The sequence below is a fragment of the Rhea pennata genome, chromosome 19 (assembly GCF_028389875.1).
Source record: "Rhea pennata isolate bPtePen1 chromosome 19, bPtePen1.pri, whole genome shotgun sequence".
NCBI classification, from domain to species: Eukaryota; Metazoa; Chordata; class Aves; order Rheiformes; family Rheidae; genus Rhea; species Rhea pennata.
The window spans coordinates 9955392-10024979 of NC_084681.1; the positions used below are offsets into that span (position 1 = coordinate 9955392).

Genomic DNA, 69588 nt, shown 5'->3' on the forward strand with positions numbered 1-69588 from the left:
ACAACTTAAATCTATATAGTGGAACAATAGTCCTCTCTGTTTTGTTCATTCATGATATTTCCTTGCAGGTTCAATTTTCTTCTTTCTTTTCTCTTTTCCTACCACTGCTGACAACTGTGTTGATGTTTTCATGCAATTATCCATCACAGGTGGAAGATCTTGCTCCTACTGGTAACAGTCAGCTCAGAGCCCACCATTTTATATGTGAATATGGATCATATTCCTGAGAGTGTATCATTTTGTGTTTATCTATATGGAATTTTTAATGCTATTTTAATGTCCATTTACTCAGTCTCATGGAAATCCTTCAGCAGTTTGCCATCAGTGTCCTTACTGTCTGGAATAGTAGTATTCCACTGGGAAACGTTTTGTACCTTCCTGTTCAACTTCTTTTCAGCTTGTTTTATCAATAGCTTAACAACAAAAGTCCTCATCCCCAACAGAGATAATGCTTCTCCTTTTGATAATTATTTATCTGAGTGAGGACATTCTTTCTTATCCCATGGCTGCATTGTTTCTGTAAAAGCCTTTGATGGAGTACTTCACTGAAAGGTTTTGGAAATCGCTGTGGGTTATATCAACTGGATCTCCCCATCCACATGCTTGTTTACCCTTTCAACGAAGTCTGTGTTGGTTCAGAGATAAGGCTGGCTTGAATTTAAGCAAACTCTCCCTTCGAACTAACACAAACTATCTGTCCTCATCTCCATTCATATTCACCTTTCCCAGAAAGTGCTACAGGTGCTGAGCTGACCCAGTACTCACTGGGAATTCAGTGGCCACGGCTGCAACAGTGAGCCCCAGCCTTGAGAGCCTTGCCCCAACAGGCAGAGGTTGAGACTGGACATTGTTGTGTTTTAGCCAAGGTCCAAAGTTGCTTGTTCGTTCTGAGCTCTGGTCAGGCCCAGAACCAACCTGTTCGGCTACCCAGCTTCCTCATTGCTATGTCTGTATACTTTGAAGGGAAAACCAGTAGGCTAGACTTGAAATGCCACCTGCTAACAAACCCTTCAGTGTTTCTCTTTCACTAATGAGCTACTGCAGATGCCTCTTATATGCTCACTTAGCCATCTTATCATAGGCTACAAAGAGAACTCATGGTCCAGGCTCAGCTATCTAAGCTACCACTAAGGAAAGGACCACATCAGAAAGAAAGATGCCCATAGGAGTAGCAGAGCTTCTGGGGGCAGGAGACTCAACTTTGGGGGAGAGTTATCTTATTTACAGTAACTGTCACAGAACTGTCAACCAATTTCCTCCACTTTTAGTACAAGAGGACATCTTTTCACCATCCTCCTATCTAATAAAATTACCAAAGCAAACTTAAAACTGGCCTGAAGAACAGCTTTTTTTCAACTGCATACAAAACATAAACTTATCAGTATCCAGCCCTCCACAAATCTCCCTTGGAGAGAGGCCACCAAAAATCAGATCTCACACCTCACAGTGTCTATGTTGACAACTGTATCACTTCCTCACAACTTGAAAGTGCTGAGGTGCAGTAGGGGCAAATACCAGATGCTGTTTTGAGAAAGAAGAGTAGGTAGGCCGAAATGGAACAAATCACTCTCAGGCATTATCTTCCTGAATTTCTCTCTCTTTAATTTCCATTTCTATTCTTTGCCCTGTTTCTAATGTAATATAAAGAGCATAAGTATTTAGGAGATAGCTGAAAAATGCAGTTTTGTAATGTAGGTATACAAGAACTATAAGCAGAAGTTCTGCCCAAAAGCTAATGTTGATTCAGATCTAACCAGTAAAAAGGGAAAGATGTAAATTAGTGCTCACAGTGTGTAAGCCAAAGCAGAAAATCCTGCAAGATTGTCTGGTCTTCCTGAAAATAAGGAACAGAAGTTACTTGGAAGCATGCACTTGTTGCTGTTGTGAAAGTATCAGCTGAGGCAGATGTCTCTCTGCATGTCTAAGTTTTAACCGACTTTGGTGCTGTCTATGTATCTTATACCTGAACCAGATACAGCATGCAATGTCAGAGTACTTCAGCTGAGACAGATAACAGAGCACAAGAGAATTCGCAGCTGGACAGTTCAGCAAGCCTCTTCTGTTCAGAACACAGTCTGAATGAAGGAAAAACTATTTGCCAATACCTCACTTTCTCTCCTCTTCTGCCCCAAAACATTACAGCATGTGGCCTCATGAAGAGAACAGCACCTCTATGCAGTGGTGGAGCCATGAGCTGTAGCTAAAAGTAGTAGCAGGCAGTCCAGGGTAAGAAAGACTGAATGATTGTGTAGCACCATGGAAATGCCACAGCGGTGCTGTGTCTCCTCTAAACCGGATCTAAACCTCTAAGCCTTTCCTATAGCAAGAAAAGTACATTACAACATATACTTTCACCTATTGCATGATTAAGCACGATTTACTTGATTTATATACATATAAAAAAATATGTATGACATAACTGACAGCTAACGGAGACAATTAACTAACCTTTCAGCACTATTCAATGCAAAATGAGATCTAAAAGCTAAGCAGGGTGGGAAGGAAAGAAAAAAGAGGAAAAACACAGTAGATACTCATGGCAGGCAAGCAAAGGAATCTATGACCTTTATTCTCTAGACACTGGGGTGGTTACAAAGACTAATTACAAAAGAAGGTGACAGAGGGTTTCACATTTTGTGCACCCTCCCCGTCACTTTGCTGCCCCCTGACATCCTCATTCTTCCTCTTCTATCTTCTTGCTGTGAAACTCCCGGCTCTTGACTCGGAGCTTGTTGACCTGCGACTCTGCAATGTCAGCCCGCTCCTCAGCTTCCTCCAGCTCGTGCTGGATCTTGCGGAATTTGGAGAGGTTGACATTGGACAGCTCCTCCTGTAGGGGAAGAGGGAGGTGGTGGTGAAGAGCCCAGGGCAGAAGGGCTCTTCTGCCACTGGGACTTGAGGGGCTGCAGCTGTTCCCTGGTGGGGGAAGGCTCCAGGGTCCCAACAGCCTGTTGCTCCCAGAGGAGAAGGGGAAGGCCCCGACCCTCTGCCCCCCACCTACCACTGCTTACCCATGAGCCTCACACAGACTTCCCAATCCTCCCTTACTCAGAAGCCCACTGTGACAAACCACACTGGCAGTGTGTCACAGCCAAGGACGTAGTTCCTCACTTGGCCCTGGCACTTCTGTGTTCAGTCTCCCATTACTTGGTACCCAAGAAATCAGGTTGATAAAGGCCCTGAAGACCCGTGCTTCTGACCAGTGGCAGAGATTCATCAACCCCTCAGTCAGTGGAGGTGACCATTGGCATTCTTCAGTCTGAACTCGTGTGCAAGATGGGCTGCAGAACGTGCCTCAGTTCACCCCTGAGTGCAGCACGCCCAGAAGGCAGCAAGGCCTCACCACACCAGGCTAAACCCTGTGGCCAGTACTGTATGTCCTGCGAGTCCCCTTCAGCCCCTCCTGTCTTTGCTGTGACGAAATTTCCCTAACAGTCTCCCGAAGGAGGAGTTCCTTGTGGTGGGAGAGCACAAGGTCAATCAGGAGGATTTCTCATGCTTCTGCACCTCAGTTCCCAGGCCAAGATTTCAAGAGAGCTGACAGGAATTATTCCCTCTTTGCCCTCAGAGAGACGCTTTTTCCCCTCTGAAGTGCAAGCGCTCACAGAAGCATTGCCAAAGGATGCTGTGCAGAAGCTGCACATTTCACAAAGCCCTTTATAAATGTTGCCTGTACGGCACTCTGTTCATTCACTTTCTCCAGCTAAATGTGAAAAGAAAGGAATATCTAGGCTGTTGGTAGGTCTTCCCTTGCTGTTTCCTTTCCCTTTGCTTCTTTTCCATCAGCTAACTTTCAAAAACTTTCAAAAAACTTCTCCTTTCAAAAGCACAGAGTTGAAAGAGAAAGCAAGGACTTCAGAGTGGGCAAAAATTGGAGGCTGCTGTTTGAGAAAAGGTTGGCTTGTAGAAGGCTATTGGAATGCTATGCTTTCCAGATGCCTTCTAGTTGAGACAACACTCTACATGTTGTGTCCCCTGTGTTGTTGATTTGATTGTGACAACTGACATGGATGTCGTATCCCTCATGTATCGGCACCCTGCACTTGCCCTTACCATTTGCCTGCTGACTTTCTTCCAGGTCAGGTGACCATGTGCCAGGGCGATTTCTCAGCACCACAAAGACCCTAAAGCCTGAGCTGCTGACCAGTGGTGCTGGTCTTCATACTGATCTCAGTGACACTGCTGCACCACAGAAGGTGACTCTCGCCCCGACCTGTGCAGTACTTACAGCCTCCTCAGCTTGTCTCTTGTACGATTTCACCTTCATTTGCAGCTTGTCCACCAGGTCCTGGAGCCTGAGAATATTCTTCCGGTCTTCCTCAGACTAGAGCAGTTGGAAAGCAGGAAAGAGAGGGCATTGCTTTCCCCACACCACAATTAACATTTCCGCATGGGAATCACATTAAAATGTTTTGGCTTCCAAGGGAAGAGGGGGCCTCCTGAGGCCTTACCTGGTAGGTCAGCTCCTTCACTCTCCTCTCGTATTTGCGCACACCCTTCACGGCTTCAGCGCTGCGCTTCTGCTCAGCATCAACCTCCCCTTCCAGCTCTCTCACCTGCAATGAGAAGCCCAGCCTTGGAGCTCCCCTGGTGGTGCCTCATGGGACGTGCTCCCTGATGCACAAACAGCAGCTCTACACACCCTGGCCTCCAGCTTCTGGATTTGCTTCTTGCCTCCTTTCAGTGCCAGCTGCTCAGCCTCATCCAGACGGTGCTGCAGGTCCTTCACTGTCTGGTCCAAGTTCTTCTTCATCCTCTCCAGGTGGGCACTGGTGTCCTGCTCCTTCTTCAGCTCTTCTGCCATCATGGCCGCCTGGAGAGCAAAGGAACAGCCCCAGTTTGGGATGCGAGACATACTGGGGCAGAATCCACCCACCACCAGCAAGGGAAGGAGTCCCCGGCTCACATCTGTGATGGCCTTCTTGGCCTTCTCTTCAGCATTGCGGGCTTCCTGAATCGTCTCCTCCATTTCTCCCTGAATTTGCATGATGTCTGTTTCCAGCTTCTTCTTGCTGTTGATCAAGCTGGTGTTCTGTGCAACAGAAGAAGCATCATTTCTACCATTAGGCCTAACTCTGCTGCCTCAAGAACTGAAAGGTAAAGCATACTATTTATCTGCTTTAGAGCCATGTTTACAAACTGGACATAATGCCTGGCTGAGCTTGTCTTGTGACAACATTGCTCTTCAAGTCTTTACAGAGTAATCCCTTACTTGTGATGTTCTGGGCTATCTTTTGTCAATGTGAGTCATTTCCAGTAGGGGGTTCCTGACCTGGGTATGAAGGAGCTGCACACGTTCCGTTGCATCCAGCAGCTCCTGCTCGGCCACTTTCCTCGACCGCTCCGTCTGCTCCAGGGCTGCCCGTAGCTCCTCAACTTCAGCCTGCAACAGGTTTGCTCTGCGCTCCACCATGGCCACCTGCTCCTTCAGGTCCTCCTGCGTCCTGAGAGCATCGTCCAAGTGTATCTGGGTATCCTGTAAAAGAGGCAAGAGAAATTATAACGTGGCACAGCCCTCTTGAGAACTGAAAACATCAGAGAAGCCCTTCCTCTAGCTCTGTCTTTGCTTAACAGACCTTCAGCACCGCCTGTGTGTTTCTCAGGTTCTTTTGCGCCTCTGCTGCCACACGGTTGGCATGGCTCAGTTGGATCTCCATTTCATTCAGGTCTCCCTCCATCTTCTTCTTCAGCCTCAGGGCTTCATTTCTGCTCCTGATCTCTGCATCCAGCGTGCTCTGCATGGACTCCACAACTCGGAGATGGTTTCTCTTCAGCTGGTCAATTTCCTCATCTTTTTCTGCTATCTTCCTGTCAATCTCAGACTTGACCTGGTTGAGCTCCAGCTGGAGGCGCAGGATCTTTCCCTCCTCATGTTCTAGGGAGGCCTGAAAAAGTACAAATACATTAGTAGAAAAGAGAAACAGAGCACTTCTTTTCAAAATATCATCTTACACAATACTTTACGAAATCTAGGATTGTTTTTCAAACAGCCATGTCAGAGGAACACTACATGTCCTTTAGCCTCCTTTCCCTTTTACTTGTGTCTGTGTAGAGACTAATTATTAATGCTTTGTACCTCAGCTTCCTCCAGAGCAGCCTGGATTTCAGATTTCTCCTGCTCAATCTGCTTCTTCACTTTCTCCAGCTCATGAATGGCCTTTCCTCCCTCTGCAATCTGCTCCGTGAGGTCACCAATCTCCTCTGCAGGGACAGAGACAAATAGCAGGGTCAGGCACGGGGCAGGAGGGGAAAGGCCCTGCCACAGGAAGGTGACAGGCACCCTCGCAATCCTGCAGGCATGGAGCCATTTGATGTGGTGGACAGAGAAGCTTGCAAGAAAGCCCTGGCAGGAGCAGAGCACCCGGGACTTACGCTGCAAGTTCTTGTTCTCGCGCTTCAGGGTTTCCAGCTGGTCCAAGGACTCCTCGTAGGCATTCTTCATCTTAAACAGCTCCGTGCTGAGAGAGCGAGACTCCTTCTGGGAGGCTTCCAGCTCAGCCTGCGTTTCCTCATACTTCTGCTTCCACTCTGCCAGGATCTGAAGAGCAACAGGGCCGCAGTATGAGTGTGGCAGTCATGAGGAGATGCTCTGTCCCCAGACCACGAGGCTGGAGCCTGGGTTACCTTGTCAAAATTCTTCTGCTTCTTGTCCAGAGCTGCGCAAGCAGCATTTGACCTCTCCACATCTATCATCAGGTCCTCCACTTCATTCTGCAGCCGCTGCTTTGTCTTTTCCAGGGAGGCACATTTCGCATTCACAGCTTCAACGTGCTCCTCTGCTTCCTGCAGGCGCTGTGCCAGCTTCTTCCTGTGAAGGAGTAAGCAAAGTACCCACTTAGAGATCACTGAGGAGCCAGTGTTGTGTTATTCACTAGTGAGCACTCTCCCATTGTTATGGTCGATGATCCCAGTATTTTCCACAGAAGACGCTTTTTTTTTTTTTTTTTTCCATAAGATTGGGTGCGACGTACAGAGTCCAGCACTTCTGTGCCCTGACTCTATACTGAGTATTAGGCCTGTCTTACCCTTTCTAATCTTGATGGGTATATTTGTCTTTCCAACCTGCTTTCTCCAGAGCACACTTTGCCTCTCTCATCCACCCTATAGCAGGTAGTTGAGCATTTTTATCTTTTGGCTATCCCTCTCAATTATACCTTCAACCTCTCCTTATACTTTTAGGCACTCCGTCAAATTTTCTTTGACCGCCCCAGTCTCCTCCTGCTGTACCACATCCCAGTTCCCACATACTTGGCTTCCTCGAGTTCCTCCGTGCGCTGAATGGCGTCTGTCTCATATTTGGTTCTCCACTGGGCAACTTCACTGTTGGCCTTGGACAAGGTGCGCTGCAGCTCACCCTTGGCTTCCTGCTCCTCTTCATATTGCTCTCGGAGCAGGTCACAGTCATGGCGAGCAGATTGCAAGGCGTGGGCCAGGGCGTTCTTGGCCTGTGGAGACATTAGGATTGGTAAATTCAGAATGTATTTTGAGATGCTTCTTGACAGTGCAATTCTCACTGGGATATTTGCCCTAGGGAAAAAAGTGGGTAAATTCTCACACACTATTTTAAAGCTAGGAGCGGATGAATCGCTCATACATGTGTTCTAAGGAATCAGGATGTGTTACCAAAAGGATAAACTAATCTGTTGTTTATATAAATGCATCTAATGTTGTGTCTACATCCTGCATTAGAGTACATCACATCAAAGCCTTGTGGACAATTTCTTGTAGGATAGAAACTAGGTTAAAACTCAGTTGGTTATGATTACCCAACACTCCTTCCAGCACTACATGGCTTTACGACAGACTCTCTAAAACAGAACTCTGCCTCTAAGGGGAAAGAAGCCATTTGCAGGAAACATGGTCACCTTTATTTCTTCCTCTAGATGTCTCTTCAGTTCCTCAATCTGTTGGGTAAATCCCTGCTTGCCCCTGGACAGCTGAGAAATCAATGCATCCTTTTCCTCTATCTGGCGTGAATATTCACCTGGGAAGTGTGAAAGAAACAAGCAAAATTCTTATTATACTAGCAATGGGATGACAATTGGTGCCTGTAAACCTGTCGGTGCTGGACTGGTTTAGACAAGACAAACCACTGATCACTTTGAACCCTGTGGTGTCTTTCTGACTTGCAGGTTATCCGACTGCGCATCAGGGATGGGAATGTCTCACCTGTTTCTGTTTGTAGACGAGCTCTTTGTGTATTGAGGTCATTGATCATGCGTTGATTCTGCTCCTCCTTTGACTTAATCTCACTCAGCTGGTCTTCCAGAGTCCGACACATCTTCTCCAGATTTGCCTAGGCATCCAACACATGGAAGGAAAGAAAGTTGACTCTTGTTATAGTAGGGCTCTTGTATGAGCATGTGGTTAGTAGATGCAGCCTTTATGTCATACTACGTGCCTGCGAGCGTAAAAATGTATGAGCAATTCTATACCTTGGCTTTGGAGACAGACTCCATGTTACTGGCCAAGTCGTCAATCTCCAGCTTCAGCTCACTCTTTTCCTTCTCCAGCTTCTGCTTGACGCGCTGAAGGTTGTCTATTTGCTCCCCAAGCTCAGCTGTGCTGTCCGCATGCTTCTTCCGCAGGGCAGCAGCTGTGGCTTCATGCTGCAGAGTGGCCTCCTCCAGGTCCCGACGCATCTTCTGAAATTCTGCCTCACGCTTCTTGTTCACCTCAATCTGAGCTGCTGTAGCTCCCCCTGCTTCTTCCAGGCGCTCACTGATCTCCTCCAGCTCCCTGGAGAGGTCAGCCCGATGCTTCTCTGCTTTGGCCCGAGAGGTCCGCTCGGCCTCAATTTCCTCCTCCAGTTCCTCAATTCGGGCCTGCGGAACATCAGGCACCATTCACACCCATGCCCTGCCCCTGCCTGACCCCTGACGGTGTGAGAGGAGGCAAGGAACAAAGACTTGCCTGCAACTCCTTGATCTTCTTCTGTAATTGCATGCCAAGAACTTGCTCATCCTCAATTTTGCTCTGGATCTGGCTGATTTCAAAGTCTTTCCTTTGCACAAAGCAAACCATGTTAGTGCCCAGCAAAAAACACAGGCACATTTGCACAACACAAAGGTGCCCCACAGCCACACTTACTTCTTCAGTTTCTCATCCAGCTGCTGCTTATCATTTTCCAAATCCATTATGCTGTCGTGAGCCAGCTTCAGGTCACCCTCGAGTTTCCTCTTGGCTCTCTCAAGGTCCATGCGCAGTTTCTTCTCTTGCTCCAGGGACCCTTCGAGCTAAACAGAACAAGGCCGTGAATGCTCTGCCGGCCAGCTCTAACTCTACAACTGCCCTATTCTTCTTCTGTGTGCATGTGCTTACATCATCCACTTGCTGCTCCAGCTTGGTTTTGGCTTTGGTCAGCGTATTCACTTTGTCCTCTTCTGCCTGCAGGTCATCCAGAGTCTGCTGGTGGGCCTCTTGGAGGGCTTTCTTCTCTTTTGTCAGCTTGGCAATGTTCTCGTCCAGGGCTGCCATCTCCTCAGTGAGGTTTTTCACCTGCACATTATGAGCAAGTGTCCAAAAACCAGGCAGAAAACACTACTGCTGATGCAGTCACCTTTTCACTGTGGAATGCTCAGTCAGGAGCTGGGTTTCCCTTTGGGCTGCCCACCCATTGCAGAACCAGCAGTGTGCTAGAAATATCAGGCTGTGGGAGACACATCTGTCCTTCGACCCTTAATTTTAATCCCCATGTCTGTACCTTGTTTTCGGTGGCATGTTTTTCCTTCTCAACTTTGGCCAGCGTTAACTCCAGGTCGTCTATATCTTTCTTCAGCTCTGAACATTCGTCCTCTAGTTTCCTCTTCTTGGCTGTCAGCTCAGCATTGATTTCCTCCTCGTCCTCGGCCCTTTCAGTCACCTCCTTAATTTTGGCTTCCAGCTGGATTTTGGTTTTGATGAGTTGGTCACATCTTTCCTCAGCATCAGCCAAACTATCTGCTTCCTGGAGGCAAAAAGAGACTTTCTGGGGTTATAAGGTTCGGACATTTCTCAGCTCTGTCACTAAGTACGCATGCGTGAGAATGAGCCTGAAATGGACCTTCCGTCCAAGCAACTGAAAAGCGTGGCTTATTCTTTTTCTGTGACGCTTTATATCACCTCTCAACTGAAAAGAACATTCCACAGTATTTTTCTCTGATCTGTTTTGTCTATGTTACTGTCAAAAATAAGAATAAGATCAGGCTACCCTTTCTTTTTTTTAATTTTTAAAACCTGCTCAAGAAGTCTTTAATTTTCTTTGAGATACTTAGATATTCACGTGGATATTCATAAGGATGGTCACTGAAATTGATTATTTATCCTTAAAGAAGCATTAGCGTCTTTTCTCTTTGTAGACAGTGTAGTTTAGCTTAAATTTCTTAAGTCATGCTGTAGTTGGTGGTATTTAATAATTTATTGGAGAAAAAAGAAATTATTTCTCTCAAAAAATCACAGCAGATTTCTCTCTGTAGAGAGAACCACACTGTAGAGTCCTCCCCTTTTCCAAGAGTTAGGTAACTGTGCGGTCCTCAGACAAAATGGTGTTTTGTTTTTCAGTCTGTGCTTGCCAGAGAATAAGGTGACCATGCAATCTCCTGATCCCCTGGACCAATAAATGGCAATGCTCACAGCCTGCACTTGGAGCTGTAGGTCATTTTTCTCCTGTAGCAAGGTCACCATTTTCTCCTCCAGCTCCTTCCTCTTTGACTCAGACTTTGCAAGCTCTTCCTTAGTTTTCTCAAATTCCTGTTTCATATTAGCCATCTCCTTCTCTGACTCTGCACTCTTCAGCAAGGGCTTGATTTTGAAGAACAGCTTCATCCAGGGCCAGTGCTTGACATTCATGAATGCACGAACGTTGTATTGGATACAGAAGATGGATTCCCTGAAATACAATTGATATGCCTATTGTATACCTTGGGGAAATGACTAACTGAGACACAGACAAGTACCATGAGAACAAATTAAAGGTGAGGAATGTGTACCTCCTCTCCACCATTCTCCGATACTCCACTCGCATGAGGAAGCCCCTGCACCTTGCTTGTGTCATGGTCATAATCTCCGCTAGCTTCTCATCTCTCATCTCCTCCAGAAGACCTATTAGCCCAGCTTTGAAGAACACCTTGAGAAAGGGAACATTGAAGCACATCAACCTCAGGGAGTGGACAGAGTCTGTTGAGCCCTATGAGTGCAGTAATAGGCCTTAATGGCCTTGAGCAGCCTCACCTGTGTCCTTTACCCACATCCTCTGCTCATGAGGATCTCTGCCAGGAGACCATTTAATTACAGCCCTGACTCTCCAGTCTTTGCCTGAGCTATGTTGTACAAATACAGGTCTCCAGTTCAGCTACAGCAGTGGCTGTACCCTGCCATGGACCCCATTGAACTGGACTCTGACCTGCAGATTAACTTCTTGGCTTGACCTCATCACTGCAGACCTACCTGGTGATCACTGAACTATGCCTGACCCTGATTATCCTCACCTCACCTATAGACTGATTTTCTGGCTTCACTTAAGACATTCTTCACCAACACAGATTTGCCTGACAGCATGGGTTTCTGGTGGAACCCGACTACGATCCCTGGGTCTGCCTTGCTTGAGTACTATGGGACTGAGCCCTGCCTAGTGAGATCCATGCTCTGACATCTGTGACATCAGATGTCAGATCCCTGTTGCAGAAGGAGAAGTCAGCTCTCACTTCTTTCTGACAGTCTTTGAACCCAGGAATTGTTTGTACCTTGGTGTGACCAAATTTGTACTGAGTGTGGTCCACATCAATGGACCCAAGAAGCTTCTCCGAAGCCTTCTTGCTATCCATGAATTGTCCTTCTGGGATAGCACTTGCATTTAGCACCCTATATCTGTAGGAGAAAACAGAACATGAATAAATCCCCATCATCCCAACTACCACCTTGTCCAAAGCCCACCACCTTCTCAGACTCTCTGACAGAAACCGTCTCATGCCTGGGAACAGTCCATCCTTTCAGGGTAGGGTGTAGAAAGTTTTCATATTGTTAAATCAGAATCCATGGCAATCTTCACCTCAGCAATATTGTATCACCATAAACCGATAGTGAAACACTCTTGTATTACTGCTCATTTCCAGTTTGGAGTATAATGTTTCCAGTAGGTTTGGATGCTCAGGCTGCTCACCTTGGGCAGAATGGGCAAAAGGTGGAGCACTTTTACCTCTGTTTGAAGTCTGCGTAGAGGACTCTGCTAGGGAATCCTTTCCTGCAAATTCTGATCCCTTCCAGCACGCCATTGCACCGCAGCTGGTGCAGCACCAGCTCATGTTCCATGGCACCTAACAAGCAACACCATTAATGACTACCGCATTGCTGGGCACTCTGCAGAAGAGCTCCTGTAGCTCAATTTTCTGCCTGCTTTATCCCCTTACCAGGTGTTTTTGTTTCATTTGGGATGATGCAGCGCACAAAATGGGGGTGAGTGCTTCGCAGATTTGTCATCAGCTTGTTTAGATTCTCCTGTAAGGTCATGAGGTAAAGTTAAATTACAAGTTGTATGCACTTCCATTCTCAATATTGCATATATAAGATTGAGTCTTTCAGTCTGTTGACATAGTAGAATTATAGCGCTTCCATTTCATAGGTATTATTCTACTTCTTTCACTGGGTATTCTCATTTATGATAGAGAACTCTGTACTTACCCGGAAAAGAGCTGAGACAGTCTGGAAAGAAGAACCCTTCTTCTTGCCACCCTTTTTGCCACCACCACCTTCTGCAAAAGTGAAGGAACAGAACAGATATTTTTAATGTTGCCTTAGAGATCCCCCTTTGAATATTATGAATATTACGTGGATTTTAAAGAGCTTACCTGCTTCTCCACCGTAAGTGGCAAAGAGTAAGGCCAGTGTCTTCAGAGATGATTTCTGGTACAGCCCAATGACAGTTTCATTCAGAGGGTCCTTGTTCTTCTCAAGCCAGCCAGTGATGTTGTAGTCCACTGTGCCAGCATAGTGCACTAGGGAGAAGTGGGCCTCAGCCTTGCCTTTAGCAGGCTTGGGCTTCTGGAAGTTGCTGGACTTGCCCAGATGCTGGTCATAGAGCTTGTTTTTGAAAGACATGTCAGATGCCTTGGGGAACATGCACTCCTCTTCCAGGATGGAGAAGATGCCCATGGGCTGGAAGATATCACAAGAAGTGACAGAGAAAGATTGCAATGGTGAGACCTATGCCATGAGCAACAGAGGTACCTGTGCACTGTTGGTAGCATCTCAGAATGGTTAAGTGCCTAAGTTTGTCAGGACTTGTTCTGATTTAGCAAACTTATTTGTGTTCAGGATTCCTTTTCCATGGTTGAAGACAGGGTAACAGAGGATTGACAACACAGGATTTTGTTTGGCTTTCCTAATTTCCCTACCTCATCTTTAAGACAAGATATTTTGTTTAGCTGATACTGAATGTCTGGGTGTAAGCATGAAGGACTTCTTTGTCAGCTGAATTTGGCTGAGAAACATCACAAAATTCTGAGTGTATCATACACTTGGGCGGAATAGGTACCTTCTCAATGAGTTCAATGCAAGCAGCCAGGTCCATCCCAAAGTCAATGAACTCCCATTCAATTCCTTCCTTCTTGTACTCCTCCTGCTCCAGCACGAACATGTGGTGGTTGAAGAACTGTTGCAGTTTCTCATTGGTGAAGTTGATGCACAGCTGCTCAAAGCTGTTGAACTGTCCAATGCAAAGAGAGGTGCACAGGTTCTCAAGGTGCAGCAAGGATGACAGTTTTGTCAGTAATGTCCTAATTCTGTTTGAAGTTCCCCAACTGAAAATCCACACCTTACTGTATTTTATTGTGTGCTTCCTTAGCAGGATTTCTGTTGTAAAATTTAGCATTTTAAAGGGATTTTTGTTATTGTTACTTTTTTTGAAATCAACCTAAAAGTAGAATTTCTTTTTTGCTGTGCTACTCCTAAGCTAAACAGTTCAGTAACCTTAGCTGCAATGACATTGAGGTGTTGCAGCTCTCTTACCACTTGGACAATAGAAACTTCCTCACCGTCTTGCCCAAGAATTTCTTAGCCCTCTTATGAACAATCTGGGGCTTTCTTTGCTCTGACATAAAAGTCCTAGCATCACTGCATTCACAACATGGGAAATACACTGTGCTTTTTCCCATATCATAACTCTTTTCTTGGCTTTTCCAAGAATGTCCATACCTTTGGTTCACTCTATGTGAGCCTTAGTGTTAGCTCTGTCTCTTTTTTTGCAAAGCCCAAGACCTTTGCATGCTCAAAGGTCTCTGAAATCTTTTGTCAGAAGACAGTGCTTTCTTCTATCTATTGAAAACATTATGATCAATGTGTTTGTAAGCGAAGCCCTTTGAGGGTCATGCTGTGTCTGAGGAGAAGAGACAGGGAGTCCCAGAAAACTGTAAATGATGAGGATATGCTTTTGAATCCTCATTAACAGAAACACATTTCTGAATTCTCATGACCCCTCATTGCCCCTCCCACGAAAGTGATACCAAATCCTTGTTCCTTACATCAAAGATTTCAAAGCCAGCAATGTCCAGGACACCAATGAAGTACTGTCTGGGTTGTTTCGTATCCAGTTGTTGGTTGATGCGAAGGACCATCCATAAGAACATCTTCTCATAGACGGCTTTTGCCAGGGCACCTACAGCATTGTGCACCTAAAGCAAAGAAGAAAGGACTGGAGTTACCTTTTAGGACAAAAGAAGAATGACCAAGTCTTCAGTCAAGCCACGTATTTTATACTTATTTTTACCTGTTCCACAGTTTGACCTTTGGTCACAAATTCATTCCCGACCTTGACTCGAGGATAACACATGGCTTTGAGTAGGTCAGCTGAGTTCAGACCCATCAGGTAGGCAGCCTTGTCAGCCACTAAACAAAGAGAGAGAAAGAAAGAGAGAGAGAGAGAGAGAAGAACAGATCATTGCACAATGACTGGAATTTGGTCAATGTGGAGTTTCTCAGAATCAGCTCTACTGCCCATTTTCTTGAATAGCAAATGTGTTTGTCTGGTCTCACATAGGAGATCTGGGAGGGAATGAAAATTATGAAAGATAATGCTGAGCTTGTTGCAATGAATGCAGAGTTCATTTCACCAGAAATATGCGTATGCATGACTTTTATTTAATAGGTTAGGGTTTTACTGGAAAAGAGATATGCTATGTTGAGGATTCTCCCTTCAGGTTATGTGTTTTTGTGAGGTATAAAATGATTGGATAAAAGACTTTTATTTTCTGTGACAAGAAAAGTGCCTCCACAGTCAGACAATGCACAGAAGTGCTTTTCCTCAGTTTTACTTTGTGACTCAGACCTTTTAAGGTCTGCCTTTGGAGGCTAAGATAGCATCGTTGCAAACAACAGAATTCTTTGAACAAGTGAGTGCGCTAGTACCTTCTGTGCCATCTGGCTCTGCCTGCTCCTCTCGTTGTTTCTGCTTGAACTTCAAGTTCCCATAGTGCATGACAGCACCCGTCAGCTTGTAAATGGCAGTCTTTTCATCAGGAGTGAAGCCCAGGATGTCAATGGCACTCTGCAATAGAAATAGTAAAGTCCGTATAATAAAATCAGTAAAGATGGGTATAGTAGAAACCTTTTTGGTGTGTTACTTACATCTGTAGCCATCAGCTCCTCCTGGTCGTCAATGCTAGGTACACTGATCTCACCTTGACTCACATAATGATAGTCATATGGGTTGGTGGTAATGAGGAGCATGTCTGAACACAGGAACAGGTGGGAAAGAGACTTAGTTTTGTCAGCTAGGTAGTAGAGTGAGCTGTTGCTCAGTGATCTTCCTCCAAAAACCCTAGTGATTCTGCCTACCAATTAACTCTGGCTTCTTGTTGGAGGTGATCTGATAAAATATGTGGTAGCTCCTTTCTGCCTTGAGCTGGAAAGTGACTCTGGACTTCTCCAGCAGGTCTGGCAAAGGAAGAGAGAAAGAGTTACACACAGGAGCATGCACAGAGCAGGAAGGCAGGAGGGAACATGGTGATATGAGGGAGGTCTCTTACAGGTTTCAATGTCAGCAGAAGCCAGTTTCCCGGTGGCCCCAAAGTGGATTCTGATGAATTTGCCCTGTTGAGGGAAAAAAGCGGCATTCCAGCCTAGCTGCATTCCACTGCCGTCTGCTTTGGTGGGAACAGCACAAGGCCCATCGTTACTCTTGCAAAGAGAGGGAGAGATTTTGGCCAAAGCAACAACTCACAAAGCGTGAGGAGTTGTCATTCCTCACGGTCTTGGCATTTCCAAAGGCCTCCAGCAGGGGGTTGGCGCTGATGATTTGATCCTCAAGCGTTCCCTGCAACATGATCAGGATTCCTGGTTATCATTGTCAAAAATCATATCAAGAACATTAAACAGCATTCCTTCAAGGCAGTACCTATTGATTTACCTGCATTTTGCCCGCCTGCTCCTCCTTCTTCTTCTCCCCGCTAGCTGCAATTGTTGCAAAGTACTGGATGACACGCTTTGTGTTCACAGTCTTCCCGGCACCGGATTCTCCGCTGTGAAGCCAGACAGAGAAGCAGAGAGCGTATGGTCAGGCAGCAGCTTCCCTGGCATAGAGCAACCCAACGGGAACCCGAGTAGGCAATGTACGTACGTGATGAGGATTGACTGATTCTCACGATCTGTGAAAGAGACAGAAACAAAGAAGCACATGAACACCTTATATCCAAATATTAGTTGAGGGCTGTAAAAGCTGCACAAGTGCTAGGCAGCCTTTTCCTTTTAAAAACCCTTGGGTATTCACCTCTAAGCTCTCTGGAATCTTTTCCCCTGTTATTTCTCAGCAGTAATACATGGCATTTTATTTTTATCAATATTGACATATATGTCACGTGTAGTATATTATCTTCTTTTCTAGGATATTTTCTGTGCTTATTTGTATATATGAAAAGCAGTCCAAACTAAAGATTGTTTTAGTTGATTTACCAGTTATTATTGAACTATCTATATAGTAAATACTGTACTATCTGTAAACTAAAATGACCTAGAATAAGTGCTTCTCACAACCTGAGTAACCTAGTAAGAACCACATGTAAGACCAAAGGCCCCTACTAGGTGATTATTCTGTTTATGGCTAATTAACTGTTGTCTAGAAAAAATTATGAAACCATAAGCATGTAACAGCCCTTCCCTATAGTATACTTCCCTATGCTAAAATATTGAAATTTTGGCTCTTCTAGAGCTAGAGTTGATGTTTTTGTGTGCAATACTTCGGACTGAATTTGCTTTTCAGATTTTTTCTAGTCACTTCTATAACCCATACTCAGGTCTTTCAGTGTTGCCTCAGCTTTTAGAATCCAGTATTGGATATTCTGTTTTGGAACTACTTACTGTGTGAAGAAATAATTTTTGGTTTGTGCTGAGCTTGCTTTTTCCTGTACTCCTTATATTCAGCAATCATCAGTCTATATTTACCTCTGTGGATGTCATATCATTCCATGCTATGCCTTTGATAAACTTTTTCATCCCTTTTCTTGGTCTGCTCAATCTCTACTGTATTAATTGAAAAAGGAAGAGATGAAATACATATACTACTAAAGGTACAGACATTCCTTGGGTACCCACCATGACATAATGATATTTTCTATCCTGGTTTCTATTCCTTTCTCTATTCCTCTATCAGTAATGCTCAACGTTCTGCTTGTTATGTTGTGTATTATTGACTACTTAGCCAAAATTTTCAAAGCCGTATTATTGAAGGGTATCTATAATGGGAGTAGTAGTTTTTAGCAATGAATCCATCATTAGTATTGGGGCTTTTTTTCTTTGTCCATTGTTTACATTCTTCTAGACTGAACTTTGTCTATCACATCATTGAATAATAACCTAACCATTTAATCTCATAAAGTCCTCTTCACTGTTAGATTTCACCTGCACTGCCCTGAAATCCAACACCTTGGAAATTTACTCATTTTAAAAAAATCATTTAAATGAGTAAATCATTTAAATTAGATCATTTAAAAAAAATGTTGAGCAGCAGAAGTCCCAGACTAGATCCGAGTTGGACTCTGCTGATGAACACTTTGCACTATGAAAACTGAAAAATTATTTTTGCCATATGTTCCTTTCTCTTAACTAGTTCTTTTTGCACTTTCCCAAATCAAATCAAATTCTTTAGCTGCTTATGAGCATAAACATACTTTTTTTTTTTTTTTTTTTTTTTTTTTTTTTTTTTTTTTTTTTGCTAGGAATAGAAGGTTTATAGACTGTACAGAGAATCTTTGTTGAATTCAAATAGGTTACCTTGACTGGTCCTCCCTTGCTCAAAAAACTTTAGTAGATTTGTAAGGCATGACTTCCCTTTAAAAGAATGGCATCATTTTTTTTTTTCAGTAAGTAAAATATATTTACATGTCCAGTAATCACCTTGTTTAGAAGTTTCTACCAGTTTGGCTGTCACAAACATAAGCCTTATTGGTATGCTGTACCTTGGATCTCCACTCTCGACCCTTTTTAAAAATTTGTGTAGGATTAGCCATCTTCCAGGCAGTTTTCAATGGAAAGTTCAACGAGTTCATATTTAGTATTCCATTAGAATGCTTGAGTGAATTTTGTCCTGACAATTTGTTCTGTAATGTCTTTTAAGATCACTTCGATGAGAAGCAGTGCCTTTGATGAATCCTTCTATAAGGAAGAGTTCCAGAAGTGAATACTTTTCACATTCATTAATGATAAACAGGAGTAAAAGCTAATTTAGTTGTTCTGATATGGTGTTATATTTTCTAAGATGTGTTTTTAAGTCAGGACTGTGTACTGACTTCACAGACCTGCTTAAAGCTTTTCTGCTTTTTATTTATTTGAAAAATAGTTAAGTATTAATTTTTATGCCTTCTGCAATTTGGTTTGCAAACCTTTCATTTTGCCTGCCTTCCTGTGTTTTCACATTTACCTTGCCAGAGTTTATGATCTTTTCTATTTTACTCATTTGAATATAACACAGTGTTTGGGGATTTTTTTGAAGAAAGCCTACGTGTGTTTAACAACCTCCCTTAACAGGCTGTGTAGCTGGCCTGAATTTCTTTTGGAGGTCCTTTTTGACAGATGGCTTTCATTTGTTCTGTGCCTCTAGGATTGTGTGTTTCAGTAACTTGCAAGCTGTCTGAAAAAACTAAACCATTAGGTAACAAACTGGGAAACTCTGAGGTTGAGTTCCTAGTTCCTGCACATTTCTTGAATGTTCCAGCAAGAATACATGTAAGCTGACAAATACTTTCATTGTAAGACACACTAATAAAAGATCCATTTATTATTGTTTCATTTTCACAGTATTCTCTTCCAATTAACCTGCTTATTACTCTGAAGTTTAAAGGATAAACTGCAATCACTTGTCAAAAAAGAATTATATTAACAAATGAAAATATACTTCTATTTGATTAGTGTTTTTCTGAATAATCTGCCCTTTCTTGAAAGTTTGGATATTTAGACAACCCTATAAAAATTAAAGATAACCTCTTCATCATCCTTTCTTTGCTTCCTTTTGTATCACCAAATAGAGAAGAACAAATGGTCTCTGGGATGAGGAAAGTAAGTGCCAATTTTCTAAGGTTCAGGTTTGACACTAAAGTCTATCTGAGCATGTCCATGTGGTTTCATAGGACCACAGAAGAAGCATTGTCTTCCTTATTGGATCTCCGTTCTATTAATATCAAATCCTATTTACAGAACTCCACCCGAGTGACTTTCAGTCTTGCCAAGCAAATCAGTAGCAGTACAATCCTACCAGCTAAGAACAAACTAGAAGTCTAAAAGCAAATTCCAGTTTCTTTGAAAGAAAAACTGATAATGTTTTCAGCATTAAACTACAGCCTCCCAAATATCTTGGGCACTAAGTTATAGTCTTGGTTGTTATAAACATGGTATCGGTAAAGAAAATGTATGCACTAATGAGAGGACATCCACCCTCACAACATCTTCAAAAATTTGCACCATTTTCCAGAGAAAAGACTTTTGTTCTCTGAGAGTATTTGGGGCCAAATAAGTTTGAAGAAAACCAAGTAACTCACCAGTTAGCATGAACTGATAGGCATTGTCAGAGATGGAGAAGATGTGGGGAGGGGCCTCCTGGCGCTTTTTGCCTCGGTAGGCCAACACCACCTCCGGGTTGTACACTGGCAGCCACTTGTAGGGGTTGACAGTGACACAGAAGAGACCTGAGTACGTCTGGGAGGAAAAGAGACAGAACGTTGGCTTCCACTTGCAGCAGTTCCTCCTAGCTATTGCAGGAAGACTGCTGCTGGTACTTACGTAGATCATCCAGGCTGCATAACGCTCTTTGAGGTTATACAGCACAGCAGGTTCATGGAGGTGGGTCATCATGGCCATGTCCTCGACTTTGTCATACTTTGGAGGGTTCATGGAAAAGACTTGATCTTCCTTCACAGTCAGAGTCTGCCAAGGAAATGAGAGAGCCATGCGTGTCAGGTAAGCGCTCGGAGTGGGAATTAAATGCTGCTCTGAAGCCTTGTATTTTACTCACTTCTCCTGCTTCAGTCTTGACAGTGACCTTCCCTCCTTCCCTGCTCTGGATTGTCCCTTTCACAAAGGACTCCTTAGGATGTACCACAAAGACTGATGATTTGGCATCAAAAGGCTTGTTCTGGGCCTCGATTCTCTCTTTTTCTGACTTTCGGAGGTAGGGAGCCGCCTCCCCGAAGGCGGCCATTTCAGAGTCTGCAGAGGCCATGTCTGCGCTTTATTGAAAGCACGACAGCAGAGGGCCCTGTGGGAGAAAGAAATGTTGCATCAGTGGGTCAAAAATATTCTGTGCTAGCAAGAATACCTCATACAAAGTTCAAAGATGAAGCACATACTAAAATGCTTAATGTCCAGCAAAAATAAATTTCCTGCTACTTAATGACTGGAAGCCAAAAGAGAAAAATATTATTTTCAGCCCTGAACAGTAGGGAGGAATCTTTTTTAAAATTTGCTTTTACGTGTGTCTTGTGGCATTGGACAAATTGTACAGTGGCTGGGAGTTCAAAAAAAAAAACAAAAAAGCCATCTTATTGCAATGTAAAATTGAAAAGAAGTTGTACATTAAAAATATACAGGCACTTTTAAAGAAGTTAGAAAGATTGATTTAGAAATCAGTTTCTGTGGTAAGAATACACTGCATAATATGCAATAAAGGGGGATGCCTGAATTTAACAAATCTCCAGACACAACACACTTACCTTGAAACTTTTTCTGAGACAGGGTAGAGCGCTCCAAAGAGACTTTTATAGAGTCTGGCATGCAGATGCTCAAGATTCCTCCTCTTCCTTTGGTCAAAACATTTTTTGGCAAACCTTCTTTGGCAAAGTATTGTTTGGCAAACTGAACTAAGGGCATAATTGTCATTTGATTTGACCAGATATATTTAGAAATATTTTATATCTTACCAACGATGTGAAAATATCTACTATAAATAATTTGACAAGAGACTTAAGGAGAGAATCTCTGTTAGTCAAGGCACTTAGAGAACTTGGATGTAGGACTTATGGATTTTATTGCTGCCTTTTCCAGTGATTTGTTTTTTGATCCAGGTCAGATTTTTTTGGCATATCTCTGCTGCAACACTTCCCGCTGCGTAGCACAGAAAAAAACTTTTTTATATCTCCTTAGCTATCAAAAGAAATAAACCTGTGTGAGAGTATATCTACATTTAATGTTTTCCAAAAAATTATGAATTCAGCAGGTACATACTAGAAGAATGTTTGTTTCCAGTTGCTGCAACCTGTCATAACTGATATTCAATCCCACCTAGTTTCAAGCAAATTACTCATCGCGCCCATACCTGAAAAAAGGTAGTGACACTGCCTTATTTGGAAACATTTCTGTTTTTAAATGAGGCCAGACTGAAGCCAGGAAATAACTTCTACTCCAGATATGTGGTTCTTCCCAATACACAAAAATACACACTTCACAATAAACAGAGTCCACAATGAACAGCAATACTCTCCATTTGCTCAGAAATAAACAAGTAGTATTAACCTAGCTTAAACAGCTTAAGTCTGTGTCTTATGTATGCATTTGCCCACTGTCAACATCATACATCAATCAATGTCCTCAGTCAAGCCAGGGAACAGGAGAGGCTCCTGTAGCCCTTGCCTGCTTACAGCTCTCCACAACATTCCCTCCACCCAGCCATAACTGTACACACAATCGCACACAGAGCATACAGTCCCAGATACCTTGCCCTCCAATACAGACTGAGTCCAATAGCCCCATCCCATGCAAAATATCTTGTACACCTACACATTCTCACGGTCCCAGCAAAAAGTCCTAAAAACAGAGAGTTGCTTATATCAGAGCACTAAAGGTGATAGGCAGTACAGTGCTGGTACTCTGAGAAAGGGGGAATCTGCTGGTAGTCCTGGAGAGTAACTGATCTAGTTTCAGGAAAAGGTCACTGTCACTTGAGCTGCTTTAAATCCTGTCAGATTGAAACATGTTCTTCTCCTGGTCACTGTCACTTCGATTGTTAAAAGCTCAGTGAATATCACAGGGACAGGGTCAGAAAATGATGTGTGGGATCCAAAGTAATATCCAGCATTGGGTGATGCCCTGCACATGAATAGCCTGTTCCAACACGCATTCTGACACTGCAGCATCCACATTTGGGACGTGTGGGTCTCAGCCTGGAGTACAAACCCAGAGCTCCCTCCTGGGATACCTGCAGATAGCATATGGAAGTTCATGGAAACACCTGTGGTCTTGCCCAGGAAAGACCCCAGAGCCAGTCACTAGGAAATGGTAAGAACAGGGCTGCATCTGAAGTCCCAGCTCTTTGGGCAGTCTCTGACCCCCATGCACACACAAATGAAGGCAATTCGAAGAGAAGATCACCTGTCAGTGAGGAGAAAAATAGAAGGTCTTCAAAGGAGAACTCAGAAAACTGCAGATAGTGTTGTAGCCTAGTGGTTCCAGGTGCTGACCAAGAAGGGAAAGAGGACAGAAGAGCCTTTGCAGCTCAGAGTACTGGATGGAGAAGAATGTGCAAGAAGAATAAGTCTGAATGTGTACGTGGCTAAGGTACTTGGAAGGGTAGACCTATACTACAGTGTCAGCTTCCCAGAATTATTTCCTGTTCATCCAATTATTTTTTCAGTATAGAGTACATAACAATTCCTGGGAGGAGCAGAAGAGGGCAGGAGCTGTGGTTTCAACTCTCTCCTCCTGAAGAGAAACAAGATCCCAGGGCTTTATAGTCACATTCTAGAATCCGGGCCACGAGATGGTGAGTTTGGAGACTGAGGTGCCTCACTATCCCACAGGGCTGTGAATCAGGAGCCTTGTGAGTCTTTGATGCTTTCCCATAGATGTTCTGAGGAGACCTTAGAACAGCAAGCATCACAATTTGGACCAGTTTTCCTTGTAAGTTCAGCTAAAGCAGGGCTGCAGGAACAGTATTTATCTGAATGTTCAAAAACTTAATCAGGAAGCTTATTGAGAGCCTGGCTTTAGCTGGATTCTGGAAAAGGACAACTATGTCCAGTCCTTGAGGAAAGAAGTCAGGATTTCACTTTGCCCCTCACTTTCACCTAAATCCTTGGAGGACAGTGGAAAATCCAAATGGTAGAATCTGGTTCTAGCGATGGTCCTGGCCCTCTCAGACTGGAGCTGTTTTCACAGAATCACAGAATCGGTAAGGTTAGAAGGACTTCTGAGATCATCTAGTCCAACCTCCCTGCTCAAGCAGGGTCACCTAGAACATGTTAGACAGGGTTGCATCCAGGCAGGCCTTGAACATCTCCAGAGAAGGAGACTTCACAACCAACCTGGGCAACCTCTTCCAGTGCTCTGTCACTCTCACAGTGAAGAAGTTCCTCCTCACATTCAGGCAGAACTTCCTGTGGTTCAATTTCTGCCCATTGCCTCTTGTCCTGTCACGTGGGACAACTGAAAAGAGTTTGTCCCTGTCCCCTTGACACCCCCCCTTCAGGTACTTATACACATTGATAAGATCTCCCCCCTCAGTCTTCTCTTCTCCAGGCTGAAGAGGCCCAGCTCTCACAGCCGTTCCTCATAGGGCAGGTGCTCCAGCCCTCTGATCATCTTCATAGCCCTACGCTGGACTCTCTCCAGTAGCTCCATGTCTCTCTTGTCCTGGGGAGCCCAGAACTGGACGCAGTACTCGAGACCTCACCAGGGCTGAGTAGAGCTCAGTGTAAGGCTCGAGACTGCAGGCTCCAGTATCTGCCAGTACAGGGATACTCTATCTCTGGTCACCTCATTAGGAGGGAAAACAACCTTGCCTACAGAGGAATGATGCATGATTTACAAAAGAACTTGGAAAGTTTGAGTGTCTCTACCCACTGTACCTTGACAGAGAGGCCTACCCATCATGAGGAGGTCTGGAAAGTTGTTAACATCAAGCAGCAGGTGACACTATCCCTGACTGATGGGACATGGGAATCAGCCTTGGGGGTCCAGTGTAGATAATGTGAACCCCAGTGACCGTGGGCATGAAGTCAAGGCAGGTAGGGAAACCAACTCCTGTTCACATGCAGAATGAAAATAATTCCAAGGGAAGATCATCACCAGTAGGTGAGAAAAAAAGTAGGAGATTTTCAAAGGAGAATTCAGAAAGTTGCAGGCAGTAGCCTCTTAAAAGGAAGATTGGGAATGTTGCCTGATTGCTCAGGGTGTAGAGAGACTGCAGGACACAAAGTCCTGCCTAACCCTGTATGAAGCTTGAAGGTATTGGAAGTCCTTCCTCAGCAGAAGGTTTTCTTGAGTAAGTGCTAGTAACATAAACAAATCCACAGCATGAGCAGATATGCTGACTACTGGGTCTGACAGTGTTCACCTAAACTATTCCAGGCTTAGTGTTAAACATTTCAATGTAATACAAAATGAACAGAATCCACAATAAACACTGGGGAAACCCTATCCCCAGTCCTGCTAGTCATTCAGCACAATGACCATTCATAACTCTAAATGGTAACTTTTCTTTTTGGAAAATAATGATAACAGTATTGAAAGCCTGAAAAAAAGCCTAATCCTCAAGTGTCTGTCTTCCATAGGGCAGGAACTTCTTGCAAAAGAAAGTGAAGTGACTGGTCATCTGGTCACTCATACTGGCATTCTCAGTAGGCTTCTGGGTTTCCCAGCATGGGTTTGAATTCATCTTCTCTCACAGAAATGATTTTCCCTTCATTGAATGATTAATTTTTGCAGGCATGCAGAACCTAAAGACTTCCTAGAGACTAGCAGTCTATAGACTGAGCTAGTTGGTCCAGACTCCACACTGGTTCAGCTGCCTAGTTCTCAGTGAGCTACACCACAGGAAACTCTTTTCCCCATTTCCTCTGTCCACACATGGTGCTACCAAGAAGGGGCCTCTCCTTGGGAAGGGAGGGATCTGTTGAAAGAGGCAACAGGGCCCAGATGCAAAACAAAGAGTGAAATGGATCTCGCCAGCCATCAACCTTCTGCCAATTCTGTTTCCATATCTACAGGGCTGGACACCACTGGCACCAGGCTGGACTCCACTGGCACCAGAAGCAAACCACAGCACAGCCAACAGAGAAGAGGCAGAATGAGAGCAGCCCCTGGATACAGACTGTCTCACTCAGCAACGCAATGTGGGCAAAGCACAGGAGCACTGACATTCCCCCAGAGGACAGGGATTCAAGCATGCTAAAAATAGATCCTGCCCCACTTTCTGCCAGCCCGTACCATGGGACTCCCCTTCCCCTGTGTTCTGTAGCCATGAGACAGTTGAGGAGAGAAAGAGGCGCTCCTGGACACAGCTTAAATGTGAAAGTGGAGCACTGCCAAAGACTCTTGAGTTTGCGGCCCAGTGAGAACCTCACTCTCATCTCCGCTTCTTTGAGCTGGAACATCAGCTTTGTAGTCCGTCAAGTTGGAAGGAAATTTCACAGCCCGTAGCCTCCACGACATTCTCATGGAACTACTTACAGGCCTCCTGCTCAGGCCCTCCACTCCTCTGACCCCAGAACTCCTGGCCAACTGCAACACAAGAAAGGAGAAGTGACTGCAAACCACCTTCATGCAGCTCAAAGCCACTTGTCTGGTCTTCTGCCAGGCAGAAGCAACTAAGGTGAACAGAGCTGCACCATCGGGGAATCAACCAGGAATGCTCAGGAAGGCATCTTCTTGGGAGTCAGTGTACAGGGTATAAGATCTTATGCTTGGTAGCTAGTGGATTCTAGTACTGAAAAGTAGCTGTTAGAGAGCCCCATCTAAGCCTTTGAAAGAGCACAGCAGTGAAAGCATCAGGGTCACCATCGCTCAGTCTGCTCATTTCACAGCATCACTGGGTACCTTCGCTACTCCCATTACATTCCTTTAACCATGCAGCCTTTTTAGAGTAGCTGCACCATGGATCCAGAGATAGTTTGCAGAGGTGTATTCAGCTCAGCTAGACATCCACACATCGGACAGGAAAACAGAACATCTCTGGGTGTGCATTCTTCCCACCAAATGGAGGATGCCTTCCAAAAACTAAGTGGTTTCCTGCTTTGCACTGTAAGACACCGTGCTCTCCCAAACTCTTCCGTGCAGCTGTTCCTGAAGATTGGCCTGTATGGGCATTAAGCTTTTGCCTAACTGCAAAGCAGGAGAGAACTCATTCACCTCACCTACAAGTAGCAGATCTCAAGATGAGCCTGGTCTCACTCTGTCCCTTCAAGGGCACATCATCAGCAGTTCCCACGGGCAAGTTTTCCAAGTGGAGTGCAATGGAGGAGAAGCAGGGGAGCTGAAGAGTGCCTAGGGGCAGCCATCTGCATTCTGTGATCAGGTAAGCTCATCTCTGCTCTTTCTTGTGCACAGCATGAAACTCACGGCCTTCTCACCTCCGGGTGACCCAGGAGCCTCCTCTGTGAGGCCTGTGCTGCTCCTTTTAACAGAGATCCCTTTGCATCCCCCGCTAGTCAGTCCCATGGGAGGCTGCAGAGAGCTCAGAGCTGCTAGACTTCTGCTCAGGTTGGAAGCTTTTGGAAGCTCCCTCTTGTGGAGTTCCAGGTGGCCCTGGAACTGACGAGTGGCTCAGGTGCTCACTCACCTACCAGTGTCTCTTCTGACAGACCTATGGCCCCCTTTAACTAAACACAGGTGCACGTGGGGGAGCAGAGCACTGCAGTGTGTGCGTGCCCAGGCAGACCCAGGGGGTGTGCAAGAGAAAGGCTGGCCTGCAGCACTCTGAGTGCCATGACAGGGATATCCTAGCACAGAAGGGAAGAGATTAGTTGAGTGTGGAGGAGAGGAAGGAGAGAGACTGAGGGGCGGACAATGGCTTGAGGATGAGCGAAATACTAGGCAGGCGCGATCTGCAAGGGACCAAAACCGTGGGAGAAAACAGTGGGGTCAGCAAACTAGAGCTAGAAGTCCAAGGGGCAGGCACTGAGCTTTTATATCCAGTGTGGTGCAAGGAAGCAAAGTACTTACTACTTGGATTGTCTGTGGAGATTCTGAGTGTGCCAGGACCAGGCAAAGGGTGGGCTGCCTGCATCGCAGGAACGCGTGCCGTTCTGGAGGTCAGGCTCAGCTGCCCGCAGCACATTCGTGCTGGCCAAGTGTGAGACCCAGCACAGACAGCACTGAGTTCAGAGTAGAGCACAAACGCCCCAGCTACCTTCTCTCCAAAACAAAGCCTGTGCCACCATTGTCCACCTGCTGCCTAGCAGCCTCCAGGACAGAGCATTTGCCCAGGAAGTGAGACATCTGCGTCTGTCGCCCTCCTCAGCACGGGAGGGGTATGTACGCTCCGTGCCCTTTGCTTGCTCCTGGGGCCCTGCCTGCCCCTGAGCAGGTAACCATGCATTCTGGGTGGATGCCCCATCCGTGGCCCGCACCTTGAAGCTAGGCCACTGTGCAGCCGGGCACGCTGCACCCTTGGCCCTAACTCATGGGCCTAGGTGCCAAAGAGGAGAGTCCACACGGATGAGGAACCCAAACAAATCTGGTGTAGGAGAAGTGTCACCAGGCTCATGCTCAGTCTCTTTAGGCCTATCCAGGAGCAGGGGAGGACAGGGCTTGGGTGTGGGTGCAAAAATGCCATCAGGAGGAGAAAGATTCCAAGGGCAATGATGCCTATAATCTCAGTGAGAACAGTAGGGCAAGAGCCAAGGGGTAGGGAGCTGAAGCTAGATAAATTCAGACCAGAATGACATGCATGGTTTTAGCAAGTCAAGTTCTTATGTCTCGGAATGACCTAGAAAGTCTAATGGGAAACTTTTTGCAGGCTTTAAATCAGCTGTGATTTGAGGATGAGCTGTGCTGGAATGAATGCCAAAGTTGCAAAGTTATGCAAACTCCTCTTATGTTCTCAGCTAACATCAGTGGAAGAGCTCACTGCTAGGTAGGGTCTTACCTGAGAAGTGACCTTCCAAAACCCCTTCTCATCACCCATTAGTAGGGTAGTTTGAACTTCAGTGTCAGTGAAGTGTACTGTTGTGTGCCTGCTCCCCATCCTGGGAAGGTGCCTGGATCTCTGAAGAATGGAGGCAGGAGCGGGGCTGTGTTGGCAGCTTATGCAAGCATTTGGCATGGAAGAAACCTGAGTTGCTACTCCCTGCTGCCTCAATTTTCTCCTTGTTAACCTGTGACTTGGCAATAGGAAAATGTGCTCGTTGCTCTAAAAGGAGGCACCACAGAGCTAGGAGCTGTGGCAGATGATTATCTGCACTTCTTCATTTCATATTGGCTTGCCTGGGTCTTTCAAGATCTTGTTAGATCCTGGCTCATTTTTGCACAAGTACCTCTTGTCTCTGTGAAATGAGTCAAAGCATAGCATTGTGATATAGATAGATGTTGGATGGAAGCATACTTCTCTTCCTGATCAGCATGGGTGTGACTGGCCATGAGCACTTTCATCTCAGACAATAATGTAGCAGTGATTGCTACTGAGCAAGTTTGTATTTTTAAAGGATTCCCAAGCTAGAACAGAAGGGTTTGTGTATAAGGTGAGCTGGAATTTAAGGTAGCTCTCAGTTCAGCAGATCAGAGCCTATGGTGGGATGGCTCACATGACTGGAATGTTATCATGGATGGCTATGTGCTTTTTAGGAAAGACAAGCCAGTAAGGCGAGGTGGTGGAGTTGCTCTTTATGTGAGAGAGCAACTGGAATGCATCAAGCTCTGCCTAGGGGTGGAGGAGGAGGAGGCAATTGAGAGCTTATGGGTAAAGATCAAAGGGCAGGCTAGCATGGGGGACACTGTTGTGGGTGTCTACTACAGGCCACCGGACCAGGAAAAGAAAATTGATGAGGCCTTCAATAGGCAGCTGGAAGTAGCCTCATGATCACAGGCCCTGGTTCTCATGGGGGACTTCAACTGCCTTGACATCTGCTGGGAGGACTAAACAGCAAGGCACAAACAGTCCAGGAGGCTCCTGCAATGCATTGATGTCTTGTCACAAATGGTGGAGGAGCCTAGGAGGAAGGGTGTCCTGCTGGACCTTGTCCTTACCAACAGAGAGGGATTGGTTAGAGATGTGAAGGTTGGGGGCAGCCTTGGCTGCAGTGACCATGAGATGGTGGAGTTCAGGATCCTGCAGGAAAGAAGTAAGGCAACAAGCAGGATTGCAACCCTGGACTTCAGGAGAGGGGACTTTGGGCTCTTCAGAGACCTAATTGGTGAAATCTTATGGGTTAAGGCCCTAGAAGGAAGGGGGGTCTAGGAGAGCTGGCTAGTATACGAACATCACTTCCTCCAAGCTCAAGAGCGGTGCCTCCTTATGAGTAAGAAGTGCAGCAAAAAGGGCAGGAGACCTGCATGGGTTAGCAAGGAGCTCTTGGCCAAATTCAGACAGAAGAAGAAAGTACACAGAACTTGGGAGAGGGGACAGACTACTTGGGAGAATTACAGGAATGCAGTCAGAGTATGTAGAGATGCAACAAGGAAGGCTAAGGCCCAAGCTGGAATTGAATCTTGCAAGGGATGTTAAGGACAATAGGAAGGGCTTCTCCAACTACATCAGCAGCAAGAGGAGGACTAGGGAAAATGTAGGCCTGCTACTGAATGGGGCAGGGGCCCTGGTGACAAGGGATACAGAGAAGGCAGAATTACTGAATGCCTTCTTTGCTTCAGTCTTCACTGCTAAGGGCAGCCCTCAAGAATCCCGTAGCCTGGACATGAGGGAGAAAGTCTGGAGAAGGGAAGACTTTGCTTTGGTTGAGGAGGATAGGATTAGAGATCTTTTGGGCAGGCTACACATCCACAAATACATGGGCCCGGATGGGATGCACCCACGGGTACTGAGGGAGCTGGCAGATGTTTTTGGAGGCCTATAGCTAGTAGAGTCCCCCAGGGCTCAGTACTGGGTCCCATTCTCTTCAACTTCTTCATCAGTGACCTGGATGAGGGGGCAGGGTGCCTCCTCAGCAAGTTTGCTCAAGCTGGGAGGAGTGGCTGATACACCTGAGGGCTGTGCTGCCATTCAGAGAGACCTGGACAGGCTGGAGAGTTGGTCAGAGAGGAACCTCCTGAGGTTCAACAAGGGCAAGTGCAGGGTCTTGCACCTAGGGAGGAGTAACCCTAGGCATCAGTACAAGCTGGGGGCTGACCTTCTGGAGAGCAGCTCTGCAGAAGATCGGCATAGATGAGCAAGGAGCTCATAGATGAGGACCTGGGAGTGCTGGTGGATGACAAATTGACTATAAGCCAGCAGTGTGCCCTTGTGGCCAGGAAGGCCAATGGTATCCTGGGGTGCATTAGGAAGAGTGTTGCCAGCAGGTTGAGGGAGGTGATCCTGCCCCTCTACTCAGCCCTGGTGAGGTCTCATCTCGAGTACTGCCTCCAGTTCTGGGCTCCCCAGGACAAGAGAGACATGGAGCTACTGGAGAGAGTCCAGCATAGGGCTATGAAGATGATCAGAAGGCTGGAGCACCTGCCCTATGAGGAATGGCTGTGAGAGCTGGGCCTCTTCAGCCTGGAGAAGAGAAGACTGAGGGGGGATCTTATCAATGTGTATAAGTACCTGAAGGGGGGGGGTGTCAAGAGGACAGGGACAAACTCTTTTCAGTTGTCCCATGTGACAGGACAAGAGGCAATGGGCAGAAATTGAACCACAGGAAGTTTGGCCTGAACGTGACAAGGAATTTCTTCACTGTGAGAGTGACAGAGCACTGGAAGAGGTTGCCCAGAGAGGTTGTGGAGTCTCCTTTTCTGGAGATATTCAAGGTCCGCCTGGATGCAACCCTGTCTAACATGCTCTAGGTGACCCTGCTGAGCAGGGGAGTTGGACTAGATGATCTCCAGAGGCCCCTTCCAATCTTACTGATTCTATGAATCAGTGCCCCCCAGCCTACCATACCATTGCCACTCCCATGGCATTGCCATGCAGTGATGCCCAGTGCTTAGTGCAGGAATCAGCTTCTCCTTCACATACTCATTTGCACAGCAGGAGTAAAAAAAGGTACACTGTCACAACCATTCAACATGAACACATACCCTGGCCTCCACTTCCAGATGTGCTTCTTATTTCCCTTCAGTGCTAGCTGCTCTTCACTCTATGGTTTCTTCTGAGCTGGTATCTGATTCACTCTGAACACAGCCCTCACCCAGTGCTCCTTCAGTGTTTGTGGTTTCTGAGAAAATCCTGCAAGATTGTCTGGTCTTCCTGAAAATAAGGAACAGAAGTTACTTGGAAGCATACACTTGTTCGTGTTGTGAAAGTATCAGCTGAGGCAGATGTCTCTCTGCATGTCTAAGTTTTAACCGACTTTGGTGCTATGTATCTTATACCTGAACCAGATACAAAGTGCAATGTCAGAGTACTTCAGCTGAGATAGATAATCGAGCACAAGAGAATTCGCAGCTGGACAGTTCAGCAAGCCTCTTCTGTTCAGAACGCAGTCTGAATGAAGGAAAAACTATTTGCCAATACCTCACTTTCTCTCCTCTTCTGCCCCAAAACATTACAGCATGTGGCCTCATGAAGAGAACAGCACCTCTATGCAGTGGTGGAGCCATGAGCTGTAGCTAAAAGTAGTAGCAGGCAGTCCAGGGTAAGAAAGACTGAATGATTGTGTAGCACCATGGAAATGCCACAGCGGTGCTGTGTCTCCTCTAAACCGGATCTAAACCTCTAAGCCTTTCCTATAGCAAGAAAAGTACATTACAACATATACTTTCACCTATTGCATGATTAAGCACGATTTACTTGATTTATATACATATAAAAAAATATGTATGACATAACTGACAGCTAACGGAGACAATTAACTAACCTTTCAGCACTATTCAATGCAAAATGAGATCTAAAAGCTAAGCAGGGTGGGAAGGAAAGAAAAAAGACAGAGGAAAAACACAGTAGATACTCATGGCAGGCAAGCAAAGGAATCTATGACCTTTATTCTCTAGACACTGGGGTGGTTACAAAGACTAATTACAAAAGAAGGTGACAGAGGGTTTCACATTTTGTGCACCCTCCCCGTCACTTTGCTGCCCCATCCTCATTCTTCCTCTTCTATCTTCTTGCTGTGAAACTCCCGGCTCTTGACTCGGAGCTTGTTGACCTGCGACTCTGCAATGTCAGCCCGCTCCTCAGCTTCCTCCAGCTCGTGCTGGATCTTGCGGAATTTGGAGAGGTTGACATTGGACAGCTCCTCCTGTAGGGGAAGAGGGAGGTGGTGGTGAAGAGCCCAGGGCAGAAGGGCTCTTCTGCCACTGGGACTTGAGGGGCTGCAGCTGTTCCCTGGTGGGGGAAGGCTCCAGGGTCCCAACAGCCTGTTGCTCCCAGAGGAGAAGGGGAAGGCCCCGACCCTCTGCCCCCCACCTACCACTGCTTACCCATGAGCCTCACACAGACTTCCCAATCCTCCCTTACTCAGAAGCCCACTGTGACAAACCACACTGGCAGTGTGTCACAGCCAAGGACGTAGTTCCTCACTTGGCCCTGGCACTTCTGTGCTCAGTCTCCCATTACTTGGTACCCAAGAAATCAGGTTGATAAAGGCCCCGAAGACCCGTGCTTCTGACCAGTGGCAGAGATTCATCAACCTCTCAGTCAGTGGAGGTGACCATTGGCATTCTTCAGTCTGAACTCGTGTGCAAGATGGGCTGCAGAACGTGCCTCAGTTCACCCCTGAGTGCAGCACGCCCAGAAGGCAGCAAGGCCTCACCACACCAGGCTAAACCCTGTGGCCAGTACTGTATGTCCTGCGAGTCCCCTTCAGCCCCTCCTGTCTTTGCTGTGACGAAATTTCCCTAACAGTCTCCCGAAGGAGGAGTTCCTTGTGGTGGGAGAGCACAAGGTCAATCAGGAGGATTTCTCATGCTTCTGCACCTCAGTTCCCAGGCCAAGATTTCAAGAGAGCTGACAGGAATTATTCCCTCTTTGCCCTCAGAGAGACGCTTTTTCCCCTCTGAAGTGCAAGCGCTCACAGAAGCATTGCCAAAGGATGCTGTGCAGAAGCTGCACATTTCACAAAGCCCTTTATAAATGTTGCCTGTACGGCACTCTGTTCATTCACTTTCTCCAGCTAAATGTGAAAAGAAAGGAATATCTAGGCTGTTGGTAGGTCTTCCCTTGCTGTTTCCTTTCCCTTTGCTTCTTTTCCATCAGCTAACTTTCAAAAAACTTCTCCTTTCAAAAGCACAGAGTTGAAAGAGAAAGCAAGGACTTCAGAGTGGGCAAAAATTGGAGGCTGCTGTTTGAGAAAAGGTTGGCTTGTAGAAGGCTATTGGAATGCTATGCTTTCCAGATGCCTTCTAGTTGAGACAACACTCTACATGTTGTGTCCCCTGTGTTGTTGATTTGATTGTGACAACTGACATGGATGTCGTATCCCTCATGTATCGGCACCCTGCACTTGCCCTTACCATTTGCCTGCTGACTTTCTTCCAGGTCAGGTGACCGTGTGCCAGGGCGATTTCTCAGCACCACAAAGACCCTAAAGCCTGAGCTGCTGACCAGTGGTGCTGGTCTTCATACTGATCTCAGTGACACTGCTGCACCACAGAAGGTGACTCTCGCCCCGACTTGTGCAGTACTTACAGCCTCCTCAGCTTGTCTCTTGTACGATTTCACCTTCATTTGCAGCTTGTCCACCAGGTCCTGGAGCCTGAGAATATTCTTCCGGTCTTCCTCAGACTAGAGGAAAGCAGGAAAGAGAGGGCATTGCTTTCCCCACACCACAATTAACATTTCCGCATGGGAATCACATTAAAATGTTTTGGCTTCCAAGGGAAGAGGGGGCCTCCTGAGGCCTTACCTGGTAGGTCAGCTCCTTCACTCTCCTCTCGTATTTGCGCACACCCTTCACGGCTTCAGCGCTGCGCTTCTGCTCAGCATCAACCTCCCCTTCCAGCTCTCTCACCTGCAATGAGAAGCCCAGCCTTGGAGCTCCCCTGGTGGTGCCTCATGGGACGTGCTCCCTGATGCACAAACAGCAGCTCTACACACCCTGGCCTCCAGCTTCTGGATTTGCTTCTTGCCTCCTTTCAGTGCCAGCTGCTCAGCCTCATCCAGACGGTGCTGCAGGTCCTTCACTGTCTGGTCCAAGTTCTTCTTCATCCTCTCCAGGTGGGCACTGGTGTCCTGCTCCTTCTTCAGCTCTTCTGCCATCATGGCCGCCTGGAGAGCAAAGGAACAGCCCCAGTTTGGGATGCGAGACATACTGGGGCAGAATCCACCCACCACCAGCAAGGGAAGGAGTCCCCGGCTCACATCTGTGATGGCCTTCTTGGCCTTCTCTTCAGCATTGCGGGCTTCCTGAATCGTCTCCTCCATTTCTCCCTGAATTTGCATGATGTCTGTTTCCAGCTTCTTCTTGCTGTTGATCAAGCTGGTGTTCTGTGCAACAGAAGAAGCATCATTTCTACCATTAGGCCTAACTCTGCTGCCTCAAGAACTGAAAGGTAAAGCATACTATTTATCTGCTTTAGAGCCATGTTTACAAACTGGACATAATGCCTGGCTGAGCTTGTCTTGTGACAACATTGCTCTTCAAGTCTTTACAGAGTAATCCCTTACGTGTGATGTTCTGGGCTATCTTTTGTCAATGTGAGTCATTTCCAGTAGGGGGTTCCTGACCTGGGTATGAAGGAGCTGCACACGTTCCGTTGCATCCAGCAGCTCCTGCTCGGCCACTTTCCTCGACCGCTCCGTCTGCTCCAGGGCTGCCCGTAGCTCCTCAACTTCAGCCTGCAACAGGTTTGCTCTGCGCTCCACCATGGCCACCTGCTCCTTCAGGTCCTCCTGCGTCCTGAGAGCATCGTCCAAGTGTATCTGGGTATCCTGTAAAAGAGGCAAGAGAAATTATAACGTGGCACAGCCCTCTTGAGAACTGAAAACATCAGAGAAGCCCTTCCTCTAGCTCTGTCTTTGCTTAACAGACCTTCAGCACCGCCTGTGTGTTTCTCAGGTTCTTTTGCGCCTCTGCTGCCACACGGTTGGCATGGCTCAGTTGGATCTCCATTTCATTCAGGTCTCCCTCCATCTTCTTCTTCAGCCTCAGGGCTTCATTCCTGCTCCTGATCTCTGCATCCAGGCTGCTCTGCATGGACTCCACAACTCGGAGATGGTTTCTCTTCAGTTGCTCAATTTCCTCATCTTTTTCTGCTATCTTCCTGTCAATCTCAGACTTGACCTGGTTGAGCTCCAGCTGGAGGCGCAGGATCTTTCCCTCCTCATGTTCTAGGGAGGCCTGAAAAAGTACAAATACATTAGTAGAAAAGAGAAACAGAGCACTTCTTTTCAAAATATCATCTTACACAATACTTTACGAAATCTAGGATTGTTTTTCAAACAGCCATGTCAGAGGAACACTACATGTCCTTTAGCCTCCTTTCCCTTTTACTTGTGTCTGTGTAGAGACTAATTATTAATGCTTTGTACCTCAGCTTCCTCCAGAGCAGCCTGGATTTCAGATTTCTCCTGCTCAATCTGCTTCTTCACTTTCTCCAGCTCATGAATGGCCTTTCCTCCCTCTGCAATCTGCTCCGTGAGGTCACCAATCTCCTCTGCAGGGACAGAGACAAATAGCAGGGTCAGGCACGGGGCAGGAGGGGAAAGGCCCTGCCACAGGAAGGTGACAGGCACCCTCGCAATCCTGCAGGCATGGAGCCATTTGATGTGGTGGACAGAGAAGCTTGCAAGAAAGCCCTGGCAGGAGCAGAGCACCCGGGACTTACGCTGCAAGTTCTTGTTCTCCCGCTTCAGCGTTTCCAGCTGGTCCAAGGACTCCTCGTAGGCATTCTTCATCTTAAACAGCTCCGTGCTGAGAGAGCGAGACTCCTTCTGGGAGGCTTCCAGCTCAGCCTGCGTTTCCTCATACTTCTGCTTCCACTCTGCCAGGATCTGAAGAGCAACAGGGCCGCAGTATGAGTGTGGCAGTCATGAGGAGATGCTCTGTCCCCAGACCACGAGGCTGGAGCCTGGGTTACCTTGTCAAAATTCTTCTGCTTCTTGTCCAGAGCTGCGCAAGCAGCATTTGACCTCTCCACATCTATCATCAGGTCCTCCACTTCATTCTGCAGCCGCTGCTTTGTCTTTTCCAGGGAGGCACATTTCGCATTCACGGCTTCAACGTGCTCCTCTGCTTCCTGCAGGCGCTGTGCCAGCTTCTTCCTGTGAAGGAGTAAGCAAAGCACCCACTTAGAGATCACTGAGGAGCCAGTGTTGTGTTATTCACTAGTGAGCACTCTCCCATTGTTATGGTCGATGATCCCAGTATTTTCCACAGAAGACGCTTTTTTTTCTTTTTTTTCCATAAGATTGGGTGCGACGTACAGAGTCCAGCACTTCTGTGCCCTGACTCTATACTGAGTATTAGGCCTGTCTTACCCTTTCTAATCTTGATGGGTATATTTGTCTTTCCAACCTGCCTTCTCCAGAGCACACTTTGCCTCTCTCATCCACCCTATAGCAGGTAGTTGAGCATTTTTATCTTTTGGCTATCCCTCTCAATTATACCTTCAACCTCTCCTTATACTTTTAGGCACTCCGTCAAATTTTCTTTGACCGCCCCAGTCTCCTCCTGCTGTACCACATCCCAGTTCCCACATACTTGGCTTCCTCGAGTTCCTCCGTGCGCTGAATGGCGTCTGTCTCATATTTGGTTCTCCACTGGGCAACTTCACTGTTGGCCTTGGACAAGGTGCGCTGCAGCTCACCCTTGGCTTCCTGCTCCTCTTCATATTGCTCTCGGAGCAGGTCACAGTCATGGCGAGCAGATTGCAAGGCGTGGGCCAGGGCGTTCTTGGCCTGTGGAGACATTAGGATTGGTAAATTCAGAATGTATTTTGAGATGCTTCTTGACAGTGCAATTCTCACTGGGATATTTGCCCTAGGGAAAAAAGTGGGTAAATTCTCACACACTATTTTAAAGCTAGGAGCGGATGAATCGCTCATACATGTGTTCTAAGGAATCAGGATGTGTTACCAAAAGGATAAACTAATCTGTTGTTTATATAAATGCATCTAATGTTGTGTCTACATCCTGCATTAGAGTACATCACATCAAAGCCTTGTGGACAATTTCTTGTAGGATAGAAACTAGGTTAAAACTCAGTTGGTTATGATTACCCAACACTCCTTCCAGCACTACATGGCTTTACGACAGACTCTCTAAAACAGAACTCTGCCTCTAAGGGGAAAGAAGCCATTTGCAGGAAACATGGTCACCTTTATTTCTTCCTCTAGATGTCTCTTCAGTTCCTCAATCTGTTGGGTAAATCCCTGCTTGCCCCTGGACAGCTGAGAAATCAATGCATCCTTTTCCTCTATCTGGCGTGAATATTCACCTGGGAAGTGTGAAAGAAACAAGCAAAATTCTTATTATACTAGCAATGGGATGACAATTGGTGCCTGTAAACCTGTCGGTGCTGGACTGGTTTAGACAAGACAAACCACTGATCACTTTGAACCCTGTGGTGTCTTTCTGACTTGCAGGTTATCCGACTGCGCATCAGGGATGGGAATGTCTCACCTGTTTCTGTTTGTAGACGAGCTCTTTGTGTATTGAGGTCATTGATCATGCGTTGATTCTGCTCCTCCTTTGACTTAATCTCACTCAGCTGGTCTTCCAGAGTCCGACACATCTTCTCCAGATTTGCCTAGGCATCCAACACATGGAAGGAAAGAAAGTTGACTCTTGTTATAGTAGGGCTCTTGTATGAGCATGTGGTTAGTAGATGCAGCCTTTATGTCATACTACGTGCCTGCGAGCGTAAAAATGTATGAGCAATTCTATACCTTGGCTTTGGAGACAGACTCCATGTTACTGGCCAAGTCGTCAATCTCCAGCTTCAGCTCACTCTTCTCCTTCTCCAGCTTCTGCTTGATGCGCTGAAGGTTGTCTATTTGCTCCCCAAGCTCGGCTGTGCTGTCCGCATGCTTCTTCCGCAGGGCAGCAGCTGTGGCTTCATGCTGCAGAGTGGCCTCCTCCAGGTCCCGACGCATCTTCTGAAATTCTGCCTCACGCTTCTTGTTCACCTCAATCTGAGCTGCTGTAGCTCCCCCTGCTTCTTCCAGGCGCTCACTGATCTCCTCCAGCTCCCTGGAGAGGTCAGCCCGATGCTTCTCTGCTTTGGCCCGAGAGGTCCGCTCGGCCTCAATTTCCTCCTCCAGTTCCTCAATTCGGGCCTGGGGAACATTAGGCACCATTCACACCCATGCCCTGCCCCTGCCTGACCCCTGACGGTGTGAGAGAAGGCAAGGAACAAAGACTTGCCTGCAGCTCCTTGATCTTCTTCTGTAATTGCATGCCGAGAACTTGCTCATCCTCAATTTTGCTCTGGATCTGGCTGATTTCAAAGTCTTTCCTTTGCACAAAGCAAACCATGTTAGAGCCTGAAGAAAACACAGGCACATTTGCACAACACAAAGGTGCCCCACAGCCACACTTACTTCTTCAGTTTCTCATCCAGCTGCTGCTTATCATTTTCCAAATCCATTATAGTATCCTGGGCGAGTTTCAGGTCACCCTCGAGTTTCCTCTTGGCTCTCTCAAGGTCCATGCGCAGTTTCTTCTCTTGCTCCAGGGACCCTTCGAGCTAAACAGAACAAGGCCGTGAATGCTCTGCCGGCCAGCTCTAACTCTACAACTGCCCTATTCTTCTTCTGTGTGCATGTGCTTACATCATCCACTTGCTGCTCCAGCTTGGTTTTGGCTTTGGTCAGCGTATTGACTTTGTCCTCTTCTGCCTGCAGGTCATCCAGAGTCTGCTGGTGGGCCTCTTGGAGGGCTTTCTTCTCTTTTGTCAGCTTGGCAATGTTCTCGTCCAGGGCTGCCATCTCCTCAGTGAGGTTTTTCACCTGCACATTATGAGCAAGTGTCCAAAAACCGGGCAGAAAACACTACTGCTGATGCAGTCACCTTTTCACTGTGGAATGCTCAGTCAGGAGCTGGGTTTCCCTTTGGGCTGCCCACCCCACTGCAGAACCAGCAGTGTGCTAGAAATATCAGGCTGTGGGAGACACATCTGTCCTTCGACCCTTAATTTTAATCCCCATGTCTGTACCTTGTTTTCGGTGGCATGTTTTTCCTTCTCAACTTTGGCCAGCGTTAACTCCAGGTCGTCTATATCTTTCTTCAGCTCTGAACATTCGTCCTCTAGTTTCCTCTTCTTGGCTGTCAGCTCAGCATTGATTTCCTCCTCGTCCTCGGCCCTTTCAGTCACCTCCTTAATTTTGGCTTCCAGCTGGATTTTGGTTTTGATGAGTTGGTCACATCTTTCCTCAGCATCAGCCAAACTATCTGCTTCCTGGAGGCAAAAAGAGACTTTCTGGGGTTATAAGGTTCGGACATTTCTCAGCTCTGTCACTAAGTACGCATGCGTGAGAATGAGCCTGAAATGGACCTTCCGTCCAAGCAACTGAAAAGCGTGGCTTATTCTTTTTCTGTGACGCTTTATATCACCTCTCAACTGAAAAGAACATTCCACAGTATTTTTCTCTGATCTGTTTTGTCTATGTTACTGTCAAAAATAAGAATAAGATCAGGCTACCCTTTCTTTTTTTTTAATTTTTAAAACCTGCTCAAGAAGTCTTTAATTTTCTTTGAGATACTTAGATATTCACGTGGATATTCATAAGGATGGTCACTGAAATTGATTATTTATCCTTAAAGAAGCATTAGCGTCTTTTCTCTTTGTAGACAGTGTAGTTTAGCTTAAATTTCTTAAGTCATGCTGTAGTTGGTGGTATTTAATAATTTATTGGAGAAAAAAGAAATTATTTCTCCCATAAAATCACAGCAGATTTCTCTCTGTAGAGAGAACCACATTGTAGAGTCCTTCCCTTTTCCAAGAGTTAGGTAACTGTGCGGTCCTCAGACAAAATGGTGTTTTGTTTTTCAGTCTGTGCTTGCCAGAGAATAAGGTGACCATGCAATCTCCTGATCCCCTGGACCAATAAATGGCAATGCTCACAGCCTGCACTTGGAGCTGTAGGTCATTTTTCTCCTGTAGCAAGGTCACCATTTTCTCCTCCAGCTCCTTCCTCTTTGACTCAGACTTTGCAAGCTCTTCCTTAGTTTTCTCAAATTCCTGTTTCATATTAGCCATCTCCTTCTCTGACTCTGCACTCTTCAGCAAGGGCTTGATTTTGAAGAACAGCTTCATCCAGGACCAGTGCTTGACATTCATGAATGCACGAACGTTGTATTGGATACAGAAGATGGATTCCCTGAAATACAATTGATATGCCTATTGTATACCTTGGGGAAATGACTGAGACACAGTTAGACAAGTACCATGAGAACAAATTAAAGGTGAGGAATGTGTACCTCCTCTCCACCATTCTCTGATACTCCACTCGCATGAGGAAGCCCCTGCACCTTGCTTGTGTCATGGTCATAATCTCTGCTAGCTTCTCATCTCTCATCTCCTCCAGAAGACCTATTAGCCCAGCTTTGAAGAACACCTTGAGAAAGGGAACATTGAAGCACATCAACCTCAGGTAGTGTAAGAAACAGAGGCAGAGTCTTTGAACCCAGGAATTGTTTGTACCTTGGTGTGACCAAATTTGTACTGAGTGTGGTCCACATCAATGGACCCAAGAAGCTTCTCCGAAGCCTTCTTGCTATCCATGAATTGTCCCTCTGGGATAGCACTGACATTTAGCACCCTATATCTGTAGGAGAAAACAGAACATGAATAAATCCCCATCATCCCAACTACCACCTTGTCCAAAGCCCACCACCTTCTCAGACTCTCTGACAGAAACCGTCTCATGCCTGGGAACAGTCCATCCTTTCAGGGTAGGGTGTAGAAAGTTTTCATATTGTTAAATCGGAATCCATGGCAATCTTCACCTCAGCAATATTGTATCACCATAAACCGATAGTGAAACACTCTTGTATTACTGCTCATTTCCAGTTTGGAGTATAATGTTTCCAGTAGGTTTGGATGCTCAGGCTGCTCACCTTGGGCAGAATGGGCAAAAGGTGGAGCACTTTTACCTCTGTTTGAAGTCTGCGTAGAGGACTCTGCTAGGGAATCCTTTCCTGCAAATTCTGATCCCTTCCAGCACGCCATTGCACCGCAGCTGGTGCAGCACCAGCTCATGTTCCATGGCACCTAACAAGCAACACCATTAATGACTACCGCATTGCTGGGCACTCTGCAGAAGAGCTCCTGTAGCTCAATTTTCTGCCTGCTTTATCCCCTTACCAGGTGTTTTTGTTTCATTTGGGATGATGCAGCGCACAAAATGGGGGTGAGTGCTTCGCAGATTTGTCATCAGCTTGTTTAGGTTCTCCTGTAAGGTCATGAGGTAAAGTTTAGCTCAACCAATGAAAAGTCCTTCATCCCCGCAGCTACAAATATATAATCCCTGGAGAAGAGTTAATGATGTGTGAGACTTAAACTAGAATGTAAAATAGCCATCTGAAGGTAAAAAAAAGAAAAAAATCTTTCGATACTGTACATTGCTATGAAAAAGCATCTAATTTGGTTTTTGAGTTATAATAATTTACTTTTTAGAAGATCCGGGATTTATAACTCTTTTGGTATCCTGTGACTAATAACTTTGAAAGCAATGAACGATTCTCTATGCCTGCTCTCTTGACTTAATATGATGATCCAGCTTTTATATGCTATGATCTTAAAGGAAGCCCCACTTTTTTTCAGAGCTCCTCTTTTATTCCTGAATGGTACATGTTATCAGTATTGAAAATATTCAAAAAACCCACAATGTTGGTTTGGGGAAAACATTCTATATTCTGTACAATAGCTGAAAGAGATTGATCTGTTGCAACATCAGATTTATGTTCAAATTAGAGGTGGCTGAAGAAATACTTCTGTGACAACAGCCTCACTCATTTGTAGGAGTTTCTCTTTTGCTATTATAGTAGGAGGATTTCATTCCATATGGAAAAAGAACAGACTAGTCCATTGGTTAAATGTAAAGTAACTGGAGCTGTAGCACATGATTTTCTTCAGCCTCTGCCTATAGGGCTCCAAGAGATTATAACATCATTTTTCACATTTAAAATTCCTTTTATTCAAGTAAAAAGAGACAAAGTTATGAAACCTGTATTTACCCGGAAAAGAGCTGAGACAGTTTGGAAAGAAGAACCCTTCTTCTTGCCACCCTTTTTGCCACCACCTTCTGCAAATAGAAGAAAAGTAAAACAATATTGATATTGCATACTGAAAACTACAGAATAGAAAACTATTCTAAATGTTTACTGTTTCCTTTTTTTTTCCCCTTCAGTGTTGTCCACCCTAAAAATACAGTTTTCTCAGAGCTGACCTGCATCAGCTCCACCATAGTTGGCAAAGAGTAAGGCCAGTGTCTTCACAGATGATTTCTGGTACAGCCCAATGACGGTTTCGTTCAGAGGGTCCTTGTTCTTCTCAAGCCAACCAGTGATGTTGTAGTCCACTGTGCCAGCATAGTGTATGAGGGAGAAGTGGGCCTCAGCCTTGCCTTTGACAGGCTTGGGCTTCTGGAAGTTGCTGGACTTGCCCAGATGCTGGTCATAGAGCTTGTTTTTGAAAGACATGTCAGTTGCCTTGGGGAACATGCACTCCTCTTCCAGGATGGAGAAGATGCCCATGGGCTGGAAGACAAGATAGTGTAATAGACAATAGACAAGAGGGAAAAATAGATTAGAAATAATGCATCCTTTGGTGTGAAAGAGGCTACAGTCAAGACAAGAAACTACAAATCAAATCAGAAGAGAATGTTGTCTCTCTGTATTTCTAGACAATAAGTGGAAGAAGATTAATTCATCTTTACTGAGACTTGATGTTTCATCTTAACTCATGTAAATGCTTGTCATCATTGCTGGTACATTATCAACTGCAGTAGTTCAGAAAATTTCAATAATTGAAGTTTAACATTTTAATCTAAATATAGATGAGTGTGTTATGTATCCTTCAACAGCTACATAGTTCCCAACATAAGTGCACCTGAACAGGAAGGATACCTTCTCAATAAGCTCAATGCAGGCAGCCAGGTCCATCCCAAAGTCAATGAATGTCCATTCGATTCCTTCCTTCTTGTACTCCTCCTGCTCCAGCACGAACATGTGGTGGTTGAAAAACTGTTGCAGTTTCTCATTGGTGAAGTTGATGCAGAGCTGCTCGAAGCTATTGAACTGCCAAATGTAAAATATATATATAAATACAGAGTTTTCAAGGCACAGTAATGACCAACAGGCTTTTGCCTGTGCTGTTCTGAATATTCCTAAGTCTGTCCAGCTAAGTACATGGCTCCTTCTCTGTATGTTTTCCTGGAAATTTTTAGTGGGGCTGCACTTGTACTCTGAAGAGAGAAAAGATTTCTAATTCAGTGTCATTAGAGATCTTGTTCTCTGTTAATATTCTTTTATGAATGTAATATATATCTTCTAGTTATTATTCTCACTTTAATGATAATTGCCTCTTATCACTTTGGAATACCTTAATTCTAAAACAATTTTTGGTAAACCACATCAGCACACCTAGCAGAGCAAGTTTATTACTGCAGTCTGACTTCTCCAGCCACAAGAAGCGCCTTAATTCCCCACTGAAAAAACAAAACAAAACAAAAAACTAAAAAAACTGTTCTTAAGATGTTGGCTCTGGATATTTCCATGCTTTCGTATGGAAGTTCTGATACATCTAAAAGCTTTTTGGGTTTAACTGTTGAAAAGGCCAATTTGTTCAACAGTGAAGCTTCTTATCATTGTACTTTTTGCTCAGGGAAAGAAGGTAGACAAATGAATTTAGGAAGTCTCTGAGTTTTCATAAAAAGAAGTCCTGGAATTTTCCTAGTCCCCATTGTCCCTTCCATGAAGCTGCTATGAAATTCTTGTTCCTTACATCAAAAATCTCAAAGCCGGCAATGTCCAGGACACCAATGAAGTACTGTCTTGGTTGTTTGGTATCCAGCTGTTGGTTGATGCGGACGACCATCCACAAGAACATCTTCTCATAGACAGCTTTTGCAAGAGCACCTACAGCATTGTGCACCTAAAGCAAATGGGAAACGCACAGAAATTATGTCACAGACTAAAGAGAAATTCTGAGATTTTAGCTGCGTGTTCCTAGACACCAGTTCTTTTACCTGTTCCACTGTTTGACCCTTCGTCACAAATTCATTTCCAACCTTGACTCGGGGGTAACACATGGCTTTGAGCATGTCAGCTGAGTTCAGACCCATCAAGTATGCAGCCTTGTCAGCAACTGAATGAAAAGAGAGGAGGACAGGGGGAAGATAGTTAGACAATGACTGGAATGTGACCTACAGGGAAGTCTCTCAGAGGCAATTTCAATGTTTGAAGTTCTTGAAGTACAAATCATTTAGTCTATTATCACAGAGGAAATATTGAAGGCATGAAAGTTGCAAAAGATAATGCTGATAGTTTTTGAAAGTAGCTGTTAGCAAGGAACCTTTCCTTGAATATTTTCAGTCAATATATAAATGGAAATAATTCTTTTAAAACTGTTTCTTGAAAAATACATGAAGATTCCAAATTGGAGATATAGTCCAGGTCTAAAAAAGCACTTATATTTAAATAAGGCTTGACTTGTGGTGTCGATAGAAGAAGTATACACATTTCAAAGCTGGTTCTGGAGCCTGTGTATGCACAGAGGGAGAGCTTGGGGAATGGGTGATTCCTAAAGAGGTATATCAATACTCTGTGCATACTAAATGGAAAAACTGCATGTAAGAAGCCCACAGAAAGGCTAAATGAAGGAGTGTCATTAAAAGAGGTCAGAGATCAAAGAATCTACTTCATAGTTTCATGGAGTCTAAAATAACCATTTCTTAGTTTATGCTTCTATAGGCTAAGGGTTTTGTCCTAACTAAAAGATCATCTGCCAGAAACTCAGTTCTTTATTAAGATGTTAGTTCCAAGAACCTTCTGTGCCATCTGGCTCTGCCTGCTCCTCTCGTTGTTTCTGCTTGAACTTCAAGTTCCCGTAGTGCATGACAGCACCCGTCAGCTTGTAAATGGCGGTCTTTTCATCAGGAGTGAAGCCCAGGATGTCAATGGCACTCTGCAATAGAAACAGTGAAGTAAAAATACTGCCTAGTAAGCCTAGAACCCTAATAAAAACCTTCTCCTTTGTAATACTTACATCTGTAGCCATCAGCTCCTCCTGGTCGTCAATGCTAGGTACAGTGACCTCACCTTGACTCACATAATGATAGTCATATGGGTTGGTGGTAATGAGGAGCATGTCTGAACACAGGAACAGGTGGGAAAGAGACTTAGTTTTGTCAGCTAGGTAGTAGAGTGAGCTGTTGCTCAGTGATCTTCCTCCAAAAACCCTAGTGATTCTGCCTACCAATTAACTCTGGCTTCTTGTTGGAGGTGATCTGATAAAATATGTGGTAGCTCCTTTCTGCCTTGAGCTGGAAAGTGACTCTGGACTTCTCCAGCAGGTCTGGCAAAGGAAGAGAGAAAGAGTTACACACAGGAGCATGCACAGAGCAGGAAGGCAGGAGGGAACATGGTGATAAGAGGGAAGTCTCTTACAGGTTTCAATGTCAGCAGAAGCCAGTTTCCCGGTGGCCCCAAAGTGGATTCTGATGAATTTGCCCTGTTGAGGGAAAAAAGCGGCATTCCAGCCTAGCTGCATTCCACTGCCGTCTGCTTTGGTGGGAACAGCACAAGGCCCATTGTTACTCTTGCAAAGAGAGGGAGAGATTTTGGCCAAAGCAACAACTCACAAAGCGTGAGGAGTTGTCATTCCTCACGGTCTTGGCATTTCCAAAGGCCTCCAGCAGGGGGTTGGCGCTGATGATTTGATCCTCAAGCGTTCCCTGCAACATGATCAGGATTTCTGGTTATCATTGTCAAAAATCATATCAAGAACATTAAACAGCATTCCTTCAAGGCAGTACCTATTGATTTACCTGCATTTTGCCCGCCTGCTCCTCCTTCTTCTTCTCCCCGCTAGCTGCAATTGTTGCAAAGTACTGGATGACACGCTTTGTGTTCACAGTCTTCCCGGCACCGGATTCTCCGCTGTGAAGCCAGACAGAGAAGCAGAGAGCGTATGGTCAGGCAGCAGCTCCCCTGGCACGGAGCAACCCAACAGGAACCCGAGTAGGCAATGTACGTACGTGATGAGGATTGACTGATTCTCACGATCTGTGAAAGAGACAGAAACAAAGGGACAATAGGCAGTGCTCATGAATAATAAGGAACTTAAACACTGTGAGGGAAATATGAACAGAGGCTTCCAGAAGGGGCAGGACAGAAAGTAGTGAAAATCCCTGGAAATTCCGGCAGGTGATTTTGATGTTCCTACTAGGACCACATGTAATATCAGCTGGATCAATGGAGGTATCACTTCAGAATAGCTTTTCAGGGTATTCTTTTTTCATTAAGCAGTCTGTTTCTCTCTTATTAAGTAAATGCATGTGCTACTGAGCACTGAACCAATGTTTAGACAGAATTCCTTATTATAAGCCTGAGATTTCATTCTTGAGAGGTAATATCCATTTCATGGCCAAATATTCTGGCAGTCTTTCATTCTCAGAAAGTAAATCTTATTTTTCTGCTTTGCTTATAGATCTGTTAAATAACACAGGTCCTATCACAAATTCTTCCACTGTAAAAACTTTTGATTTCTGTAGTATTATTTATTTGTATTAGTATCTTCCCCTCTATCTCAGCTTACTTTCTTTAATAACCTTTCATAAGAGCCTTTGCTGAATACCTCTTAGAGATCAAATGACCTGTAGCAGTTGGATTACTCTTGCCTATTTAAATGTTGACTCCTTGACAGAACTGCAGTAGCTTGATGAAGAAAGACTTCTCATTGTAATAAAATTTAAACTTTTCCATCAAATATCATATTCATTGATTTGTCTAATAATTCTAGACTTTATTATACCTCCTATTGATTTATCTAGTATGGCTGTCAGGATTATTGATAAGGGTTCCCTGAATCTACAGTGAAATGTTTTTTACAAATTAAAATCATGTTAATCATCCTTAAGGCCTCTTGTAACGAGTCAGTTTTATGGAGCTGCACGCTACCATTAAAACTACAGCTATCTCATCCATGAGCAGTTAGGACTCACAGGTGAATTCCACCTGATCATGATGATTTTTGACTTGCCTTTGGTGTTCTGCTCTACTTTGTCTTCCTAAAGGCACTTCCGAGATGGACACTCTGATGATATTCATTAGAAAATGAGACAAGAACGAATTCCTGAAAGGGAATTTTCCCTAAATATCTCCATAATGAACACTGGGTTTTTTTTTTCTTGTTTCTTTTTTTTTTCCTGCTATGGGCTTATTTTCTCTGAAAACACCTTTCCCAACTAACTGATCCATGAAGTCCTCATAAAAGATATATTAAGAAATTATTTTTGGCATCACACCTAGTTAACCTGCATGGAGGAGTATAAAACTTTTATTACTGTTATATCTCCTTCCCTTTAGGCTGGCTACATCGGCTTCCTTTGCCTGTGACAATCGCTATTATCACATCCGGTTATAAGGCAGTAAAAAAGGCTCTAGTAGTACACTTCTTTGGATTTAGAATTTCAAAACAGTGATTCTTTCATACTTCTTGAAATTGATATCATTTTAGTAATATTTTAGTCTATGCTTTTTATTAAGATAGAGCACCCATACTTCTGTAGCATTGCTTATTCTGCTTTACTTCATACATTTTACTTTGGAATTAGAGCTGAATTTCTGGAATTCCTTCTACTACATTCTCAGCTTTCTTTACCATTCATCTCATTTAAAGGTAGACATTCCTGTTCCCTCAGCTTGCATACCTCATACTCCCAATTCTCAAAAAATTCACAACATACCTCTAGAAAAAAAGAAAAAAAATTCCCTGTGCTACTCACTGCAATTTCATCTGAAAGGAGGCCAAGCACTCACCATTTAACATGAACTGATAGGCATTGTCAGAGATGGAGAAGATGTGGGGAGGGGCCTCCTGGCGCTTTTTGCCTCGGTAGGCCAACACCACCTCCGGGTTGTACACTGGCAGCCACTTGTAGGGGTTGACAGTGACACAGAAGAGACCCGAGTAGGTCTGTGAGGAAAAGAGACAGAACATTGGCTTCCATTTGCAGCAGTTCTTCCCAGCTGCTTGCAGGAAGACTGCTGCTGGTACTTACGTAGATCATCCAGGCTGCATAACGCTCTTTGAGGTTATACAGCACAGCAGGTTCATGGAGGTGGGTCATCATGGCCATGTCCTCGACTTTGTCATACTTTGGAGGGTTCATGGAAAAGACTTGATCTTCCTTCACAGTCAGAGTCTGCCAAGGAAATGAGAGAGCCATGCGTGTCAGGTAAGAGCTCGGAGTGGGAATTAAATGCTGCTCTGAAGCCTTGTATTTTACTCACTTCTCCTGCTTCACTCTTGACAGTGACCTTCCCTCCTTCCCTGCTCTGGATTGTCCCTTTCACAAAGGACTCCTTAGGATGTACCACAAAGACTGATGATTTGGCATCAAAAGGCTTGTTCTGGGCCTCGATTCTCTCTTTTTCTGACTTTCGGAGGTAGGGAGCCGCCTCCCCGAAGGCGGCCATTTCAGAGTCTGGACTTGCCATGTCTGCGCTTTATTGAAAGCACGACAGCAGAGGACTCTGATGAGGAAAGAAGACATTCATCACCAATTAGACAGTAGTTTTATGTGCCAGTGAGGAAATATCTTACAGTTTCTATCTTTCCAATATTGAAATTTATGTTAAATTTTCAGTAACATCTTTTGGAAGTTAGTTTTGATTTGAAGTCTTAAGTACACACATACCATGTAGAATTTAGTCTTGTTATCAGGAACAGATTTTTTTTAATACTGATTTTACAATCTGTAATTTACAATTTTACAGTCTTATCATACTGGTGGGATTCTGGCCAATTTTGTATTGATATACTGAAAAACTTAACCCACTGCAAATCACTCCCTCTTCTTGTCCATAATTACCAGTGGTGAGTCTCGGAGAGATCCTTTCCCTGCCCATCATCAGTAGGAAGTGACTTTATTTACTTTTATAGTATATACAGCTAATCATGTTCAGTCCGATCTTTTCAGCAATGGACATGAATATAAGGCAATAAGGCATGAATGTAAAAAGGAAATTAACCAGTCGGTAAAGAAATTGCCCACTGAAATGTGCAGAAATCTTGCCTTAAGGTAATTGCTGTAACAATAACTTAGGATATCGCCCGTCATGACATCAGAGGTTAGAAGTCAGTAACTAGTATATTTAAAAAACGGTAATTTTATTCTTTTCTTGCACAGTATTCAAGAGAGAAATTATAAACTGAAACCATAAAGATCCCTGGACAGCAGATTGAAAATTCCAGCTGATAGAAGCAAGCCATCCTGGAAACGGTTATCGCAAGCAATCAGAATGCAGAGAGACATGCAAGATAAAGATATATTGTTCTGTCTCAGCAGTCCTACAGAACCCATACACTTACCTTTAAGCTTTCAGTGAGGGCAGGGCAAAGTAGTCCCAAGGAGATTTTATAGAGTCTGATATGCAGATGCTCTGGATTCTTCCTCTTTCTTCGGTCAAAGCATTTTTGGCCAACCTTCTTTGGCAAAGCATTGTTTGGCAAACTTACCTAAAGACATAATTGTCATTTGATTTGACTAGATATAATTAGATTTTTTTTATATCTTACCAGCTATGTGGCTATATCTCCTATAAATAATTTGACAAGAGAATTAAGGAGGGAATCTCGATCAGTTGAGGCACTTGGAGAACTTGGATACAGGACTTATGGATTCTGCTGACATATTTCCCACAGACTTGTTGATCCATCCAAGGCAGATTGTTTGCTACACAGTGTTGTAACAACTCAAACTATGTAATGCAGATAATAGCATTTATCTTCTTCACATGATGCTATGAGAGTTTTAAAGAAATATCTGAAATGTAACAGATACCTATGCCAAAAATTACAACTTATTGCTACTATTAGTGAAATGTTGAAAAAAAGAGAAGAATATGTTGTAGCCAAGATTCCTGCATGTTACACTGCAGTAGTTCAAAATACATCTTAAGTATGGGAGCAGGGGCTTGCTCCTGGGCATTATATCAATCTTTGAAATGCAGTTCATGCATAGAGCACTTGAAGCAATTTCCAAAGTATCAAGATAAATATAGATGCACATGGACACATAAAGATGTTTTATTTCCCAGAAAAGTGATAGCATAAAGACATTCTACTTGTCCTTCATAATGAATAAGGAGTTACAAATTGTTCTGGCATCTGTTATATGAGATATCAAAACAGAAGATCAAAAGGTGCCTTCTGATTTGAAACAGCTAAAACTCACAGTGCCTCTGTCTGTAGAGTGATTTCTGCTGAGTAAAACAGATTAAATACTTGATTTACAGAGTTCAGCCAGAAGAAATATATACCAATAGTCACTTAACCTGCTTTAAATTCTGTCAAATCTAAAAACATGCCTTTCCTGGTCATTGGCATTTTGGCTGTAAAAAGAGCTCAGTGAATCAAACAGGGATAAAGTGAGAAAAATTATGTCTGGGTCCAAGGTAATATCCAGTATCAGGCAATTCTCTATGCCTGAAAACCCCATTCTAAAGAGGGCTCTGGCACTGCAGCACCCACATTCCAGGTGGGTGGGCCCCAGCCTGTAGTTCAAATGCAGAGTTCACTCCTGGGGTCCTTGCACAAATCATAGAGGAGCTAATGAAAATACCTTTGACCCTACCCAGAGAGGAGCCCAGAACCAGCCAGTCACCAGGAAAAGGTGAGCCCAAAGTTGCATCTGAAGTCCTGCCTCTCTGAGGAGCAGGCACTGAAGGAATGCTGATAAGGGACACCTCCCTTCCAGTGGTATCCAGAACACAAAGGTGCTCCTCAGAGTGGGCCCTATAGGCATTACTCTGAAGGGCTGAGCCAGACTAACCCTTTTCCCTCTATGGTGGTGCTATGTTGTGTCTAGTAGCCTGGTGGTTGTAAGTGCTGGCTAAGAAGGAGATGGAGGCAGGTGAGCTTGGCAGCCCAGAGCACAGGAACAGGCAAGAATAGCTGGGCCTGGAGGCTCAGGAGATGGTTGAGATTCTCTCCCAGGACAAGAGATCTGAGGATTTTCTCCCCTCAAGTTGAGGAGGGAATTCAGATCTCCCATTTCTGGGGAAGCTGTATCATCTGCACGGTAGAGGTAGCAGCAGCCTCCATCCTCTGGCAGCCACAGTTAAATATTAACTAGCTGCTGTGTGCATTTTGTGTCAAAGAGGATGTAGAACAAACTATATAATAGGCAGGAGAGACGCGTGTGGTCAGGAAGTTCTGGGCATGTAGTCACTACAGAACAGCAGCCACCAAGTGAAGACTTAGTTTGAAAATGAAGTGGTTATTGAGGCTAGGTATTTCCGGGAGCTGACAGGTGCTCAGCAGTGCTTTTGGGAGAGCAGTCCTGGATGTACTTTGAACTCTGTCTACTCAGAGACAGTTTTAGAAACTTTTTTTGAAAGTGGTCCCAATTTGATGCAAGAGTATCTTCTCATATGCAAGCCAGCCCATAAAGTAAAAGAGTAAGTCCTTCCTCACTGGTCCAGATAATTGCTTCCTGCACTGCCTGGACAACACAATAGGTTATCAAAATGAGTTCTTTAAAGATTAACCTTAGAACAGCTGATAGACCTTTGCAGTCCAGGGTCACTAGCACGAAGATATGGGCTAAAAGGAAGGAACGAACACAGTTCAAGTAATATGGTCTACTTGGTTAAGGAGAATAATCCACAGAGATTGAACAGACATGTTTTAAAACTGAGGCTACTACATGGGAAGTAATGGGGCTGGGATGGGTCACTGTCTTGGAGTTCTGCATAAACAGCTCCAAAACCTTCAATAGTCTCCATGGTAACATAAATTGTTTTACTAAAAGTGCTGCAGCCTGGACCAATTAATGTCATTTCATTAACTTGCAAAAGACATTCAAGAAGGATAGACTTAAGGTAATGTATCAGAATCCCCACCTTGTTTTTTGACAGTTTCCTGAAAAAAAAAGTAACATAGCTCCTTCATCAGAGGGCTTAATCTTGTTCCATGTCACATCTGGCTATGTGGATATGACTCTGCACTTTCAGCTTAAATAGAATGAAGAGATTGAGACTGTCCATTTTCTGCCAAGTTAGAAGATAAGTAGCAAAAGAAGTTTGCTGATGATATGAAACTGGGAGGAGTGGCTGATACACGAGAGGGCTGTGCTGCCATTTAGAGAGACCTTAACAGGCTGAAGAGATGGGCAGAGAGAAATCTCATGACATTCAACAAAGGGAAGTCCACGGTCATGCCCCTAGGGAGGAAAAACCCCCTATAGTAGGACAGACTGAAGCCTGACCTGCTGGAAAGAAGCTCTGCAGAGGAGCTGGGGTCCTGGTAGACAAGTTGACCATGAGCCAGCAATGTGCCCTTGCAGCCAAGAAGGCCAATGGTACCCTGGGGTGCATTAGGAACAGTGTTGCCAGCAGGTTGAGGGAGGTGACCCTCCCTCTCTGCTCAGCTCTGGTGAGGCCACATCTGGATGCTGTGTGCATTTTTTGTGCTCCCCAATATGAGAGACATGGAGCTACTGGAGCAAGTCCAGCAAAGGGCTGCTAATACGATTAAGGGATTGGAGCATTTCTCATATGAGGAAAGGCTCAAAGAACTGAGCATTTTTAGCCTGAGAAAGAGAAGAATGAAGGGGGATTTTATCAACGTAAAAAAGTATCTGAAGGGAGAGTGTAAAGAGGATGGGACTAGACTCTTCTCAGTGGTGCCCAGTGATAGGACAAGAGATAAGGGGCACAAACTGAAACATAGGAAGTTCCATCTGAAGATGAGGACAAACTTCTTTACTATGAGGGTGACTGAGCACTGGGACAGGTTGCCCAGAGAGAGGCTGTGAAGTCTTCTTCCTTCCTTGAAAAAATTTAAAAGCCATCTGCTCACAATCCTGAGCAGTGTGCTCTAAGTGACTCTGCTTGAGCAGGGAGTTTGGGCTAGATGATCTCCAGAGATTCCTTCCAACCTCAGCCATTCTGTGATTCTCTGATTCTGTGAAGTGTAATTGATAACAGATACATATGTGCCAGAGAAAGAAATCTGGATTGAAATGAACTTTATTAAAATATATGACTTTTTACTCTAAAATATCAAAGGGTATTACTGGGGAGGAAAGGAGGAATGTAGAAGGATCTTTATCAGTCCTTTTACATGCAAAAAGTGTGGTTTTTAGCCACTTCAGGAGGAACCTGAGCATGTTTAGAACAATCACTAGCATATAAATGGGTGTTTCCTGGAGCAGTCCTCAGTTTTCAGCAGAGTTTACATGGACCACAGTTGCTATCTTGCATAGTGTAGGAACTTTATACTATATTAATCAAAACTATCTGGCAATTAGATGTTTCAAAAAATCAAGTCCATCTGATTTGTGTTTTTAGTTTATGGAGAACACTAGACGTGGTATGTGTTAAGTGAAATGGCTATAACTTCAGCATAAAACTAAGGAATTAACCAGACATCAGACATATGGTGATATAAGGACATTTGATATCTACTTGAATGATTTAATATGAGCACATACCAACCTGTTGCTCAGCCATTTCATCTAAGGCTTGACAGGAATTTTCAGGAATTAAACAGTAAACTGTACAGTGCTGAGCATTAAACAATACAATGCAAACGAATGCCAGTGTAATTCCAGCAAGTCCTGCTAGAACAAACAGTAGTTAAAACATTTTGTTAAGCACTTAAAATTTCATATGAAAACTATAATATCATATAATTTTCTTTTTCCAATTCTCATCAATCAGAAATATTGAAAGGGAAAATTCCCTGCTTTTCCACAGATGATATTAAAATACATGTATTTTAAGCAAAAAAAAGCAGTTGATAGCTATAGCAGCTGTGACAGAGCACATGATGTAGGTCACAAGATGAACATGAGTTCTCCGTACAGTTTTAGAGATCTTTCTCATTTGAATTAGATTTGAAGAAGCTGGCAAAGGAAAAGAGGTCAGAGAAAATAAATGTAAAAAAAAGACTAAGAGGAAGATTCTGTAAGTTCATTGCTTCTGTGTCAGTGAGGATGACTTTATGATAATCATTTGTAACCATATCTCCTAGCTGTTCTTTCTAGAAAGTAAAGATATTAATGATAGCTTGCAGGGAGGCTATCCTTGAAAGTTTCATTCTATGGAAAAGAAAATTCCTGCAGAGAAAGGTATAATGTCTAATCATCTGGTCACTCATATAAGTGTTTGTGAAAGGCTTGTGGGCTACACAGCATTTCTTTTGGTTTTACTGTCTTTCTGGAATACTTCGTGTTGCCTAATGAAGGGCACCTAGTTGAGTGCTAGTTCTTGGGAAAAGATCTACAGAAAGAGTTAGCAATATGTTAATGCAGAAAGGAAAATGAAATTGATCCTGTCAGCTGTTAACTTTCTCTCAATCCTGTTCCTGTCTCTCAGGGCTGGACTCCACTAGAAGTGTAAGCAAACCACAGCACAGTCCAAAGAGAAGACGCAGAATTAGAGCAGTCCCTGGATATAGAATGCAATGTGGTGTGGGCAAGGTGCTGGAATGCTGACATTCCCCACAGAGGAGAGGAGATTCGGGCATGCTGAAAATAGATGCATCTTGAGAAAAGGGTCAGACAGCTGCCTCACTTGCTGCCAGCCCTTAAGATACAACTTCTTTTCCCTCAGGCCCTGTGGCTAGCAGATAGAAAAAGAGAGAACACTAAGCAACACATCGCAGTTGAAATGCAGACAGACAGATTCCTAGCCTACAGCAAGGCAAGAATATCACACTGAGTTTTACTTTAAAGTTTATGGTTCACTTTAAGGTTTACATTGTGAACTGGAAACTTGTTTTATAATACTCCAACATAGAAGGTAATTGCACACCCTGAAATTGAGATGTTTGCTTCATTGCTCTAATCCAGTAATTTCAATGTTATCAACACTGGAAGACACTTCATAGCCTTTGGTCAGGTGACAGAACTTCCTGCCCAAATCAAACATAGGAAAAGAGTGATTGAAAACCTCAGATCTTTCTGTAGGACTCACGCATTCTAATTTACAAGTTGAAAGAAGTGATTGAAGAGGAACACTGCTGCTAAGTTATATTCAGCTAGAAAGTCTTTACACCTTCTCTAGGCTAAAGCTTACTATAAACATGTTGCCGTGTGGCAGCCAGTGAATAGCCAGTTTACAGCCAGCACTGTAAAGAATAAATCGTGAGTGCCATTTATTCTTATAAAACAGTGCAGCAGTGAAATGCTATGAAATTCATAACATTCACATCCTCATCAGATACCTTTGGCAGTCTCCTTAGCTCCCACTCTTTCACCAGGTTTCCCAGTACAGCTGATCTCAATAATTTCAGAGACATCTTGGGGAGATTTTTTCTATCCAACAGAGCATCCACTCAGTGGGCAGATGAGCATGTCTTAGTGCACATTCATCCTAGTCATAAAGGAATTTCCAAAAGTTAGGTAGCATCATGCCTGCTACTGAGAAATTGTGACTCTTCTGAATTCTTTCATGCAACTGTTCCTAAAGATTGAATACTATGACACTTATCTCTTACCTGACAGACTCTCTAGAGAAAATTCATTTAGGACAATAAGCAATAACACATTCTAACATAATGCTGAATATACTTACATGAACATGCTATCTGATCTTTGCCTTGCAACATTTCACTCTTTAAACAGTGGAGTGACAGGGGAAACCTGTAGGTAGAAAGAGTTTCAGAGGAACAAGAAGATGCATTGCAGAGTACAATTAAATGTAGATGAATACATTCCTACTGTCATTAGATGAAGCATAAAAACATGTTGGCCTTCATGACTCCAAGAGAACTATTCATCCCCATCCCAGCATGATGCCTGGGGATACAGCAAACATCTGCTGCTAGTCAGCCCTGCAGGAGGCTAGAGAAACAACTCAGAGCTGCTAAACTTCTGCTCAGGTTGGAAGTCTTCTCTTGTGGGTAGATGACCCTAGACCTGAAGAATGGGCTCAGGTGTCTACTCATATACTAGCTTGTGGATAGGTCACTTCACCTGCTCTTCCCCAGGTGATTGGGGGGGCCTGATTTCCCCAGAGCAGGAATTGTGAAGTGCACCAATGTCACAGGAGGGACCAGCAATGCCTGCATGGATATGCTGCTCCTGTGACAGACCTATATTAACAAAGCACAGATGCACCTGGGAGAGCAGAGCACTACATTGTGTGTATGCTGAGAGACCTGGAGTGCGTGCAACACTGTGACTGCCGTGACAGGGAAATCCCACCAAAGAAAGGAAGAGATTGGGGGATGGTCAGGAAGGGGAGAAGAATGAGAGAGATAGATCCACGGGACAACTGAGATAGGTGAATGCAGGAGATGTGGGGAGAGGAGGAAGAAAGGAGCAGGGGACCTATAGGGAGCTGCAGGTGATAGAGAACAGGCAATAATATGGGTGTGTTGTAGAGAAGAGGATGACAGAGCAAAGGTGTTGGGAATGGAATGGAAGATACCTGAGCTAATCTCAGCTGTAATATCTGTAGGGAGCTAAGACACAAATGGTTACAAGATCATCTATTTCAGAGTGGAGTGGGTATTGTCTATACTTTTGTGGTTGTTAACCAAGACTTTTCTCTTTAACATTTTCCCTTCAGTCCCAAGGATTAAAAATACCAAGAGGAGCTGTGTCCTTTGGAGGTGAAAGTTGGGAATGATGATGAAATCCTGTCCCTTGTCACGTGAAATTTTCATGATTGCTGTAGTCAAACATTTGTTACATGAGTGACATTTGGGAGTGCAGTCCAACCTGTTTGTGCAGTCTCAAGTGGTGAGAACTTCTCCTGGCACTTGATTTTATTACACTGAAATCAAAAAGCAGTTTGGAGAAACGAGGAATCCTGGCCTCAAAGCTCACTGTTTTTCTATGAAATGTCATTTCTCTACTGGCTTTCTACATAACATTTTCTCATTTTATGCTCTTCTCTGACTCTCTCTCTGAGATGCTTGTCCCCAATAGCTTTCTACAGAGCAAATGTAGCCCATAATGCTTCTGTATAGGATCACAACTACATTCATTGTCCTATGCATATATAAACAGAAATCTGGAGCTATGAGACCTTCTTCCTTCTGCTTACCCCCTAAGAAAATAGTGTATTTGGACAGAGTGCATGTGGAGGGCTGTCATCCAGTTTGCATGGTTAGGAACTTCTATTCAGCCACAATTCAGTAAGAAATCACCTCTTTCTCATCCCACGTTTCAACAAGAAAAGCCACAACTGTCAGAAGAAGAGAGCTTCCAGAATTTCCTGCTGAAGGTGCAGGTTGCTGCCTCTGCAGTCAGCTACTCAGGCACAACTCTGAGGCTCCAAGTTGCTTGTGAGTACTGTCTTTGCATGTGTCAGGTTGAGGCACTTGTACCAAAGAACATTTGTACTGCAGATGTTCACTGCAAGTGACAGCCGCAACTAGGGACAACTCTAATGGACCTGCCTGGCTGGGCAGACAGGCATCAGACCCATTGAGGGGAAGGGGCACAAAAGCTGAAAGGGTGGTTGTACTAGGTGATTTCTGAAGGTCCCTTCCAACCTCAACTATTCTGTGATTCTATGAAGGAAAAGAAACACTTTTCTTGCCTAACTGTCTCTTTGTTCCTGAGTAGTAACTTCCTCTCACTCCAAACAATTTGATTTGGTCCCTGGTTCCTGCTGACACATAATGGAAATCCTGCATCCCTTCATCTTCCCATAGCAGGCCTGAGTGACAGATCTTAGGAAACAATCCTAGATCCTAGGAATAGCCTTGCCTTCAAAATAACATGGGGCACATACAACTAGCAATTCACAGGTGGACACAGATTTATTTCTTCTCCATTTCCCATATGGAGAACTATGTTAGAGAAAAGAGTGTGTCTGGAGGGCCTCATGGTGTCTCTGGACAACTGTGTCTCATGCCCATACCTTTCAGACCTGCTCACCACAGGAAACAACTAGATTTCCACAGCAAAAGCAGACAATAAACATAAGGTCTGTAATACTGTTAAACTCCATTAATAGCAGAGTGCTCAAAAATATCTTCTAGTATATGCTTATGAGAAACAATGCTGGAAGGTTTATGACTAAAAGTTGTAACAGGTGATCCTCACATAACTTTCATATTAGGATGTTTTCTGTTTATACAAACTATCTGCCATTCTCTCTAGAGGTGGCAGCATAAATCTATGCCATTGCCTTAGTCTCTTTTTGTTTTTACCAGAACAGTATAACCAGAACAATAGCTTTTTAATTTTGCTGAGTTTTCAGCGTACTTGAAAGTTTCTTGTTCTTAATGTTCTTCAGAAAGAACCTCTGCTATCCTCAGACAAGAAAGGACCTGGAAGAAGAACCCAACTTTGCCAATACTTAGTGGTGGAGGGGCCTAGACCTTTCACCAGTACATCAAAAACAAAAGAGGGATGTAAGTTAGAGAAATACTAGAGTAAGAAAGCATATAGTAAAAAATTGTCCCTGCCATTTGTGTCCTTGCAGAGCAAGTTCTTTCCTTCAGTATTGGTTTCAGCTGAGAAATTTTTAGTCATCATTTGAGTTCAACAAGCTCTGTAGAACTCTCCCACATGCAAACCTTTCCAGCATCTAGGAAGTCTTCCTGTCTCACACATTTGAGGCCTGGCTGTGTGCCTGTTCCATGATATTCTGAGCAGTCTCCTGTTCTCTAGTCTTGCTGATCTCTGAAAGATCAAAGAAAATTTTTTCACCTCTATTCTCACTTCTACTCTGGAAGATAGTTCCCTATCCTATCATCTTTAACTGCTCTTAGATAAGGTTCAGTTTTTCCTTCAGAAGACCTTACCTAACTCAGAGTGCAGCAGATAGGAAAAGGCTTTCCCATCTGTTTCCCAACCATAGTCTTTTAACAAAATTCAGCAAGCCATCTATTATGGACTGAGAACATATTATAAAAAATCAGACAGCTTCACAGATGACAGGGTGGAAGGGAACTAATAAAAACCTTCTGTAAAGTTGAGGATAAGAATTTATCAGATTTTCCATAGGCAGTATAATAGTTCATCAGCTCTAAGTTTTGGTGACACATTACAGTCAAATACACCCTCTACCCCCCAGAAATCAAACACAAAAGTGGACAGACTTTATAACTAATATCTTTAAGTTATTCATTCACCATGAGACCTCAAAAAGACATCTAAATGAAACATTACCTGTTATTCTTTTGTCATCGTATCGTCTGATTATTTGTATAATTCAAAGTGGCCCATTTACACTGTAGTTTTGTGTGTTAGGATGAGTTAGTGTTTAGTAAGTTATACCAGTCATAGATGAGATCTCATAAACAAACCGTTTTAATCAGCGTTAAGCAACATGTGAAGTGCCAATGACCGATCTGCTGCAAGTAGTATATCCAGGCCTTTCCTAAGTTAGATTCTTGAGATCTTGAAACAAGGGTGAGGACATGCAAGTTTTTTCTCATCATTTTCCCCAAGCTTGTCAAGACTTCAGCAGAATTAGACTCAATAATATTTGGCATTCAGGAAGTTTCCTGGCTCCTAACAATTTCAAATGGGACTTGCCATTTATAAAAAAATTATTTAATTTCTACTGAAGGAAGCAACAAGCCCGGGATTCACCGTAAGAAATTATCCACAGAAGGTATAGCCAGCTTTGAATAATTATGAAAGTATAGAGTAATACTCTTTCCTGCATAGAAAGATGATCTGCTTACATTATGATAAGAGAGTCTGGAGTCAATTTTTTCAAGTCCCTGTTATGTTACTCTGGATAACACTTCCTCTGATGATGGACAGTCCAGGAGTACTGCATAGGATCAACTAATGTTTCACTCTCCTCTGTGAAGCAAGTTAAACACAGGTTTCTGTCTCTGAGTCTTGACAAAATATGGTCATCTACTCAGAAAATCAAGTCAATTCCAGGTGATATATGAGTAGATTCCTTCTACTGATATGTGTGTTCCTGAGAAATCTCTGCTTCACAGCACAAAATATGCTCTCTCCAGACTTTCCACAGAAATCCTTTGTGCCCCTAGCACTTTCAGATCTAATGCCTCTCTCTAATTTAGGGCAAAACTCTCAAGACTTGGATGTTTCAAAGCATTCTCTCAATTTAGTGATAGAAGAAGCTTTGTTGCAGGAGACTGAACATCACAATAAAACTTAGACAAATGATATAGCTGGAAAACATACACATTTCTTCTCCTTGGTGCCAAAATGTGTTATTTAACATATGCATTGATGGAATAGATTTAACACTCATAGAATTACTAGAATAATTAATTTGAGAATGAGAGTGCTAGGATGTGGTAAGACATGGCAGATAAAGGAATCAAAATATAAATCTATAATAGGTTGTTTTAAAAGGCTGAAGTGCTCACAGAGCACAAGGCTAAAACACCCATATTTCCTGATAAAAATGAAAGTCATACAGCATTTTTTTACTACTTCGGGTTATTTTTTACATTAATCTTGAAAAACATTCCGGGTGGGATTTGCAGCTTGCAAATGCTGTTCTCGGCTATGCTGTCAATATTTATAGAACATGCCAAGCAGGATCTTTGTGCCCATGGAGTCATAATGAACAGTCTGACAAGGAATGTGTAGCCTCATGCTGAAGATCTCTGGGTAAAATAAGACCTCTCAGGAATGCTGGCATAAAACAAAGAGAAATGCCGGAATCGTAATTCCTTGGTGCAAAGCTTCTCATCCTTACACTTCTACTAAGATGTGGCTGTGCATGGACCCTGGATATGGTAAGAACACTTTCCACATAAAAACTCTCTTTGTTCTCCTGATGGGTGGGTGTTATGTCAAATTACATTGAACACGATCAGTGCATTCTCTGTTTCCAGCATACTTTGACCAGTGTGGGTAGTTGTTCGTGGCTTATCTGGGTAAGACATATCCTTCAGGGGTTTAAACTATCATTCTAGATGAGCAGTGCTAGAATGGATGGAGCAGAAAAGATGTTGGGAATGATTTCTAGGGAAAACTAAATGATGAACCTAACAAACGAAAGACTTGAACTAATCTAATCATGTGGAAGGCAGCTTGGACCAGTTACTGTTTTGGCTGTGGCAAAGGCAAATGCATTTCTGCAGCTAAGTGAGCTAACTTTCGTGTCTATTGCCTCTGAGAGCCTAGTATCTCAGGCTATCTCTGAATGGACTGTGATGGCCTTGCTATATCCTAATCCTGTTCCTCTGTTTGGACACCAATTCTGAAATGTTCAATACAGTTGTTATTTGACCATACAACAGGTAAAAGAGATGTAACTTCTGTTTCGGAAGTTTGGATGGTAGATTTTAAAAGCAGGAATGTCTCTACTTTTCTCTGATGACATCTAAGTAGGTGCCCACAGAGTAAAAGTAACATAAGCTTGAGAAGGAAAGGAAAGACGGAGGGCAAAATCAGCTAGAGATTAACACACAGAAATGAGATTTGAAGAGGAACATCTCTTGAGCGTGCATCAGATTTCTATGGTTACTCAAATCTCCCCTATCTCTCCACAGCAACTGTCAGTGAAAGATATGCCTGTGGTGGGTCATGGCCAAGGAGGTGACATTCAGAATGCCCTTTCGATCACATGCCAAAGCAGCTGAACAGCTCCAGTTACAGAGCAGGTGAGTGGGTTGGACAGGCTCCAACAGGCTTCCAAGGAAAAAGCAAAAGAAGTTGGAGAATGACATGAAAGGATGGGAAATAAGGATAGCAGTATAAATTAGAATTACCAGACACAAAAAGAAATAGACTAATTGGTTTGTTTCTCTGCTGAACCCTCAAATATAAGAGAAACAGAGAGAGAGATGCACTGTGCAGATAGATTTGTTCAGATTTTTATGACTAACTTACTGTTTCTATAATAGGATATTATATCTAAAATTTTAACATGCCTTCTTCATTAAAAACAGTGGGTTTTGAACATTAAAACCACTTAAACTACAAAACGCCTTCTCAAGTGCAGCAGCATTCCAGTACTCATGCAATTTAAGATATTTTTACTGGTATTTTCCATATCAAATATTTACATTTTAAAAAAAGAGAGTTCTCCAAACTTACTTTCATTTTGAAGACTAATCTACAGCACAATAACTCTCAGTGGACTACAAATTGTATTGCTGTTCAAGAAAAATAGGCTAAAACCCCCTCAACTGCAGTGCAGAGAGAAGGCTTACGTTGCTGCTCCCCTGAAAAACAAATCAAAAACAAAACAAAACAGAACAGCCTCAATGGTGGGGGCATGGTGGAGATGATGGCGACATGCTACCAAACAGCTAGCAGCCAAAGTTTCAAGGTGCTTGTGCCTCATGCAAGAGGCTAGCAATTGAAGAACAGAACCTACGTCCCCTATCCTGAGATTTCCTATTCACCATGCTAATGACTACCAGAGACAGACTGTCACATTTAGATCTCAGCAAGAACTGTGGTTTGGGAAAATGTATTGCATATCCTTTGTAGCTCTATATGCAGGTCAAACTTCGCTCAGTCACAGCTTTGTAAACCAACATGGGCGTATATTGCTTTCCTTCCAAATTATTCTCTTCAGTTCCCTGAGAAGTTTCTCCAGTAGGCCAATATCTTCCTGGAGCAGGATGCCTCATCAGGTCTCCGAGAAGATCCATTTCATGAACCTGTGCTAATCTCTGTCTCACACATTTGCTAGGCTTGGCCTTTGCCTCATTGTGCCCCAGTTCCATATTCATGCATACTGAATTGTATTTTCTGCCAACAACACCATCCTGACTTCAGAAGGGCTGCTGGCATGGGTGGAATGGTGGTACCTGCTCCTCAGAAGGTGTAAAGACACTGGAACGAAACCCTAACAGCAAAGCTCTGTGATAGGGAGCTGGCAGTGTTCCTGGGGTCTAGCAGACAGATTCATCAGCGCATGAAGAACTGAACAGCTGAATTTAGCTTTCTTGACTAAGAATATCTGAAGGGAAATGTTTTCAATCATTTGAACTGCTATTACTGGAATGATACTTTTTTGCTCAGTAGATGCCCTGCAGTCCATATAGGACAGAAGGTCTATTTGAGAGAATCAGCTGAATCTATTTTAAACTTTCTCTGAGATATTTCTTTACAGCTATTAGGAAGTGATTATTTTCTTAAGACCTTTGCACTAGCAATTATCAGGTGATAGGCAGCCAAACTAAAAATAATGTGTCAATGAAAGTAACCTCTTACCTCTATGCACATCACAATCAAGAAAAAAAAATCTTTTCTTTCCTACTAGTGTTTCACCTAAATCCTAATAATACATCAATGGGATTCTCAATTGCCCAGCATTGTTAAGCAAGCATAGGACAATATGCAAGACTATAGTAATCTTTCAAAAAATGTTTTTAGGAATAGCACACCTTGACTAAGATACTGAGTTAGATGAAAAATTTAAGTATTTATATTTCAAGTTGCAAGGATCCTTAAAAAAACAATAATAGATCCTGTAAGAATGATAAGCCCTTAAAATCCTATCATAATTCCCAATATAAATCATATATTTCAGATATTAATACTTTGTGGTAAATATATTTATGATTTTGTTTAAAATATATTTTCCAAATTATAATTTGTGCTCTTCTAATTTACATAATTACCAATCTAATGCAATTAAATGTGAATTGTTTCCTACTACGGAAGCTTTCTAGGTTTGCAATAACAACATGCAAACACCAATCCAGACCAAAAAAATTCAAGGGAACAGATGTTCAAAAATACCAAAATAGTCCTTTTATGTAGCCATGACACAATGCTAACTTCTGGTCTGTTACAGTTCCCACTTCCCTTCCTCCTCACCTCAACTATCACTCCCCAAGCATTTCTCTGTCTTATTTCATCTACCTAGAAGTGTTTTGTTCCTCCTCATGGAAGTTCCTCCTCAAAATCTGAGACCATTTCTCCAATTTTCCAAAGCTCCTTTTAGGTCTGATCCCCTTGGTCCTGCCAAAGTGCTGGATAGTCCTCTCACACAGACTCCCAGGACTGAGGCTCTGCACAAAGCCTGTGCTGTAATGGTCACCCCAGCTAATTGCAGCAGGTGGTCATGATAGCTGTTATGTGGTGAAAATGGCACCTGGTGTGGCAGTGATATTGTGTGGGTCCTCAGTGTAGCACCGAACACCACTGCTTTGTGTTTTGCATTCTATGAGCCAAGAGAACGGGACACCCAAGTGCTCTTTAATCGCATTTGTGGATTTCATCTCAGCCCCTGCAGCCCCTGGAGGCAAAGGTCCCTCACAGGCTCGTGTTAGGGCAGCTTGTTTCCATCTCAGGCGCTGTATCACGAAGGAAATGCAGCATTCTGAGCCAGGGGCACACAGACTGCTCCTTGGAGAGGGGGTCTGCAGAGCCAAAGGCAAGGTGCACTACCCAGCTAAACCAGAAAAGTGTCTGCTCTTCCTGGCCTTCTGAAGCCCTCACCTTCTGCAGTCGTGGCTCGCTTACTACATAACAGCACTGCAGAAGGTCTTGAAGCAAATCTATGCACTTTCCCACGCTTGGACCCATCTAGCAGGTGTACTCCAGAGGTGCATCTATTTCAGCTTGTGGGACCACACTGTTGCCCTGTGAAACCTGTTTAGTATGGGTGTCAGATCCTCAGCACCTGCTATTTTGCCCCACAGATCTGCTGTTCCCCCACACCACTTGCTAAGGGATAAACAGCCTTTGCTTTGAGTAGCTGATAGTGACTGACCCTGCCTCTCACAGCAGCTCTGTCTCCCAAAGGCCCGGTCCTGGTCACAGGTCCCAGAGGGCAAGTAGAAGCTAATGCACCACTGCTCTCGCCCTGAGTTTTCCTCTTCAAGATGAAGTCTCCTGAACACAGGAGAGGCAGCGGAAGGGGATGAGGAGCAGTGTGAACAGGACGACTAGATGAGCTTTGCTTGGGTTCACCGTGCTACAGAACCTGTTATTTTCACATCCTAGTCACTGGTATGAGTGTCGTGATGATCAGTGTGTTTTAATCAGGGAGCCAGCCTAAAGGCAGACTCTGGGAATCACTTCTCTAGGGCTCACCCTGCAGCGGGCTTTCTCTGTAGCCCTTGCCTCTGGATCCCTCGTCTGGGCCTTCAGATAGTCACATGCTTCTGAGCAGCTACGAGGCTGTCCTTTCTCAGCAGAGAGCTCAGTGTAAATGAGGCCCCATGCAGTGACCAGCAGCTGCTCCTCTTAGCTCAGGGTCCTCCAGCATCAAAGGACCATCTCACTTCCAGACTTCCTTTGGTGCACTCCACTTATCTCTGTTCCATTGCAGTGAATGCATAAGGTTGGTCGAACTATTTGGTTGTCTCTGGTGGTAACATCTGGGCCAGGAACCTCTGCCAGCTTTAAATGCAGCTCGTTCGAAGTGAGACCTAGCTGCTGGTCTGTAGCAGACAGGCTGCCCAGAAGAGGGTCCACCTGCGTGGCTCCATGCTGCCACCTGCTGGCAATTTGTTCTCTGAATGATGGCGGGGGGGGGTCAGCTGCTGCCTGGCTGACCTCCCTATGACAGATGAGAGACCTCAGGAGCTCAGAGAGCTCAGCTGTGGAAGAAGCTGATGAGTGCCTAGGTCTTCAGAGCAACAGTTCAAGTGGCAAGGGTGTAGGCACAGGCACCCCTCCAACTGATGTCTCTGGGCTTTGGTTCTCTTCTGCCTGATTGCCGGTGGTCCGTATTACCACGCAGCGATAACTGGCTTACTAAGCGGTAGGAAAGGCTAGTGGAGGCAGCCTACAGACTTAGCTGTGTTTTGATTAAGCACTGTGTGGTAGCCACTGGCTTGGCAAGAGGTGGTCCTGGGGCTCTGATACTTCCAGTGGCCCTGGAGGGATCTGTGGTGTACACCCCTATTTCCTTCCCTCAAGGAGTGCTGGGAAGACACAGCCTGAGCAAAGGGGCATGGCTTTCTGCAGCACTGCTGGCCCTCCTGAGAAGTTGGGCGAGAGGAAGCTTGGGGAGCCCCTACAGGCTCTTCTTTCTCACCCAGAGTGGCATGCATGGGGCGGGGAATGTAGTGTGATACACTGCCAGGACCACACCACAGGCCCTTTCTTTAATTTGCTGGCTTCCAACAGAAGTGATGCTGCCACTCACCCCAAATTGACCCCCAGCTGACCACTGGAAGTACCTGAGCAGCTGCCAGGTTCCTAATGACCGTGCCACGTCCTGGGGGAGCTCTGTGCTCGGTTTGCACACTGTCCTTCCACTGACTTCAGAGGGGTCACTCTTGATTTATGCTCTTACAAGTGAGAGCACACTCAGGCCTGCTGCTGATTTTTAACATTTTGGCTGAGAAAGGAGCTGTGCCTTAGCAAATCTTCCCGAGATAAGAATAGCATTTGCCATCTTAGGGCACAACACAGTTGTCCTACCCTGACGTGGCAACACATTGCGGTGAGATATAGAAGGCAACCTACCCGCTGAGGAATGTCTTCGAGAGCTATTAGTGGAAGCGTATCATCTACAGAGATGGGCATGACCCAGCTCAGGAGTCTTGTAAGAGGTGGCTATTTTTACCTCTTGATTCTGAGGATGAAGGGAGACGAGTGACTGAGTGATCCTCCTGGCAGGGTTAACCTCCAGGCCTCTGCGGGCAGCCCCCACTGCCTTGTCTCCCCTCCCAGGGACAGGCTCTTTATTTGTGTAGCCCCAATCAATTGGCTGTCCCTGAGCTTAGGCTATGCTGTTGCCTATTTTCCTTTCCACCAGATCTATGGGAGCTCGAGAGACACCACAGGCCACGTAACTTAGTGAAAAACACAAGAAGCTAGAAGACAAAACAGGTGACTTTGCTAGAGGGCTAGGCTGGCATCTCTGCGAGGTGTCAGGTGGCTTTTTTAAGGTCCTTGTGGTGGAAACCTGAGGCCTTCTCCTACAGATCCATCTCCCATTGCTCTCTTCCGGGCCACAATGGCAGAGTGTCTTGGGTTTCTACTTGCTCATCCTCACCACTGACACTGCAAGCAGGCTGGACTTCTCTGCAAGTGCTGGTGTGTTGGTGAGGCTGCATTTGTGGGCCAGGTAAGCTGAGACCCCTGTGGATAATTCTGTCTTAAGCGTACAGCCTTGGAGCAGTTGGTGGGAACTTCCCAGTTCAACAGCAGTGTGAGTGCCCCTTTGGAAGCAAAGCTCGTGCCCTTACAGTGGCTTCTATGTGCTTAGACCAAGAGGTCACTGTCAGTCCTCATCAGTCCTCAGTGGCCTCCAGGAGCTCCGCTGGCAAGCTCTCCATAGAAAACATTGCAAGCAAATCAAGCTCAGCAGCTTTCAGAGACCATCTGCCTCAGGCTTGGACACAGCTGTGGTCCACACAACCTACATTCCTTCAGCCCACAGCACTGTCCCCACTGCCATCCTTGCTGCCTTGCTCAGCTCAGTGCTTGGTGAAGGAACCATCTCTGTCTTTGAATACCAGCACTTGTAGAGTAGGCAGAGGTGGAAAGGTGGAAAGCTGTAGACTGTCACAACTTCTAACATCAACAGGTGCTCTGGCCTCTGCTCCTGAATGTGCTTCTTGCTTCCCTGTAATGCGAGCTGCACTTCACTCCTCAGCTGCTGCTAACATGTTTCTGGTTCACTTTTCATCAGCCCTCATCACAGGCCCCTTCGTTCTGGAGTCACAGTGGGGGTGACCGGCAGGAAACGCTTCAGACAGGGGCAGTGCTGGAGTGAATTTAAAAGTATTTGCCAATTTTCCCCATCTCTCTTCCCCTCCTCCCAACAAAACGGTAGAGTCAGCTTAGCCTGTACGTAGGCCAAAAGGAAGGTACAAGTATCTTGTAAAAATGGAGGAATACACCTGTTAGACTTCTCCTTTCCTCTTGCCTGAGGCAAGGCCACAAACAGCCTGTTGAGTGAGAGGTGGCAAGGCTTGACCTTTGAGGTGATGTGTTCAGGAGGTGTGCTGGTGCTGTGCAGTGTTTGGGAAATGGGCCATTGAGGGCCGTTCTTGCAGCATGTGGCCCCCTGCAGAGAAAGGATGAGCAAGTGGTGGCAGCAGCTGGGGGAATCTGGGGTAGGAAAGACTGCACAATTTAGGGGCACTACGGAAGTGTTGTAACAGCGCAGTGTTTGCTCAAAATTGGCTCTCCTACAGAACTGTCTGTGCTTCACAATGCAAAACACCACAGCAGGTGATAACTTACTCAGAACTTAATGAGGGAGCCAGGGAGGAAGAAAAGAACCTGCTGCTCAGGGTGTGTATGCAAACCAATCTATGGTCTTTATTCTCTAGGCTGGGAGGCGGTTGCAAAGACTAGTTACAGAAGAGAGCGACAGAGAGGTTCACATTTTGTGCACCACCCATGTCACTTTGCTGCCCCCTGACATCCTCACTCTTCCTCTTCTATCTTCCTATGAAATTCCCGGCTCTTGGCTCGGAGCTTGTTGACCTGCGACTCTGCAATGTCAGCCCTCTCCTCGGCCTCCTCCAGCTCGTGCTGGATCTTGCGGAATTTGGAGAGGTTGACATTGGACAGCTCCTCCTGCAGGGGAGAGGCAGGTGGTGGTGAAGAGCCCAGGGCAGGGGTTTCCAGGCCTCCTGCCACTGGGACTTGAGGGGCTGCAGCTGTTCCCTGGGGAGAAGGGGAAGGCTCCATCCCACACCCACCACTGCTTACCCATAGGCCTCACATGGGCCTCCTCATCCTCCCTTGCTTAGGAGATCCCTTCTAGACTGAGCAAAACAGGCTCTGAACACAGAATGGGATTAACCCTGCAATTTTTATCACCGTTCTGCTCTCTGGAAGCTGAGGAGGAAACAGTGTGGATAGTGCTTTAACTGAAGAGAGGATTCGTTAGTCTGGCTATTCAACATTTAACTAGTTCTCAGGCAAGACCCTTGGGCCTTCCTAGTTGCTGAGGCAAGGTGAGGAATTTGTAAGAGATGGTGAGTCTGTGAGATCTCGCCAATTGTCCCCTCAGCTGAGCGCAGCAACCCTTGTCTGCACTGGGCTCGGCAGCAAAGAAGCCATGCTCAGAGAGTCCTAAAATCAGAGGCTGCAGGACTTCCCTCAGCTCCTCCCTGATGGCAGAATGCCAAGAAGAAGGCAAAGTCCCCTCACACAATTCTAAATTCTGGGCACAGTGTGTCTTGGGAGTACACAGGAATCTTTCCAAGAGATACCTACGTGAAATTCAAGATGTTTTTGATGAGAACATCTCATCAAAAGAGAAGTTTCAAGAGAACATCTTATAAAAACTACTTGGTGTGTTGTACTTCTCATAGTATTCTGGA

The 69588-nt window shown here is 44.6% G+C and overlaps 3 protein-coding genes across 9 annotated transcripts in view; all 3 read right to left on the minus strand.

Moving 5' to 3' along the window:
- Nucleotides 1-2674: 2674 nt before the first annotated feature.
- Nucleotides 2675-20674, minus strand: LOC134149157 (myosin heavy chain, skeletal muscle, adult). 3 transcript variants are annotated; one of them, XM_062592039.1, is made up of 38 exons: nucleotides 20468-20674; nucleotides 20236-20379; nucleotides 19995-20151; nucleotides 16586-16613; nucleotides 16376-16487; nucleotides 16190-16282; nucleotides 15996-16059; nucleotides 15805-15903; nucleotides 15595-15698; nucleotides 15376-15514; nucleotides 14738-14856; nucleotides 14493-14642; nucleotides 13508-13678; nucleotides 12822-13128; nucleotides 12655-12722; nucleotides 12384-12471; nucleotides 12173-12290; nucleotides 11721-11844; nucleotides 10968-11104; nucleotides 10612-10867; nucleotides 9704-9946; nucleotides 9322-9498; nucleotides 9091-9236; nucleotides 8914-9004; nucleotides 8436-8825; nucleotides 8170-8296; nucleotides 7866-7984; nucleotides 7249-7445; nucleotides 6625-6808; nucleotides 6373-6538; nucleotides 6077-6201; nucleotides 5577-5885; nucleotides 5273-5476; nucleotides 4907-5032; nucleotides 4643-4813; nucleotides 4452-4556; nucleotides 4229-4324; nucleotides 2675-2830 (listed from the first exon to the last, which is right to left on the minus strand). In XM_062592039.1, exons 1-38 carry the CDS (start codon nucleotides 20672-20674, stop codon nucleotides 2675-2677), a joined length of 5817 nt encoding a protein of 1938 aa, XP_062448023.1. The 3 variants fall into 3 exon arrangements, with proteins under 3 accessions (XP_062448023.1, XP_062448020.1, XP_062448022.1); XM_062592036.1 differs by having other exon boundaries at nucleotides 12655-12725; XM_062592038.1 differs by having other exon boundaries at nucleotides 12655-12705; nucleotides 12802-13128.
- Nucleotides 20675-32316: 11642 nt separating this feature from the next.
- Nucleotides 32317-48917, minus strand: LOC134149154 (myosin heavy chain, skeletal muscle, adult-like). Of its 4 annotated transcripts, none has more exons than XM_062592033.1 (39): nucleotides 48711-48917; nucleotides 48479-48622; nucleotides 48237-48393; nucleotides 46454-46481; nucleotides 46244-46355; nucleotides 46058-46150; nucleotides 45864-45927; nucleotides 45673-45771; nucleotides 45463-45566; nucleotides 45243-45381; nucleotides 44444-44562; nucleotides 44200-44349; nucleotides 43323-43493; nucleotides 42644-42953; nucleotides 42580-42585; nucleotides 42432-42496; nucleotides 41560-41647; nucleotides 41349-41466; nucleotides 40897-41020; nucleotides 40674-40810; nucleotides 40318-40573; nucleotides 39409-39651; nucleotides 39026-39202; nucleotides 38795-38940; nucleotides 38619-38709; nucleotides 38141-38530; nucleotides 37875-38001; nucleotides 37571-37689; nucleotides 36954-37150; nucleotides 36331-36514; nucleotides 36079-36244; nucleotides 35783-35907; nucleotides 35283-35591; nucleotides 34979-35182; nucleotides 34613-34738; nucleotides 34349-34519; nucleotides 34158-34262; nucleotides 33941-34036; nucleotides 32317-32552 (listed from the first exon to the last, which is right to left on the minus strand). In XM_062592033.1, exons 1-39 carry the CDS (start codon nucleotides 48915-48917, stop codon nucleotides 32397-32399), a joined length of 5823 nt encoding a protein of 1940 aa, XP_062448017.1. In that variant the 3' UTR covers nucleotides 32317-32396. The 4 variants fall into 4 exon arrangements, with proteins under 4 accessions (XP_062448017.1, XP_062448016.1, XP_062448015.1 ...); XM_062592032.1 differs by having other exon boundaries at nucleotides 42432-42499; XM_062592031.1 differs by lacking the exon at nucleotides 42580-42585.
- Nucleotides 48918-68683: 19766 nt separating this feature from the next.
- LOC134149156 (myosin heavy chain, skeletal muscle, adult-like) overlaps nucleotides 68684-69588 on the minus strand; it is a 15893-nt gene continuing 14988 nt past the window's right edge. For both annotated transcript variants that reach the window (XM_062592034.1, XM_062592035.1), the window contains exon 38: nucleotides 68684-68836. In XM_062592034.1, coding sequence (XP_062448018.1) covers nucleotides 68684-68836 — 153 coding nt within the window. The remainder of the gene's footprint in view (nucleotides 68837-69588) is intronic.

Coding starts and splice junctions, on each gene's coding strand:
- LOC134149157 (XM_062592036.1), bottom strand. CDS start 20,674: ATGGCCTCTGCAGACTCTGAAATGGCCGCCTTCGGGGAGGCGGCTCCC. Junction 6,539..6,624: donor AGCAGAAGAATTTTGACAAG/GTAACCCAGGCT, acceptor GTTGCTCTTCAG/ATCCTGGCAGAGTGGAAGCA. Junction 4,325..4,451: donor TGAAGGAGCTGACCTACCAG/GTAAGGCCTCAG, acceptor CAACTGCTCTAG/TCTGAGGAAGACCGGAAGAA.
- LOC134149154 (XM_062592032.1), bottom strand. CDS start 48,917: ATGGCAAGTCCAGACTCTGAAATGGCCGCCTTCGGGGAGGCGGCTCCC. Junction 46,482..48,236: donor CTATCAGTTCATGTTAAATG/GTGAGTGCTTGG, acceptor TCTCTTTCACAG/ATCGTGAGAATCAGTCAATC. Junction 39,652..40,317: donor TACAGCTCCAAGTGCAGGCT/GTGAGCATTGCC, acceptor TTTTGCCTCCAG/GAAGCAGATAGTTTGGCTGA.